Source organism: Neltuma alba, unplaced genomic scaffold (genome assembly GCF_004799145.2).
Source record: "Neltuma alba isolate B1F8T4 unplaced genomic scaffold, ASM479914v2 tig00007629_pilon, whole genome shotgun sequence".
Classification (NCBI taxonomy): Eukaryota; Viridiplantae; Streptophyta; class Magnoliopsida; order Fabales; family Fabaceae; genus Neltuma; species Neltuma alba.
The window spans coordinates 1-50,745 of record NW_021634832.1 but is presented as its reverse complement, the minus strand read 5'-3'; the positions used below and the strand labels follow the sequence as shown (position 1 = coordinate 50,745).

The 50,745-nt window shown below is 36.1% G+C and overlaps 7 protein-coding genes and 1 non-coding gene across 13 annotated transcripts; 4 read left to right on the top strand and 4 right to left on the bottom strand.

Annotated features, from left to right (window-relative positions):
* The first annotated feature begins 12,428 nt into the window (after positions 1 to 12,428).
* LOC114752995 (indole-3-pyruvate monooxygenase YUCCA6-like) lies at positions 12,429 to 16,292 on the top strand. The gene is made up of 5 exons (XM_028941671.1): positions 12,429 to 13,518; positions 14,149 to 14,397; positions 14,868 to 14,990; positions 15,153 to 15,430; positions 15,580 to 16,292. The coding sequence occupies exons 1-4, from the start codon at positions 12,802 to 12,804 to the stop codon at positions 15,375 to 15,377; spliced, it is 1,314 nt and encodes a 437-aa protein (XP_028797504.1). The 5' UTR covers positions 12,429 to 12,801; the 3' UTR covers positions 15,378 to 15,430; positions 15,580 to 16,292.
* A 6,896-nt stretch (positions 16,293 to 23,188) lies between these two features.
* Positions 23,189 to 23,261, bottom strand: TRNAF-GAA (transfer RNA phenylalanine (anticodon GAA)). Its single transcript has one exon. It is a non-coding gene; the product is annotated as a tRNA-Phe (tRNA).
* Positions 23,262 to 23,928: 667 nt separating this feature from the next.
* LOC114752998 (GTP-binding protein At2g22870-like) lies at positions 23,929 to 27,721 on the bottom strand. Its single transcript, XM_028941673.1, has 5 exons — positions 27,138 to 27,721; positions 26,092 to 26,161; positions 25,283 to 25,445; positions 24,562 to 24,780; positions 23,929 to 24,234 (listed from the first exon to the last, which is right to left on the bottom strand). Exons 1-4 carry the CDS (start codon positions 27,643 to 27,645, stop codon positions 24,562 to 24,564), a joined length of 960 nt encoding a protein of 319 aa, XP_028797506.1. The 5' UTR covers positions 27,646 to 27,721; the 3' UTR covers positions 23,929 to 24,234.
* Positions 27,722 to 28,337: 616 nt separating this feature from the next.
* Positions 28,338 to 36,324, top strand: LOC114752996 (beta-adaptin-like protein A). The gene is made up of 12 exons (XM_028941672.1): positions 28,338 to 28,715; positions 29,337 to 29,853; positions 30,565 to 30,689; positions 31,160 to 31,358; positions 31,807 to 32,035; positions 32,224 to 32,390; positions 32,548 to 32,757; positions 33,565 to 33,675; positions 33,774 to 33,950; positions 34,060 to 34,518; positions 34,679 to 35,261; positions 36,238 to 36,324. The coding sequence occupies exons 1-11, from the start codon at positions 28,663 to 28,665 to the stop codon at positions 34,967 to 34,969; spliced, it is 2,538 nt and encodes an 845-aa protein (XP_028797505.1). The 5' UTR covers positions 28,338 to 28,662; the 3' UTR covers positions 34,970 to 35,261; positions 36,238 to 36,324.
* Positions 36,325 to 36,651: 327 nt separating this feature from the next.
* LOC114752994 (pentatricopeptide repeat-containing protein At1g09820-like) lies at positions 36,652 to 38,761 on the top strand. Its single transcript, XM_028941670.1, has 2 exons — positions 36,652 to 37,146; positions 37,634 to 38,761. Exons 1-2 carry the CDS (start codon positions 36,877 to 36,879, stop codon positions 38,633 to 38,635), a joined length of 1,272 nt encoding a protein of 423 aa, XP_028797503.1. The 5' UTR covers positions 36,652 to 36,876; the 3' UTR covers positions 38,636 to 38,761.
* Positions 38,762 to 39,505: 744 nt separating this feature from the next.
* On the bottom strand, positions 39,506 to 41,730 carry LOC114753001 (PXMP2/4 family protein 2-like). Its single transcript, XM_028941681.1, has 3 exons — positions 41,159 to 41,730; positions 40,675 to 40,766; positions 39,506 to 40,169 (listed from the first exon to the last, which is right to left on the bottom strand). The coding sequence occupies exons 1-3, from the start codon at positions 41,306 to 41,308 to the stop codon at positions 39,761 to 39,763; spliced, it is 651 nt and encodes a 216-aa protein (XP_028797514.1). The 5' UTR covers positions 41,309 to 41,730; the 3' UTR covers positions 39,506 to 39,760.
* A 1,700-nt stretch (positions 41,731 to 43,430) lies between these two features.
* LOC114752999 (pentatricopeptide repeat-containing protein At5g25630) lies at positions 43,431 to 47,911 on the top strand. Of its 2 annotated transcripts, none has more exons than XM_028941675.1 (4): positions 43,431 to 43,467; positions 44,248 to 44,305; positions 45,175 to 46,086; positions 46,704 to 47,911. In XM_028941675.1, the coding sequence occupies exons 2-4, from the start codon at positions 44,270 to 44,272 to the stop codon at positions 47,589 to 47,591; spliced, it is 1,836 nt and encodes a 611-aa protein (XP_028797508.1). In that variant the 5' UTR covers positions 43,431 to 43,467; positions 44,248 to 44,269; the 3' UTR covers positions 47,592 to 47,911. The 2 variants fall into 2 exon arrangements, with proteins under 2 accessions (XP_028797508.1, XP_028797507.1); XM_028941674.1 differs by having other exon boundaries at positions 43,451 to 43,467; positions 44,115 to 44,305.
* LOC114753000 (rhomboid-like protein 11, chloroplastic) lies at positions 47,709 to 50,424 on the bottom strand. 5 transcript variants are annotated; one of them, XR_003740948.1, is made up of 8 exons: positions 50,203 to 50,424; positions 49,643 to 49,767; positions 49,340 to 49,425; positions 49,127 to 49,167; positions 48,883 to 49,049; positions 48,739 to 48,801; positions 48,227 to 48,514; positions 47,709 to 47,777 (listed from the first exon to the last, which is right to left on the bottom strand). XR_003740948.1 is itself a non-coding variant. In XM_028941678.1 (7 exons), exons 1-7 carry the CDS (start codon positions 50,396 to 50,398, stop codon positions 48,369 to 48,371), a joined length of 843 nt encoding a protein of 280 aa, XP_028797511.1. In that variant the 5' UTR covers positions 50,399 to 50,424; the 3' UTR covers positions 48,114 to 48,368. The 5 variants fall into 5 exon arrangements, 4 of the variants coding, with proteins under 4 accessions (XP_028797511.1, XP_028797510.1, XP_028797512.1 ...); XM_028941678.1 differs by lacking the exon at positions 47,709 to 47,777 and having other exon boundaries at positions 48,114 to 48,514; positions 48,720 to 48,801; XM_028941677.1 differs by lacking the exon at positions 47,709 to 47,777 and having other exon boundaries at positions 48,114 to 48,514.
* Positions 50,425 to 50,745: the final 321 nt, after the last annotated feature.

Below are 50,745 nucleotides of genomic sequence, written 5' to 3'. Positions count from 1 at the left end.
ACATGCTGTGGCTATAGGAATAGGGTGCATGATTATCACTTTAAATTACTTTATTCCAATAATCTTTAGTCAATTTGGCCCTTCAAACCGTATAAGGATGGGAAGTGCTATTTGCGTAGGGTATGATCTTCTGCCTCTCATGGATTAATTTAAGAGCCTTACTTGGTATACACTCCCTACTTTTATAATATAAGAAGTTGATTAACTTTTCTTACATACCATGAAATAAAAGTAACCTTTAAATTTAGGGAAGATGACATAAAAAGAAGTTAGAAATTGTAATATTCTAGTTCAGGCACCTAAGAAGTCAAAATTTCAGAGGAGGAAGTGGTACGTACTTGATATGATATTTTGTAAATACAATCAAATAATTAAAATGGTTTTGCATCATTTTTTTTTACAAAAAAAAACCAGTATACTTGTCATTGTCAGTATATCTATTGTCATTAATTGTTTAACATTTGTCATTGTCAGTTTCCAACTAAATAATAAATAACTTGGATTATTAATTCTTGTTAATTACTGTTCAACACTTGTTATTACTAGTTCACAACTTGTTGATAAACCTTTCAATATAAGGATATTTATGTTATTTAACTATATTTACAAATATCAGATCAGACATCACTTTCTCCTCCCAAAATTTTGACCTTCTAGGAGCTTGAATTAGAATATTATAGTTTTTAATTTCTTTTTATGTCATTTTTCTTAAATTTATTCTAAAATCATAGAGTTTCCTATTTTATCTCTAAAAAATAATAAAATTGTCTTTAATATTACACTTCTATTATCTCTCATCTCTCTTTTATATTTAACTGGGGCGAAAATGAAAAAAATTATACATTAGTTATTTTGATAGCATCTTATACTTTGAGCCACAATTTTCTTCTAAACAACATCTTATATATTGTGGATTGGAGGAATAAAATGTGTACCCAGAAAAAGGACATGGAATAAGGGTTTTCTTTTCAAATAATTTTATAGTTAAAGTATAAATTTGGTCATTTATTTATTTATACGAAGTTTTAATTTTGTCCTTTAACTTTTAAAAAGCATATATTTAGTCATTTATCTCTAAAATCATCAAACCTCAATGATGATTTTTTGTAACAATTATGGCTATTTGATAATTAAACTTAATATACTAGTATTTGAAAATATTTTATCAATATTTAAGATCTTATTTTCATAATTTTTTAAATAATTTTTAGTGTTAACGGACTAAAATTATATTTTTTGAAATTAAGAGACCAAATTAAAACCTTGTATAAAGTTAAAAGACTAAATGTATATTTTAAACTTATTTTATTTTATATATCATCATTGTGTATATACATTTGTTCAGCATCTTAAATTATTTTTTATATATTTATTTATCATAAATGATTAAATGTACAATTGTACTAACAAATATTTAGTATCTAACTTTTAACCTTTTTTAATTCAACAATTGTCATGTCAACATGTCATTGACATGTGCGTTGCATGTGATGTTTTATATCCTCCTGGAATATGATGTTTTATATCCAAGCAAAGGTTACGTGCGTGTGACGGTAAAAAGGGTGACTTTTGTGGGCACTTTTTGGCAAAGAATCTGGCTATGTGAGGTTTTAAGATTATCCTCGGCAAGCGTCCATCATAATCATTCCATCCGTAACATATAAAAGAAGATATGCAAATTCTGTGTGGTAATATTTTATTTGGTCAAATTGTGCATGATTAGACTGTAAATTGAGTCTGACCTACGCATATTTAGTGGCACCTCCAACGGGTTAATTAACTTCAACGGTCACGCATGCATGTATTTTAGTTTATAAGCTTAGCTTTATTAATTACCCCAACCAGCTGTTATGCAGTCTCGTGTATCTATTTAAATCAAATACTTTGCCAACCTTTAATATATGAGCTAGTTGAGATTGTAGATCTGACTATAAATATGAAGTCTTCATCAATTTTATTTTTGATAGTTATTTTTTTTAAAAATTAATTTGTTTAACTTATAAACTAATATACATGTAATATAACACAAGGCTGTTTCACAGACGTAAAATATTAAAAATAGGAAGTAGCGGCATGTATTTTGCCATTAATGCAGAGGGTGCGACCAGAATGAAATAAGAAAAAAAAATGTGGAGATGAATGTAAATGTGAGGCGTGTATATATTTATAGGCTTCATGTTGTCTTATTTCAGCTCTTTTTTCAAATGTAAATATATTACAGAGGTGTGGTTCGATCAATCGATTTGCTAATCAGTGCAGGGGGCATACCAGTTGGCTTAGTTCATTTAATAGAAGGGTTTGATAGATTTAGCCCCCTTCAGCAAATCCTTATTAGCAAGGAATTACAATAATATTAAATTTGTTTTCATGAATTAGGTAGTTTCCTAAACTATGATCTAGGCCACTGTATGTTGGGGAACCTTGGGATATTAGCCCATTAGGTAGTAATGAGATTAGAATCACTCAAGTTAGGAAATGTCATAATTAAAAGTGTAATAATGCTTTGACTTATAAGCAATTAGTGAAAGAAATTAAAGAATGAATAATTTCCATATTAATTAGGCAGTGAGAAAATAATTGAAGTTAGTGGTGAATAGACCAAGTGATGATAGGGAAGTTTAATTATATATACAGTGGAAGCTTCCAAGCTGATGATGAGTCGTGTGGCCGGCCACCACATATCATTATACTTCATGTGGGGTGATTTAGTTTAGATATGCTCTTTGTGATGATCAAAGACTTGAGATATTGCATAATTAATATATCTATTAGTGGTCTAATTACTTTTAATTAAGCCTCACACTACACCATCATTTGACCATCAAGTGGCACATGTTAAGCCTTGCCAATGGTCATGAACAACGTCATTCAATAAAATTTCACTCACTGTTCTAACAGGTAAAGTAGGTACGTACGAATTATTTATTTATTTATTAATGATTGATAATCTAATCAACAATATAATAATTTTTACACACACACACACACCCCAAAGTGACTAAATCGGCCGATCCCACGTCCAATGGCATTTTGTCGCCTTGTCAGAGAGAGAAATAATGGGAATGTTCAACATATCACGAATTAATTAAAACTGGAAAATCAAGAATATATATATATATATATAGTTCACAATAGTGTGTATGTAACTTGGAGAAAATTAAAGTGAAGTTTTATAATTTTACCTAATTTTTATTCAAGCAAGCTCGCAGCACCTGCTTGTGAAATTTTTTTTCCTCTACATCAGACATTATAGTCTTGTTTAATTTCTAATTAATATCCTGTAATTTGATGTGACTGGTAAAAAATTGCAGAGACCTGATTAAAAATCAGGCAAACTATAGGAATATGATAAAAATAAAAAAAAACTATAAAGATCTAATTAAAAATAAAACATTAATTTCTCCTTCAAATTATATATATATGATGAACTTTGCCTGATTACTTTCGACGAAATAAAATATCTCGGGACATACAAGCATAATGCGTGCACATTTGTTGAGTGATATAATCCGCATTATCAATTATCCTAAATAAAAATATATATAGTTGCACAAGGCTTTTAGTCCTCCTCAATTTTGTTATTTCAGTTAACGCAATTATGGTCTTAAATTATAGTCCAAATTATCGTCTATTTTAAATGTCATCTTATTAGAAAAGTGAATTGCGAGTTCTATTTATAATAAATTACACTATCATCTTCAAGCATGCTTGAGATTTTAAAAAATAAAAATTGAAAATGTGTCCACACGGATTACATAATGGCTCAAACTGTAGCTAGTATGAAATGATTAAGTTCTGATCCTATTTAAAATATTGCACAATTTATTGGTGCAATGTATTCTAAAAAGGCCCCATTAAGTAATTACTAATAGTTTTTGAGTTTCACGAATATCACCTGATTTTTTGGAATGCCTTTTTTCTTAATACAATATTTTTAGAGTGCCTTTATATGTAAACAATATCCCAATTAAAGTGTTTCTTAAACATGCTTTTTCTGTTCACAAACCTTATTAAATGCCATTTGTTGGGTAGGTCTGCTTCCTTGTTCAGTTTTTGTCACTTGCATGAGTAATTAACGTAAAACATAAAAAAAAAAATAATAATAATTTGTCCGCTGTTTGACAAACCGTGCATGCAGCTATTATTTCTCTCTCTTCAAAGGAAAAAATTAAAAATTATAATTGATGCGTATGTTTTGAATTTCACCTTTACATAATCAATGTTTTAAATTTTTTTTATCATTATATATATGGGGAAAAAAGAAAAAGAAAGAAAGATTATCTTGAATTAAAGAGTTCAGTTGTTGCTGATGTGCGTCACAGCCTGCGTGGTTGTGAAAGCCCAGTTCATTGGTTAATTTGGGCTGGGGAACCACTTCTCATGGGCCCCATTAGAAGAATAACGCGGTCATCCTTTTTCTCTTTTTTAAAACCCGCACAATATTCTAACATAACAAAACAAAAAAAGGAATAAAACCAAGAAACGAAAATACTCATAGGGGCATATAGGTTAACAGAGTAGGTTCGCTTCGAAGTTGAGTTCCCATTTGAGTGGGACTAAACTTGCGTTTCCAAATATGGTATCAACTTTTTCCATTTCGAAGTCACGATTTTTTGCTTTCTCTTTTTTGTTTTCGTAATGTTGGGTTTAAGGACTTTGATTAGATTAACACCAGACTCTCGAGTTTATGCCTTTATTGTACTTTATCTGAATCAGAGAGATAGACTTCATGCCACACCACACACACGCACATATAACTAAATATACTGTTATGCCTTCTTTAATTTCCCAATTAGCTTTCGGCTGCTTTCTACCTTCTCTGTTCTTTTGACTTTTTAGGCTTCACAAGCACCATCTAATGCCTTTTATCTCCCCTATAAATTACACGTCCCCGCCTCTCCTTTGTTTATTTGTGTTGCGCATTTCGCTTTGTGCGCTTTATTCTTTACTTAAATTAATCCTCCTACGGTATTTTAAATATGTTGTTTTGTTTTTTACGGTGTAGACAGACTTCATATCCAAATTAACAAGCATAATTGTAGATTCTGATGTGCTAACCAACTCATCGTTGGTCATTGGTCAACCCCATAAATACATCATCCATGTAGATTCATATGCGTCCAATTTGATCACGGAATTAAAAGACGCGCCTTGATTATTAAGCAGGCACAATCAAAACACGTAACGTCAATATATGCTATGGTTGACCATTATAAGAAGCATCTCCAATTTCATCTTGGCCAACCTGCACGGATGTTTTCCTTTTTTCCCCAGATGCATGAGAATGGCATAGCTAGTTCGTCACAAACATATGTTTGAGAAAAAATAATTAAAAACAATTTTATATAATCTGTCAATTCTTAATATAAGATTTAATTAGGAAATTAATACTGATGTTAAACATGAGATTGACATAGTAAGTAGCAGTAGCATGAATTGCTAGGGCTGGAGGCCTTTGGCTGAGGTTGATGAAGACGACTCCCCAAAAGTAACAAAGGTACGTAGTTTTAGGTGGGGAAGTAAGTATAGTGTAAGGAGGGAGTGGGAATATATGGAAGGAGGCATGCAGTGTCCAATATAAGTGTAATCTGACTTTGGCATTTATTTTGCGAATTGTTCATGGCAGCCGAATATATATGAATGCCACGAGAGGATCAAACCTCTGTACTCATCCCATGGAAATTGTACGTACGTACAGACTATATTCCTATATCTTATTATAGCCACATTCTTTCTCAGGTTACTTTCTTGATTGCCCCTCGTCCCTATCTGCACACTTGGATCCATATCACTGCCTCTTCGTATCGTTACCTACTTTACATTGACCCCCCCCTTCCCCCACTTTTAACTTCCTCCGGACTCGGGAGGATTATCTTTTGGGACTGGTAGGTGGTATTAGACTTGTTCTAATCTTAATTCAAAACACCTGGCCAAAAAACATAATAATTCTAATTTAAAACAACAACTCTTCAAACTAGTACTCATTCCGGTTCATAATATAAATTACTTTTTGAGAAAAATGACTTCTATTTAATACCTGTTTGTTAATTCTGTTCTTATAATTAATATTTAAATGTAATTTATTGTATTTTCTTTTTTTTTGACAACCTCATTTATTATAGGTAAAGGTGAGAAAAAAATCAACTCATTTTTTTATTTTGATAAATTAAAGTTACTTATACTATGAACCGGAGAGGGCATGCACATAGTTCCAAGTTTCATAATGGGATTCATTTAGTAGGAAAAAGGGTAATTAAGTGATTCTATGTACTCGTCTGATTCTAATAAGTCACTTTCAATATGTTTTACACAGATCAGTAAAAGCCTTAAATTTCATTAACTATATTAAAAATTTAACAATTTTTTAACTTTATTTCTATTTAATATACAACAAACCTCCTGAAAGTAAAGTTAACACAAATAATAACTGAAGATTAAGTTTGTACGTTCATATAAAAATTTTCTCTATATATCCTATAAACATGACCAAAATTTTGTTCACTTTTTACTCTATAAACAATATTAGAAGAGTAATTATCAAGGATCTTTGTTGGCAAACAAAAAAAATTAAGGGACTTTATTTTAAAATATTTTAGTATTGAAACGAAATCAGATCGGCGGTTGATCTTATAAGTAAGGCCCCCCCCCCCCCCGCCCCACAAAAAAAAAAAAGGTTAATATCAGTAGTCATCTCGGTTTCTTGTCCCAGTGGATGAGATGACATCATCTGGAAATGCCCCCGGTTGGAATCAAATGATGAACTTCGTACCGAAAAAAGAAAACCCAATTCATATCTGACATACAACTAATTCAAGAAGTCAAATAATCTAATTCCTCAAAATTTCAACCAGCTAGTCGTTACAAATATGAACATGAAGAAATTTTTTTTTCTGTATTATATATATTTATAAAAAAACTGATTTTGCCAACATCCAAGGACTATATGCGGACCATTAAATCTATTGATATATTTTCACCTCCTTCCCCACCTACTGAATATTCAGACAAAAACGTAGAACTAATACCGTAATAATATTATATTCGATTTTTAATATAAAAACTAATTAATTAATTTAAATAGATTAAAAAATTAGTTATTTATAGTAAATATGTATTGTTTTTTATAAAATAATCTTACTAATTATGTATATTAGTCAGAACTACTATTTGATGAAACAATTAACATCTATAACTATTACAATGAGTATTTTTAAAAAAAAGATAAAGTGAATTGAGTTTTTATATTTAAAATAAAAAATATCAAATTAACTCTTATATTAAACACATAAGTAGTAATAATCAGCATTTATTAATAATTGATCATGGTATCCCTATAGAGATGATCGATCACGACAAAAGAAATTAAAACTAAGCAGCTCAACTCATGCCGATTTCACCACCACGAACTCCTGCTGCCTCTTCTTTTCACGGAGCCACAAGGTTTGTTTTCGATGCATCTCATAATTAATCACCGGATATTGACATTATTCCTACCATTTTTCTTTAAAAAAAAGAATGGACTGAATATTATGGAACAATTGCTCGCGATGGAGCGCTTACAGGCCACATAATGGTCAAGCTGGTGATAAAGACTGAAATTGATACCTGCTTCAGACACTTCTAATTACCTCACAATTAAAAAATATAACTAAATCATTCGTTTCGTCCGAAATAATTGAAAAAAAAAATCCTGGCCTTGTTTAAAATATTTTATGGATAGTTAGAAAAATGTTTAATGTCAGGCTTCATGTAACTAATAATCCACCTCGCAATATTCATTGAATAAATCTATGCGATTTTTAATAATTAGTATCCTAGAAATATGTCATCTTCTCTTCTTGAGATGCGCCCCATCTAATCTTATTATTAATAATTTTTATGTAGTATTAGTGGGCTCGCGTCCCCTTTTCTTTTCCTTTAATTTGTTTTTTTCTTTCTTTTGGTGGAATGCCATTTGAACTTTGATTTTATTGTGAACTGACTTGTGATTTCAAACTTCTGCATATAATGATGGGACTATACTAGTTTCCGACGTCCAGGCTTAATTTATGATCACATAGCAAACTGTTTAAATCGGCATGAGATCTTTTTGACCAGCAAAGAAGCATGAAATCTGAATGTGACTTATTTATTTTGATATTATTTAGTTTCTGAAGCGGGAAGATAAATTATCGTGATGTTTTTTTTTTTTAATTTTCGGGTTGACTGAATAAAAGTCGACATAAACTGTGCTTCATTATTACCTTTTAAATCAGCAGAACAACACTTCACAACCGCTGCAAAGTGGTGATGGTAAAGAGTGAGCATGTGTGAAATATTATATTCAGTTCACATCGAGCCACGTGTTTCTCGACTTACCCCACAGAGATTATACAAAATTTTTATATATATATATATATATGATGTTTATGTGCGCCAGAAAATACATACACTTGATCCGCTTCCCTCTTCCATTTTCCATGGTGGTACGTCGTGCTCTTGGCGAAAAAAGTTCAACCAAAATAAATGCTAAGTATTATATAGAATAATTATCAAACATCTCGAGATATCTATTATTTTATATAATGTTTTGAATCATGTTACTGAGTAGTATTAGTGATCTAATTTTTAAAAGGTGGTGGGATCAATTTTATGCTCAGAAAATTTTCAGTTGCCTCTATCAAAGCTCCAATAGTCAGCAACCAACGTCGTTGTGGAGGAATTTTTTTAAATATATATAAGGGCATTTAGATTATTTCACCAAAAACAATACCTCAATAATTCACAAGAATTAAGTTATTTTAAGATACTATTTTGGGATTTCCAGGTAGTTTATATATATATATATATATATATACACACACACTCCTCCATTCCTTAACGTAAGACTTAATTAGAAAATTAATATTGGTCCTATGTATAAGATCTATTTTTTATGTTTATGATTTTTTTCTCAAATTAATCCTATTAATATTTCTCAACAATAATCAATTAGAAGAGGGAGGAAGAAAATTAAAAAAGATGCTTAGAGTGTTTTAAAAAAAACATATTATATTAACTAATTTGCTTAAGATTATTAATTTAATTTAATTAGTTAATTATGTTTTACATTAAAGACCGAGTGAGTATATATATCTCGCTTTCATGAAATTTTATCAAACCATTTTGTTAAAACCTAGCTTATCATATATGTATATATGTATGTACATCGGGGGAGAGGAGGGAGGGGGGTGGGGGAGGGCCATGTCTGCAATGAAGAGGGGGAGTGAATAAGCTAACTGCATTGACAAGAGCAGGGGTGGCCCTCTTTCTTCCCTCCAACTTCCCTCTTTGCATGGCCCTCTTTCCTGCTTCTTCCCTTCGTTCTGATATTTTCTCTCTTTCTTTCTTTACACTTTAATTTCTATATTCCCTTGGCCCCCCCTCCCCCAAAAATTTATTTCTAATTATTATTCATTTATTCTCTCGCACATTTGAGGCCCCCCTTCCCTTTATTTATCAGGCACTTCTCTCACATATTCCTAATCCCCAACCAAATCGGCTGCCAGCCCCCCCGGCCCCCACTTCAACATCGAATCATGAAAATTTCATGATCACCAACGTCAATTCCCTCATTAGCCCCCCCAAGCCCTTTAATTTGTCATCTATTTTATTACATTAATTAATGCCTCTTTCATATATACTACTCCTCCGGTCCTTAATATAGGATCCAATTATTGAGTTAATTTTGGTTCTAAATATAAGACCCATTTATCATATTTATCAATTTTCTCTAAATTATCCCTATAGATACTCCCTCAACCATAATTAAGTAGAAGAGGAAGATGGGGTATTAAGAAAGATAATTATGGTATTTTAGGAAAAAACATGTCATGTTTCTTATAATTAACTAACTTACCTAACTTCTTTAATTTAATCAAATTAGTTAAATGGGTCTTATATTAAGGACCGGAGGAGTATTCTATATCTTGTTTCGTCTGATTATATAATATCCGGTGGCAAAAAAATATAATTATATCAGTATCCTTTTTTTCGAGTGATATTCTCGGAACCACATTTCCACTGCTCCATTCAGTGGTTCCTCGATCCCTACGGCCACCAGAAAACCGATATGCTTTAACCAGAAATTTGTTGTTTAATGGGCGTCCTTAGCATGCAAAAATAACAAGGGAAGAGATAAAACAAATCAAACTTCTTAAATATCTGTGGAATAATTAAATATTCATTGTAACATTTATAAACACAGTAAAAAATTTTTGGTTCAGAGACACATTGCCTGAGAATATTTTTTAGGAGCCCGTTAAAAAGTGGTATAATATCATCCTAAAATTGGAACAAAGATGCCCTTCGGTTAAAATATTGCAAATTTAAATACGAATGGATTATAATTATATAAAATTTAATTATTCATAGAGTGTGAATAATATGATTTATTATAAGTCTTATAATCTGAGAATGAGATTCTTACAAAAAGTAAAAGAAAATAGTTACCGGCGCATGAAATGGGCCGTCAAAGCGGCCCAAGGTGAGGGACACCATATAGCGCACTGAGAACGATGAGCTGAGCACCAGCTAAGCCGTTGGAGTTAATTCCTGTAAATTCGTATCATTATTGGATCCCACAATCAATTTAACTTCTCTCACAAATCATTTTCTCTTTAAAATCTTCCGTACAAATTAGGCTTCAATCTTCCTTAATTGCTCCTTTTATTACACTTAGCCTAACTGAGTGAAAGCCTAGCCATAACTTTAAAAATAATTTTAGAACATATCAAATAAATATGTGAGAAAAGTTCTGTCTCAAAAGTGTTTTTAGAAGTAACCAAACACCTCCTTAATTTTTTTTTTATAAAGTTTATTACACCTAATTTAACCAATAGGAGTAGTCTGTTAGCAAGTTACCAAGAATGAAGCCTCAAATCTAAATATTAGCCCCAGCATGATGTCTGTGTGATGTCTGCATGGAACGAGTTCTTCTTATCGTCTTACAAAAATATTCCTAAAAAACTTAATATAAAAACTCATAAATTCTTACTATCCTCTCTAACAGAGCAGCAATCTTTTTTCTTTTTTTTCCCCCCAAATAAAAGCTCTCCCAAAGCCAGTTATGGTCAGGATAGTGGGACTGCTACGCGGGATTCAATAGTACCTGTACATCAAACAAACACACGGTAGTTAAGTAATCCAATCGTACTAATTTGACTAATTTAAATAGATTAAAAAATAATTAAGTTAGTTATTTATAATAAATAAGTGATTTTTCCTAAAATATCATTACTGATTAAGTATACTGGCTAGAACTATTATTATTACAAGGACTATCTTGAAAAAAATGAACAAATATGGGAGACAAAGTGTGTTGGGATCTTATATTGATGATCAAAATAAAAGTCAAATGAGTTTTTATATTAAGAACCGGAGGTAGTACTATTTCCTTTTCTTAATATAAAACCTAATTTAATCAGTTTGATCATAAATATAATATCTCAATCCACTTTGTTTCTTATATTTATCTATTTTTTTAAAATAGTCATTGCAATAGTTGTATATGTTAAAAGTTTCGTGAACTAATAGTTGTAACTGATAAACTTATTAACAAAGATATTTTAGAGAAGATAATACCTGTTTATTATAAATAACTAGTTAAATTAATTTTTTAATCTACTCAAATTAATTAATTAATTTTTATATTTTATATTAATAATTGATATAAAAAGATTGATATGTGTTCAGTTTGAACATAAGATAGGTAAGAAAAATTATGTAGGGTAGGTTTTTAAAATGAAGAATAATTAAATAACCAAAAGGTTTCTTCCGGGCGGGTGCATATTCAGTCCCTTCCAGGTAACAACACCTTTTAACCACTTGGATTTTGCTCATATAAAGTAGAAAAAAGTTATTTGAAGATATATATTAACATGACAAGACGTTCTTTTTTTCGTCAAATATATATATATATATATATATCTTAAAAATGAAATATATTTAAAATATGTTCATTTTAACCATTAAATAAACTTATAAAATATAAATTTCAAAATTCTATTTTTTTATATATTTTATTGTATTGAGAATCATAACTTTAATTTATTCTTAAACGATTAAATCTATAATTATGTATATATATATCCTCACAAACATGCATTCAATAGATCTTTGCAAATTAAATTATTATTTTGTCAATTATAATTAGCGAGTATATTTTGTTTATAATAATCTAGATGAAGTTCAGAAAATTAACAATGACACACGCGGACACACTTGTGCAAAAAAGGTAAGTTTAACGTATCTTATCATGGAAGCAAAAAAGAAATAACTGTATAATTTAAACCCTATGAAGAGAAACGATTAAATATAATATATATGTAAGTAGAATTAGTAATTAAATATAGGTGATAAAAAATAGAAAATGAAGCGAAGAGGAGAGGAATATATATAAACAGATATCACCATCCTTCTCAGTGAGTCTCTGTCTGTGATGAATGCTGATATAGCCCCGTAGTTGATGCTCATCCTTCCTCCTAACCCACCCTCCTTTGAGCTTCACCCATTCACAAAACTAACTCCCTGCGACACAATAACCACGCACAAACATTCTTTCCCCACAAGTGGATAAGACCCTTCTCATTCCTTAATCCCCTCCAAAATCCAAGGATCATCCCCCCTTCACTTCACAATCAATCACACAAAAGCCTTTCTTCGACATGTTTTCTTCTCAGCCCTTGATCCTCGTCTTTAACCACCACTTTTGATACGCATAAAGCCACGGAGATTAATTGGTGTCCCCATTTTTCACTATCTCCCCTACACTGCATTTACTTGATGGACTACTACTGCGTCAGAGAGATAGAAGGAAAGCAAGCTCATGACCCTTTATTCACTCACAAAATGAGCAATAAATCGTCGTCTTCCCAGCGACGTTGCGTTTGGGTTCCTGGCCCTGTAATTGTAGGAGCAGGGCCTTCTGGGCTCGCAGTTGCAGCTTGTCTCAAAGAGAAAGGCGTCCCCAGCGTGCTTCTAGAAAGATCTAATTGCATAGCTTCTCTGTGGCAGCTCAAGACCTATGATCGTCTCCGCCTTCATTTACCCAAGCAGTTCTGCGAGCTCCCTCTCATGGGCTTCCCCAGCAATTTTCCGACGTACCCGACGAAGCAACAGTTCATAGACTACTTAGTGAGCTATGCAGAGAGGTTCGATATTAGGCCGAGGTTCAATGAGACGGTGAAGGAAGCGAAATTCGATTCGACGCTCGGGTTCTGGCGCTTGACGAGTGAGGGGAAGGCCGAGACGACGACGTCAACGGAATATCTCTGCCGCTGGCTGATCGTGGCGACTGGAGAGAATGCGGAGGCGCTGGTGCCGAAGTTAGAAGGAGCGGAGGAGTTCGGAGGGCCGATAAAGCACACGAGCTTGTACAAGAGCGGCGAGGAGTTGAGAGGGAAGAAGGTTTTGGTGGTTGGGTGTGGGAACTCGGGCATGGAAGTGTGCTTAGATCTTTGCAACCATAATGCTAGCCCTTCTCTTGTTGTCAGAGACACAGTAAGAATTTGCCTCGCTCTCTTTTCCTTTCTTGTCGCTTTTTTCCTCTCCTCTCTCAAATCCCATTAAAAGTTTTTTCCCCCCCTCTCCTCGAATTCTGAAAACTCTTATTTTAAACTTTTCGATTACAATAACAAATTCAAACGACGGAAAAAAGAAAAAGCCCATGTCAAGCAGAAACCCAGAAGGAGAGATGGGAAAATTCTCATTCATGAAACAGAAATTTCAATTAATTAAAAAAGAAAAGAAAAATATAAAAAAGGAGGAGGCACGTCTTAAGCTTGGCCATTAAAATGGTTGCAAATTGGTAAAGCCGTCTGTGTGTTAATGGTTGCAAGCGGCTCCAAGTTCCAAAGGGGTTGTATTGGAGGATCATGGTTCAGGAACTTTTAAATATTCTTTTGGATATTTTTCACTTTTCTTGGGATTCTCTCAAGCATGCGCAGAATGGGCTGGAGCCTAGCTAGAAGCAAAGACGATCATCAAACACACGATGAACTGGCTTCCTAGTAGCTTTTATTTATTTATTTTCTTGTGCTTTTCCCCACTTTGTACTGAGAAATCAAAATCATTCAGGGGATATTTTAATTTCTCTTACGATTTGACTAAAATCTGGGAGTGATGATGAAGGTGCACGTCCTACCACGAGAGATGCTGGGAAAATCAACTTTCGGGCTGTCCATGTGGTTGCTCAAGTGGCTTCCCATACGACTCGTGGATCGCTTCCTGCTCATCGTGTCGTGGCTATTGCTCGGCGACACTTCTCGCTTCGGATTGGTTCGTCCTCGCTTGGGTCCCCTTCAGCTCAAGAACCTTTCCGGCAAGACCCCAGTCCTGGATGTGGGTACCCTCTCCAAGATCAAAAGCGGACACGTTCAGGTACTCTTCCTTTCCCCTTTTCAATCATTTCATTTCCCACCTCCCTCCTCCCCTTTAGTTTCTTTTCCCCTTAATTTTTCAGGTTTTCTTTTTTAATCGAATTAAACTCAACTTGCCTCATTCGTTCTTGCTTTTCATGATTCCGTTGTAAGCACAACGAAATGAGATGACCCCTTCTTTTGTTTATATATATTCTTTGGGTGGGGGATAGTGGGGGTTGAGATTTTGGTATCATTATGTTTTTCTATCAAATCGTGCGTTCACATATAAGGTTTAGGTTTTCTTTTTATGGAGATTTTATGGAAAAGAAAATCTCAAAGCAAATGGACGGGGGAAAAGTTCGATATGTCAATCATGTTGGTTTTCTTATTTAATGAGTGTAATTATCTTCCCCAAGATTGTTTGTTTGTTTGTTTCAACTTTAGACAGAAACGAAATCTGAATGTGCATCAAACTCAAATCTTGTGTAGGTTTGTCCGGGCGTTAAGCGGCTAAAACGTCATACTGTGGAATTTGTTGATGGAGCGACACAAAATTTCGATGCCATCATATTCGCAACAGGCTACAAAAGCAATGTACCCTCTTGGCTAAAGGTATATATGCCGCTATTTCTATTTATATATACACTTTATACCCTTTTTTCTCTTTTCACAGCACACAACAAAGATCCCTGATCCCTCCTCTGTGTGTGTGAGTCCTGAAAATGATGTAAAGCAAAAAGGGATTTAAAAAAAGTTGATCTGGTATATGCCCAGGAAGGAGATATGTTCTCTGAGGAAGATGGGTTCCCAAGAAGGCCATTCCCTAGCGGGTGGAAGGGAGACAATGGGCTGTACGCTGTGGGTTTTACCAAACGAGGGCTTCTTGGTGCTTCCATGGATGCAAAGAGAATAGCTCAAGATATTGAACAGTGTTGGAAAGCGGAGGCAAAGCACAGTACTGCTTTTACTCGCTCACTTTTGCAGCAATCTAATTCATGATTGGTCGGGTTTCCCTTTTGGGTTTATCTGGTCAAGCTTTGTTAGAGCCAATGGTAAGAGATTCAGAGGCCCTATATTTGGAATGATTTATAAACAGTTTTCTAATAATAATTTATGAAATACGAGATAAATATTTAAAAAAATTTTATTTCGACTTATGTGAAATGTATTTGTAAATACTTTTAAACATGATTCCAAACAGGTTCTTATTGGGTCTCAGAACCTCAAGTCATTATTACCATTGGAGATTGATCATGGAGGTGCCTTTAGACACGGATAGGCTCAACACAAATATTGCTTCTACAGTCCACACTTTTTGTATCTCATCCAGAGTAAGGAGGCGGCCGTGAAATTCATTAAAATAAGTGTTTAAATTTTAGTGAGTTTTAATTGACTCCCGGGATGATCCCACCAGTGAAGATTCTGTGCAAAGAGGGGTTAGAAAAGTGAGTTAACAGGGGGAGATTTTTACCAGCTGACCTTCACCTTCACACGGATATTTACCAGTCAGAGCCAACCACCAGGCATGGAGGGAGAAGAAGATTTTGAATTGAAGTTGCAAGAGAAGGATGCTGATTTATTTTTCTGTGTTGGGGGGGCCTCATATCTTTCTGTACATCTTGTACATTACAATTTTTCCCTAAATTAGGTTTGACTTATTTAGAGAGGAAAGGGAAGCAGGGTGACAGAGAAAGAGTGTTTGGTATGTGATTGTTGTTTAACCTAGATTTCCACGAGTTCTTTTTTGAAAAGAAGGCATAACATCCCAATGTTTTTTCTCCCTTTCTTTTTGTTGCCTCGGATATTCTGCTGAAGCTTCATTCCTTCAGTTCAGATTTCCTTTTCTTTTCAGCTGGCCTGGATGGCAAGTCTGAAAGAAAGGAAGAAAGAAATGATGTTTCTTATGTTTATTAATGAAGATCTAAATATCATGTACCATTTTTCTGTTATCACTACTTGCACGCAATTTCGTTATCGAAATGATTTCATTCCAAGTAGGAGAGAGTGAGGACCACACCTCACCTATTAGCTAGCATCAACACAAGGCGCATTTAAAAGAAAACATGGAAAACCCAAGAATTGCAGGGAATTGCAGTGTAGAATATTTGGCTGCATTTATTCCCCATTTCCCACTCCCACCAACTTCATTAAATTCAACATGCTTCAGCTCAATCAGTTTTATCAGGGTACAAATAGTCTTGATAAGCAAAATATAAATACCATCAGAAAGAAAGAAAAGTGATTAAGCTAGTGCACAAGTCAAGAGTGACATTGATCGGATTCTGCGTAATCATATCACTGTGAGAAAAGAAATAGCCATTTACATCCTAAAACGGAAAAATGATTGCAGCATATGGGGTCAACCTTAATCTGGTGTCAAAACTGTCAATTCTGAGACCTCGAATCGGAAATAGATTTTGTTGTTTATTTCTTTCCTCATTTGCTACACACTTAGCTACACTGCCTCAAAATTTAGTACTACTCTTCTCACTACAGCCTACCTTTCAGAAAAATATAAAAAAACAAAAGGACCCCCCTTTTTCCTTACACTCTGCAGTTGATTTTTTTTTTCCTCCAGGACAACTAAACTATTGCCCCACAATTCGTACTTGTAATGTTTCACTTATTAAAAGTTGGTATCCATACACACTGTGTGTTTGTGTCTATACATCGTATATTAAACTATAGTATATGTAGTTTTATACTGATTCGGGACTTATTGGGACAAAAAGTGAAAAAGATTGAAGCTTTAAGCTGCTAGCTGCACATGGTTCCAACAAATATTGAGCAAAGCCAGCTTCCATCATTGAACTCTCCCTCGTCAAAGTCTTAACGAGGAAATCCCCCAGATGAGAGGACAAGGATTAGCGCAAATCAAGGAGAGATCAACTGTGATTATTCCGAGTTCCTTTCAACGTAACCCCAGTTTATTTGGATCAAAGTAGCCGCTCCATAATTAATATATATATCGAAATGGGTATGGTGTATATACTACCTTCAATCTACTTTATCTCTCATATTTATCTATTTATTTTAAAGTAGTTCTTGTAGTAGTTATACATGTTAAAATTATATCAAATGATAGTTATAGCTAAAACACATGATTAATAAAGGTGTCATAAGAAATACAATATCTAGCTAATTATTATAAACAACTAATTTAGTAAGCTTTTTTAATCTATTTAAATTAATTACCTAGCTCTTATATTAAAGACCGGATGTAGTGCTTGATTTGGACTAGACATTACTGTCGTTGTTGTTTTTTATATGTATATGTATATAAAATACTATCTCCGTAGTTATAATGCAAAATTTTAAAGCTCTATTTGATCCTAAATATATGGTGAAGATGTGTGATCAAATTCTTTTTCTAATATAGCCCGTTCTTGATTGTATCAAACTATTGGCATGTTTTCAATTCTCAGCATACTTTGTTTTCGGTCATTAATTAATTTCGACGAAGAACAAAATTGAGAAGTCGCATGATTTTTTATGAGTTAATGATACTAATCACCGCTCATTAAAAATCACGTTGCCCTATAATTAAGACGAGGGAGCACAGTGTAGATAGAAGGGAGATCGAGTTGGTTAGGGAATTAAGAACAGTTGGAGAAGGTTGAAAGTATGCCGACCATAAATTATTGAATGTTAAATGCGCACAAATCGAATTTTTGGATTTAGCATAAGACACTACCATACTTAATCACTAGCTTAGCTCCTAAAATTTGAGTACTTTAGAGAGAAAGAGAGAGAATGTAATCCCTATTTTGAGGCGACCGAAGATTATTAAGGTCTTTTGTCCCATAAAATCCTTATTAATCCTCCTTTGTTTGTCCTTCCTTCTCGTCCCTCTTCTTCACTTCCAGCAAAAATAATATTTTAGAACCAAAACAGAAAGAGATAATACTATCTCCCTTAACTACAAAATAAATCTTATATTTAGAATTAAAGGTAGGAACACTTTAATGCCCTATATTTTAAAAAGCCACACGTCAAGGACCTTGAGTTTTGCGTTTTAAAAACGTAATGCTATTTTATCAAAATATCTCTGCTTTATAAATTTTGTAAATCGGAGTTAAATACTCATTTAGAAATGGTTCAGGATAAAACATTTTTTTTCATACTTATTCTTTAGTTTTAAAAATGAGTGAAGTTGAAAACATATAGGGTATATAATAAGTTGAAAACAGAAAAACAATGAGTATAAAAAAATTTGTTGGGAAAAAAAGAAAACATTTTTTAATTAAAAAAATTTCAACTATGCTCTTAGAATTTTCAATGTAATTTTATAGGTTTTCTAACTTCAATGCGAGCTCGAGAATTCTGGTTAAATAATTTTTCCCTTTATGATAAACGTCAATAAAGAAAAAAACTGAAGTCCTTAATATTTTCAAATTTTAAATTCTTAAAATGCTATTATCGCTCTTGTTTGGTCCTAGAGTGGCATTTACCCTCCCACACCCCTTTCTCCACCTTAATTACTTTATTTTTTGGTTGCTAAGTCCAACAATTATACTCTGATTAGATACTTAATGATCATGATTAGAAATTAGCATCCCCTTTCACAAAAGCAGCACATAAAGTTTAAACCGCCCATCTAGGCAACTTTACCTTTCATGCTCAATTTTTTTCCTCTCGAAATTTAAAGTAAGTATGAGTGAATTTATATCTTCAGATTTTTTTTGGTACTGCAAAGTTATTTGAGTTTGAAAATTGCAAGAAGAAAAATAATTAAAAAATCATGCACACTTTTTTCGTACTCTTTAAGGTTTTGGTTGCCTGCAATATACAATATAATGATAATAGATTTTATATATGGATGGTCGATTATTGGGTTGAAAAAAAGGCAAACCGAATAGCTCATTCCCTCATGTTTGAGGTTGGTCATTGTCCTTCCATGGAATTAAGGGATTTATTTTTTGGGATTGAAAGCTGAAATATTATAATACCGTTATTGATCTTAATTATTAAAGAGAAATATTATTCTGCTCGGTCGAGAAAAGAAATATTATCCTGCTGCAATTGAAAGATGATTTTACAAATTCAATAATTACAAATAATTTTTTAATCAATAATATATGCAGACAAGATGTTGCTAATTAGATGATTAATTATAACTATGAATAATTTTCCTACATTATTTGCTCCGAGTATTCTGCTCATTATTTGATCAACTTTGCTTTCCATTCTTCTATAATTTATGAAAAACCCAAATGCAGATATAAAGTAAAAAAAAAAAGCATTTTTTCCCACAAAACACCATACATAATAATTCCATTCCAACAATTGCCCATTCCTATCGTCATTCACATTTTCACCGTCATACAAAAATTTGGACAATCAAAATGGGGCATGAATTTTTTGTTTTTGAAACTCTGCAAGAAGAGCTTCACTATTGTGAAAACATTATTAGAGAATCATCGCATAATAAAGGGAAAAAAAGGTAACTATTCCCTTACTATGACTGGACAGTAGCGTCATATATATTCATCCCCTCACTACGGCTGAATTATTATGACATGAAAATGATAATTAAGTGGTCTCGTCGATCAAATTCAAATAACTTAAAATGGTATAATCTTATACTATTTGTAACGATGGAGCCTGAGGATGGAGATGCCAATTTTTTTTCTCTTTCATGTAATTAATTAAGTCCAACTAAATCAAATTAACCACAACATATATTGGGTGAAGGAAAAAGTTGCAGAACCCATACGTATAACTCACTTTCAATCAACTTCAATTAGCCATAGTCACATCTCCCTTCCAAATTCTAATTCAGTGTTTGTACATTTCCTGAATAGCCCAACTCAAAACCCATCCCGTTTGAAGAAAATAGCCAATCTAACTCAAATCCTCTAGTGGATATTAGATATGGCGTGTGCTAGATTGGATATATAACGTTTAGCACTAGTGTATATCACATATTCTAATCAGAAGAATCTAGTTCCCATCATAGTCCCATCCCACATTACATAATTTGAGTAAGATAGCCTTTTGATATATGGTTGTACCGTTATTACATCTTTATCTTTTTACGGTAATTAATTGAAGCATGAAAAAAGCACAAACATTAAGAAAGGATGATATATGGATAATTAATTGCTCTTGACCTTTCAGAATTTTCTATTACATTCTCATTCACACTGTAAAAGCAACGCAATTTTTTTTTTTAAATGTAAGTAGTTAATGTAAACTTCTTTAACATTTGAAAATTTAGCAAGGAATCTAAGTTATTAACATGCGAAACCTAACATTCTTACTTTCTCGCTGCCATGGCCTAGGATGCATCCTGTTATCGCATGATACCGTTGCAATTTACATCTCGTATTTAGGATTGAAGGCAGTGCCTCCTCTATTATTTTTGGGGCAAAACAAAGCTGGAAGGCAGAAGCCTACAAGACTTACAAAACAATTAAATATATGATGGGTTTTGAAAGCCATTATCTAAATCATAACGCATTAAGAGATCTTGATAAGGACTGTGATTTAGAAATGTGTACTTAAAATAGAGAGAGAGAGAGAGAGAGAGAGAGAGAGAGAGAAGGGAGAGATGACCAATGAAAGAAGACAGAAATTATATAAGCTAAGTACAAATGTCGAGGCCCCATCAATTTGCTTTAAATCTTAGAGGGAATTGACTAATGTTTATGATATATGCACAATGTCGAGCAAGAGAGGTCAATTCATTGAACATAAAAAGCACGATAAAGCATGTATATTTATATGGCACTTGGGAAGAACAACAACTATACATCTATATATATATATATATATATAAAATGTGGTCCAAGCTAGCTATAAGGTAGATAATGTCCACAATATGATGATAGGGCAATTCATAAGGAAGGTACACACAGCGCACATGGCGACTAACCTGTTTAATCAGAATTCCTCAGAACCCTCATCATAATATGCTTTCATGACCTTAACTGCCTTCAATTTTTTGTGGTCCATTTGATAAATGCTAGCTTCATACTGTCATCACTATCTACGCGGACCATCTTTTCTTATTTTCTCTTTCATTTAATTTCGCGTATACGCGTGTTAATTCGCCAGATTATATGTGCAGCATAGTTCATTATTATTGATCAAACACGTGTTTTGCTGAAGATAAACTGAGAAAGATCGAGAGAAGACGTACGGAAGGGGTTGGAATGATTGTTTTCTCGTTCATTGGAAAGTCTGCCAAAGCAAGGCCATATCTCCGTAACTCCATTATATACATTACATGCAATAAAGTCGACGCCTATTTAATCATTATTTTCCTCGAGAGAGAGACAGATCAATTATTTGTTTCCATTACGAAATCTATTATTGTGCTTTATGAAGTTGACGCCTCTGAGTTTTCAAGTGAACTTGTGTCTTGGTTGTTGGAGGATATCTATGCATGCTCGGATTTGATTTGACCCACTGTTGTAACTAAATCCCACCGGCCATTTTAATTACAACTTTTTACTGTTGTAGTCGTCTAAACTTAACTGGGATAAACATTTGCGCACAAAAAGATATCAGGTGCGCGCGCCCAGCTATTTACGCATGGATAGATATCTAGATATTGTGAAATAGTTCTAACATGGCAATTGAAAAGCTATTAATTAAAGCTGCAGTACTGTAGTTAATATTTACATCCATGTCACTGTGGTTTTTCCGAGTCTTGCATGTATTTGAACATTTAAGAGAAGAACATGGCAGTCTCAACCACTCCTCTTTTCACTTAATTAGAAAACATTATATATATATATATATATAGTCATTGCACACACAACTGTATTATGTTATAGCTTGAGTGGAGGACCCACCATGAGGTTCTCAATCAAAATCTATATCCCCATATATAAAGCCTCGCGTACTCGCTTGTTGCTTTGTATTTGTATATATAGTGATTAAAGTGAGGCCTTGAATATGCTTTTTAATTAATCTGCAGACCGAAACTGATATCTAGTATCTGATTTAAACTTCCATGATAGATACACTTCCCATCTTGACCTAAACAAGCAAAAAGAAGCTTCATCTTTTCTCTCCCTCACTTTTGAAATATGTTTAGCTCTGTACTGGTGATGGGTGCTACCTCGTTTAGAAATCACAACACTCAAGACACCACCACCCTCCTACACAGCAGGTTTCCTTCACACACAAAATGGGCCCTCCAACAATATATATAGTAACTGGTTAGCTGATTAGGTTTTGAATGAGAAGAGAGAGAGGGAATAAAAAGCATGATCTAAGGATAGAGGGAGCGTGATGTACTACAAGAGAGCAGGTAAATAGTTAAGGCTTCCGTTTATATAGATCACGATTTGGAGACATTAATGCTGATGGAAAAGAAGGGTATAGTAGTCTTAAATTAAATGGAATTATACATATCTTTTATATATATATGAGTTGGTACTGCAGACAGTGAATCTTTACGAATATGCAGCAGTAATGTCGATTGAAGTACTACTGTGAGTGAGGCGTGGTGATCTCAAAAGTGAAAAGACGAGCATGCAATATTTTCCTTTAAAACCTACTGGGGGCAGTCTATATCACCTATCGAGCTCATTGTACCATCTCCTATTATTTAACCTCTCTTACTCCCAATTCGCTACCTAGCTGCTGCTTCGTACACTCCATGTTCTGTTTTGCTTTTAGCTCCCTTCACCAATTTATCATCATTATTCCACCAAATCCAAGATCAACTGGGCGGGTGGGGTACGGGTTTGCGTAGGAAAATTGTGGGTGGGCTAGCTAGCCTACATTCTAAAAGTTCTCTTTTTTTTTCAAAGGGAAAACCCAAAAAGCAGACAAAAGCAGGACAAAATATACCATGCGGTGAGCGTGGATCGAACACGCGACCTTCAGATCTTCAGTCTGACGCTCTCCCAACTGAGCTATCCCCGCGACGGCGAGGGATTGGCTATTATTTTTATAAAGTTGATAAAACTGACTCTTCCAACCCCACGATATAAGTTCCAGTTCAGGGAGAGTACTATGGGCTAGTGGAATTCTCGGCCATGGGCCTTTGGGATTGTTGAGTTATGAGCAGGCCCTATATAATCTTGTTCTGCCTTTCATCTGACAGGCCTAGTTTCTTGCAACTTAATTAATCAAGCCGACGTTCGGTTCGGTCTTTTTTCTTTTTGACCAAATGATATTAGGTTCAGTCAGTGCTTGTAACGTGGGACCGTAAAAATATATACGGCCCCGAAATTATACTTTCCAATCGGACCATTATGGATGTGCAACTCTAATTTTGTTCAACTAATAATAATAATAATAATAACAACACATTCCTTCAAGTCCCAGAGCCCCTTCAAATTATATCCCCGGATGGTTGGTTATATGCTACGACTTGTGCTGGTAATCCAGGTACCAAGCCTGCCTCCTCAGCATTTCCAAATGTCTTGCTTTAGTTTATTTCTGGAATTATCGTCCTAAACAACATTTAGATCATTGCATAATCGATGTTAGCCATCAGATTCCACATTTGATTATTTTTCTTCTGTTTTTTTTTTTTTGCCAACGATTATTTTTCTTCTTCATTTATTAGTATCGGGAGTGGACTCAGTTCCTGATATAAAATCCCATCCATCTGAATTTCTCAACCTTGGAAATTAGAACTTACAATACGTATATATCTGGTATTGTGAGAGAGAGAAAAAAAAAAGCTGGAAATCGTGTCGCTGAAAAGGCCCTCCGTTCAAGGAACAAACTTGGCTCCAACGTTTCTGTGTCTAACCTCCCTGTCAGTTGAACGGGACCTGAAGGTGCCTGGTCATTACAGTAATTATTCGCCAATGCATGAATAGGCCGGGAACCTCCCTCCATAGTCCATAGCATTTACGTTCAGAAACATGACGTTCTACATGACTATCTGCAAGGAAAAATCATAAAAATGTTTAATCCTTTTGTGTGGCTTTCTTAAATGCATTTCAGTTACTCCTTGATACAATATCACATGTTACTCTCCGGTTCTAAACATAAGACCCATTTTGTAGTGTAATCCTAGATATAAGACCCATTTTGTAGTGTATTTACACTACAAAATGGGTCTTGTGTTTAGGACTGGAGAGATATTTCAATTTGAATCCATTTTCCTATGAGTAGACACACGAGATTTGGTTGACATCAGAACTTAAATCCAGGTATGTTGAGTCTCTGACTAGTTGGCACGAAGAAGATGGGGCAAAGATTGATGCACCTAGTGCTTGAGCCAGTAATTTCGTAGCTGGGCCATATGGAGTAGTATTTCATCACGGCCCTGATTAGTGACACTGCTAGTCATTATCCAAGGGGGCACTGTCTGGAAGAAACCGCGAATCAACTCCTGAAAATCGTTTACATTTTCTTCTGGTCTTTTGCCTCCATTCTTTTTCTTCTTTCGCTTGTCACATTTGGTGAAGATTAATGTCATCGGAATCTGAAACAAAGATGGCACGGCTAGTATTAACCCACTTAGATTGCTCTACTCAATAAAATATCATAGCCGGGCTCTTATATTTGCCATTCCCCCCACATATACAGTAGCAGCAAAGCAAAGCAAGACCTCTAATAGATGTCATGAAAAATACAACAAGTGAGAGAGGTATTTTAGCATGCATATCAAAGTCTGAATGTGATGCTCTCAGCATGACAGGCAATGGAAGTGGCTCATATGTAGTGGTCAACTATTTGCACACACAAATTCTACCCAGAAACATGTATCGCCTGTGGTGGGATCCAAATAACTAAAGGAAGGGAGATGAAGATGAGCAAAACAAAGCAATAAGGTCATGCTATGCCCATCAGGTTTTGGAAGTACTCAGCATTCATTGGGGGGGGGGGGGGAGTTGAGAGCATCTACAGGTTTAATGGCCGACATAGTGCATCTAGCTTCACTAATTCTTCATTCATTTGATCAGTGAAGGAAGACAGATACATACCTGATTCTGACCCAACCAACTGGCATACTCAAGATCAATTTGTTTTGCAGGGATGCTAGCATCAATTAGAAGGAATACTGAAACTAAAGCTGATCGGTTAAGGAAATAATCCTTAGTGAACTTTGCCCAATCTGTTCTAAGCTCTTGAGGAGCAGCAGCATACCTATACAGTAGAACAAAATGGCTTATAGTTATCTCCAGCTACGTGAATAGTATATATAAGAGCACCTGAATGGGATTAATGTTTTCATTAGTTCAAGTCTAGAAGAAATAGTACAAACAAAGATGTTTGCTTGAATGACGGGGTGCATTTGACCCCAAAAAAGAAAAAAAAGAAACAAAAAAGGATGACATGGTGCAGACTCGAGATCCCGTGCATGCAGTAGAATGGCCTAAATTAATGCAGATCAGTGTCATGTCACCAGAATGCGGATGTTTTAGTGCTATATTTACATTATCCATTCACAATGACACAAGCAATAAAGAAGGGAACTTGATTGTAACAATGTGAGAACTATGAGGCCGACATACAGCAATATGAATCAAGGCTGACCAAATTGGTACATTTGCCAGGCTAGACAGACTAGAGAGATCAAAAGTATATTATTCGATCAACCATAAACCAGTGAGCTGTAAGAACTCAGAGATCATTCTGCCCAGAGTCTAGCACACTCAATGCTGTTCAGGAATCATATTAATTTGTCCCTATCATACATATATCAGTGACCATCACAACCGCATATAGTAAACGACTGCAATCTTTAGCATAGAAAGTATGGAGGAAGCGCATATATGGAAGTAAGCCATACCCATATCCAGGCAAATCAACCAGATACCAGCTATCATTGATCCGAAAATGGTTAATGCACTGTGTCTTACCTACAAAAATTGATCAAAGAGTGGGGAACGTTAGTAGGCGCATGTTCCAGACAAAAGTCAATTACCAACAAGTTCAAAATTCTCATTTTCATCCACCTTAACAAAATTAATGATTCAAGTTCATGTCGATGCTAAGCCTTCAGTTTAGATAATTTGCACATTACATGGCCAATTTTCGGGTCGGAGGGATTTTATTAAATGGCCAATTTTAATACTCTCAATACGAACAATGACAGAATATCACGCATATAATGGTTTGAACATCTTATTACGACATGGGTTATCTAAATCCTCTGTACTATCTAATCAAGTAGACAGTTCTGATTTCTTCTTCATGCCTATAAATCACAGAACGAAAGGTTTTATTTTTCCAAATAAATCATGTCCAATCTTTGAACACAACGAAGAGAGCATCATTGCGAATATGACTGCTGATGGACAGAGATGGTATTATCAAAAAATTCACTTGAACATCAGACCAAGATTCACTTAATCTCCAGGAAATAATCACACAAAGAATCCAAATATTTCCATAAAAAAACCTTAATGAAAACCTGCATGTCAATCATGGGAGTCCACAAAATTTTACTTTCAGCACAGCAACCTAACGATAATCATAGAAAATATTCATCAGTTCGTGCACTACGCCACAGAATGGAAAACTTGGGATTCTTGAAAACCCGCTCCCCTAGAACATGAAATATACTCCCACAAAAGTGAAAATTCCTCGAACAAATTCGGGTTTGTACAATTCAAAACAAATATGCTGGTCAGTAAATTGATTGTGAATTTAGCACAGATTCTTTCATCATCAACTCAGCCATTCAGTTCTCTTCCTAGCCGACTTCAAACAGTTTTAAGCTGAATTTTTTTAATATAAAAACACAAAGATTCATGTTCTGTTTGCTCAGTAAGCAAGCAGTGAAACATTTACTAGCACAAGAACTTGAAACGGAGCAGTGCGTTAACCACTGACCGGGTTTCTTTGATGTTAGCGCCAACTTCTTGCGCCGCACAAGCGAATTGAGCAATGAAGATTTTCCCACGTTGGATCGTCCAACAAGCGCAAATTCGGGAAGCCCATCAGAAGGGCAATCCTCAGTTCTTACACTGCTTTTGACAAATTCAGCTTGCAATACCTGTGCATCCCTGGCGTACTTGCTAAGCACAATGTTAGAGCCCTTCAAAATTCTAGTGCTCAAGTTAGCACTATCGCTCGAGACATCGGTCTCAGGGGGCACAAAAAGCTTCTCTAGTGAAAATTCTATGTGGTCCTCAACCGGAGTTTCTGGGAAGTGACTAATAGGTATGGGTTCGGAGGTGGTGAGGGTGGATTTGGGTGCAGGAAAGACTGTGCAAGTGTTGATAAAGAAGGTATTTTTGCAGGGAAATTTGTGGCTTGTGAAGGGATTGAAGTGGGAAGAGAGAGAATGCGACGAGGTTAGCATGGAAAAACGAAGCCTTGGGAGGTGAAGCAGAGCCATCTCCTCCTATCGTCGACTTGCAAGCGCTTGTTATCAGGGGCTCAAGCTAGCGTGTCCAATGTGCAAAGCATGTCAAGTCGACGCAGCAAGGGCGGGGGTTCAAGGTGGCTCCAGCCGGGAATATCTATTATCTATTAGGATGTGGCGTGAGGAGAAATCCATTTTTGCCCCCCCAGGCGCCGCACCGTGCTTTTATACTGATGTCGTTTACGCCTGCACTCCCGAGTGGTTAGTGAACGTCACGTCGTTCGCAGGGCGAAATATTATTATCCTAAATAAGTAATGTAAAAAACAGTGGAAAAAACCTAATCTCATTAAATTTTTATAATTGACTTCCCACCAGTTATCGTCGACTATCATGCTCCTCCACCGCTGACGACCATTGACCACCACCGTCTACTGCCTTCCTCTGTCAGCCATGGTTCATTTCTCCACAGCATCATATAGATCATTGTTTTTTTTTTTTTTTACCAGAACAACTGAATATCATATTCATCAGTTTCATCTAATCTAACTTCTACTTCTAATTGACAAGTATAGTTAAACCTGACCTTCGATTTCACATCAAAATTTTGTTTTTACTTTTTAATTACATAGACCAAGACCATTACTATTTAAAAATTAAAGTATCCTTTCTTTCTTTTTCGTTTTTTTTTTCCTGGGACCAACTAATGCTTGCGATTTTAGTTGGCTGTTCATATGAACCGCGCAAGAGAGAAAATGCCTGAATGTGTACCTCGAGAGTAAAACGTCGCACACGAAGGTCGTCGTTTCTTGTGGTGATGTTGGAATCCCGGAACGGGCAGAGCCAATGAGATCCAGCCACATCGGCTTTGTTTACGTCTAAATTCTCTCTCGCGAGTCGGGGCTGGTGCTGTTTCAATTTCCCATTTTCGTAGATGCACAAGTTCAATCAGTAGCTACCATTGCTCTCCATTCATTTTTTGGCATAGATCTTCCTCTATCCGAGCAACAACGAAGATCTACTGTTCCTTGTAGTGCCGCAAGCGAGTGGCCATGGCTCCCCCACAACAGTCCCAGCGATCTCCCTCGCCCTCGCAACCATCTGGGTGAGTTTCCTGATTTAATCATTGAAATGCCAACTCTCAATCCGAATTCGCTTTCTTGGATTATCCTAGCTAGCAATACCTCAGATCACAGAAGAGATTTTCATCCCTGGATTAAACAACTCGTAACTTAGACTCATCGGCGGAAGCAATTGCATGGCAATTCCTGCCATGATTCTTCGTAAATTAAAGTTCGGTTAATTTTGATTTTAGGCTTCATGCTGTTCATTATCTACAATTAATTGAATAGTGGACCCTCTCCGTTTGGTTGTCGAGGACATTAAAGTCGCATGGCGCATAATTCTTTTCCTTAGTAGTTTCCGCTCACACAAGCTGCTTGATTAATGGTGGCGTACTTGCGTCCTTTAAGGTCGGTATATGGAGCAGCCAAACATGGGGCCAACACTCCAGTCTCACCGTGGTTTCTCCATTTTAGAAGCCTGTTTTGGAATAGTAAAAGCAGCTCTGTTGGTTTCATTGGATTTGTTCTCTTGTTATTTCTGCTCAACTTTCTTTTTTTATTTTGGAATTCACGTATGCTTCTCTTGGTTCATAACTGTTACAGTTCTCTCCTGGCACATTTATTATTCTTCCTGATGGCATGCCTTGTCTGTAAAACTGCAGGAAAGGCGAGGTCTCAGATTTAAAATCACAGCTCCGGCAGCTTGCGGGTAGCCGAGCTCCGGGTGTTGATGATTCCAAGAGGGAACTCTTTAAGAAGGTGATTTCCTACATGACAGTTGGTATTGATGTCTCACCCCTCTTTGGTGAGATGGTCATGTGCTCAGCAGCATCAGATATTGTTCTGAAGAAAATGTGCTACCTTTATGTTGGAAACTATGCGAGGGTCAATCCTGATCTTGCACTTTTGACAATCAACTTTCTACAAAGAGATTGCAAAGACGAGGATCCAATGATACGGGGACTAGCATTGAGGAGCTTGTGTTCACTTAGAGTGGCAAATTTGGTGGAGTATTTGGTTGGGCCATTAGGATCCGGGTTGAAGGACAGTAATAGCTATGTCAGGACGGTGGCAGTTGTTGGGGTTTTGAAGCTGTATCATATATCAGCTTCCACCTGTGTTGATGCGGATTTTCCATCAACTCTGAAGCATTTGATGCTTAATGACCAAGATGCTCAGGTAGGGTCCAGTTTTGCACACTATAATGAAGGTATTTTAGTCGAAAACTTAAATTAAAAATTAGATTGAAGTGTTATTTTTAATGTGGAATAATTCCCTCAGGGATCACACCATATATTGGCTGGTCTCCTTGGCATCTCTTTTTGTTAAGATTTTGTTCATTAAATATCTCCATGTTTCCATTTGAGAGATGGGTACATGTGATGGAATCATGGACATAAATGAGTCTACCTTTGAGGCATGTAGTTGCAGCCAATGAAGTAACTGGGTTCATATCATTAATAATTTTGTCGTGTTTGTTAACTCTTGTTTTTAAATATTCATCATGGTGATGGGGATACCAACTTTGTAGGTTATTTGTGAGAATGATAACTATCCTTGACACCTATTTCGCAGCCTCCACATTTCTCTCTTATTCAAGGATCATTTGATACAAAAGCTTGTTCAGTGAAGGTCCATGGTTGGTTCTTAATATCCCTGCCATGCTCCTTCAAGCAAAAACTCGAGGCATGAATTATGGATAGAGCACTGGCTTACTATACCATGTGCTAAACTTAGTTTCATTAGGAGGATGGAGGCAGCTGACCTATTGCTGCTTACCTCTATTAGTACATGATAGCAGTCATCAAACCAAATTATACTTTGCATATTATATTGGTTATGTTAACTTTCCTGCTATCTTTAATTTTCATATGCATATTGTTTGATCAGGTGGTTGCAAATTGTTTGTCTGCTTTACAAGAGATTTGGACCTTAGAGGCAAGTACGTCAGAGGAAGCAGCCAGGGAGAGAGAAGCTCTGCTTAGCAAGCCAGTCGTATATTACCTTCTGAACCGGTAAGTTGTTGCTTGCAGGCCTTGCTCAGACATTTCAATGGACTCTACTAGACAAAGTTTAGTCCAAAACTCCTTTTGTTTGTCTGAGAAAGGCTGCTGACCAGAAACGTCCTTTCATTAAGAAATTGGGACATGTAAAAAGAAGAAAGAAAAGAAAAAGAAGCATTCATGTGCATGCTCTTCCATACAAATCTTGTCTTATACATACTGTATAACCTACCAGGTGCCTACATTTCTAGTTCTTTGTGCTTGTAGAAACATGCATTGAATATTATCTAGACAATTGTGAAAGAGAACCCTGGTTTTGATGCTTGTGCTGGGTCTTATATTTTAAACTGTAAAATGCATTTAAACTCTTCCAATGTCACATGCGCGTGCATGCGTGGATGGCATTTGTTACTGATATCATGCTACCAGGCAAACATATACTTTTAAATAATTCTTCTTTCATTACATTTTTCTGCATGCAGTATTAAAGAATTCAATGAATGGGCTCAATGCCTTGTACTGGAGTTGGCAGCCAAGTATGTGCCCTCAGATAGCAATGAAATATTTGATATCATGAATCTCCTTGAAGATAGATTGCAGCATGCAAATGGTGCTGTTGTCTTGGCAACCACTAAAGTATTTCTGCAGTTGACTTTGTCTATGGCTGATGTTCATCAGCAGGTATATGTCTAGCTTCTTTCTTGTTATTATCTCAAGTTAACTAAATTTCTCATTACGGAAAGTATTCTATTTTCGTGAATTTGCAATGCGTTAAGTTGTCCATATGGGTTATGCTTGTTTTGCTTTTGGCAAAGACTTCTCCTTTAACTAGTTAGCCCGTTAAATTATGTCCCATACTTTGGATATTTTTGTGTCTCTATGTTAAATTGTTCCCCTTATCCAGTGTTCACGCTTCAATTAATTCCAATTTTTTGTTACTAAAAACATGATATTTTGGTGAAGATGAATTTTATCTGAAACAGTGGCTCGTGGTGTAATTTTACAGATTTTTGGAGTCTTCATGAAGTTTTCTTCTGTTCATATCATTTTAGATTTTGTTACTCGCATGAAGTGCTCTGATTTCTGATGCAGCTTGGTTCTTCTTTTTTTTTTTTTTTTTTGTGGATAGGTATATGAGCGCATTAAAGCCCCTCTTTTAACTCTTGTGAGTTCAGGAAGTCCAGAACAATCTTATGCGGTTTTAAGCCACCTGCATCTCTTGGTGATGCGTGCACCTTATATATTTTCTGGGGACTACAAACACTTCTACTGTCAGTATAATGAGCCATCTTATGTCAAAAAATTGAAGCTTGAAATGTTGACTGCAGTTGCAAATGAAAGCAACACCTACGAGATAGGTGAGGAACTCCTCCCTGTACCTTTCAACTGAGAACTGGCCTAAAGAAAGGAATGGAAAACCCAAATCAGTTTATAAATTTTTTGCTTAATATTCTGATCGATGGTCTGAATTCCTTTGCTCTTGTTTTTCTAAATTGAATTTTGTTTTTAGCACGACTAATGCATGACCTTCCTGGGTCGATTTCAGTGACGGAACTGTGTGAATATGCTGCAAATGTTGACATTCCCATTGCTAGGGAGTCGATTCGAGCTGTTGGGAAGATAGCATTGCAGCAGTATGATGTCAATGCTATTGTTGATCGGCTTCTACAGTTTCTTGAAATGGAAAAGGACTATGTTACTGCCGAAGCTCTGGTAAACAACAGTCTGTCAAATAGACTATGGAAATTGTGCCTAACTGTATTGCAGTGATTTCTCTACTTGCAACAAACATATATATGAAAAGAATGCCATTTTAGTTTGACTATACCGTGGAGGATTGATGAATACTATCTGGAGTTGTTCTGCACAGGTGCTTGTGAAGGATCTGCTGAGAAAGTATCCACAATGGAGTCAGGATTGTATTGCTGTTGTTGGCAATATCAGTAGCAAAAATGTCCAAGAACCCAAGGCCAAAGCAGCTCTTATATGGATGTTAGGGGAATATTCTGAGAACATGCAGGATGCTCCCTATGCCTTGGAGAGTTTAGTTGAAAATTGGGACGAGGAGCATTCCCCTGAGGTAGTACACCTGCATTTTGAGGTTTTGTAGTTGCGTGATTGTAGCATGGGAGATTTATAGTTTCCTTTTGGATGTCATGTGAAACAAAGTTGGGCATTTCATCCTTGCTTCTTGTTTTAACAGTATTTTGGGATAGAAACAGAAACATGTGACAAATCAGGCATTAATCCCACTCTCTTTCATTGTCCACCTCCCTTACAAGTTGAAGTGGTGGATGATCAAAGGAAGTTGGATATAGATTGTGTAATGCTAAGATTAACCTCCTAACATATCAAGCTTTTCCATGAGTCTCTAATGCTTCCTGGTTCTCATCCCACAGTTTTTTCTTTTGGTGTGTGCTTGTAAAATTCCCACTGGCTGCAGTGAATGTAACTCTGAATCTTAACAAATCTTGTGTGGAAATTTGTGAGATTTATTATATTTACCAATGTTCTGTGGCAAATTTTCTACCTAGTTCAACTTTCTGTATCTGGCCGAATTTGTGACATGGCATAATCAAAGCCATAGTTTCTTCAACTGACACTTGAGAACTATTGTAGGGAAAGGGTTTAAATGGGATTCTAATGTGGGTTTGTTATCATCAATGAATCATTCAGATCATCCATAAAAGATCATCATATTCCGTATGTTTTAATCACCAAAACATTGTTGGTTCCTAAAAAATAAAAATAAAAAGGGAAAGAGAAAAGAAAGAATATAAACTAACTTCTGAGTGATTTATTGGTCTTTCTTCTCATCTATACACTAGTTCAGTTCTTGTCTTTATGTTTGCTAATCTCTCTATTGAACAATTGGCTCATTGTGCAGGTTCGCTTGCATCTTCTTACTGCAGTGATGAAGTGTTTCTTTAAGAGACCACCAGAGACCCAGAAAGCATTGGGAGCTGCATTGGCTGCTGGTCTCGCTGATTTTCACCAAGTGTGAATAGTTGCTACTATGAATTTTCTCAACAAAAAATTTTATATTTTTGCTTGTTCCCATTATGTTAAATGAACTAGAAGTATTGCTGATTGCAGGATGTTCATGATAGAGCCCTATTTTATTATAGGCTTCTGCAATACAATGTATCAGTGGCAGAGCGAGTGGTTAACCCTCCAAAGCAAGCAGTTTCAGTCTTTGCTGACACTCACAGTAGTGAAGTTAAAGATCGCATATTTGATGAGTTCAATAGTCTGTCTGTTGTATACCAAAAGGTAGTTAGTTACCCTCTCCTAGCGGTTTTTAATTGACAAAAGTCAGGTCAAAATGTCTTGTTGATTGTACTTCAAAATCCTCTGAACTAACAATGTTAAATTCATGCAGCCTTCTTACATGTTTACTGATAAGGAACATAGAGGGCCATTTGAGTTTTCAGACGAGCTTGGAAATCTGTCTATCAGTGCAGAATCTGCAGATACTGTTGTTCCAGTCCAGAGTGTGGAGGCAAATGACAAGGATTTACTTCTGAGTACTGCAGAAAAAGAGGATGGTAGAGATCTTGGTAGCAATGGGTCTGCCTATAGTGCTCCTTCCTACAGTGGTTCATCTGGCCCTGCTGCAACTTCACAATCACATGGAGAGCTTGCATTTACCGATACCAGTTTATCGGGTCAGGCTTCAGCATCTAGCTTGGCAATTGATGATCTGCTTGGTTTAAATTTTCCAGTCGGTGGAACAGCTGCCACGCCTCCACCTCCTCCTCTGAGGCTCAACCCAAAAGCTGTATTGGATCCCGGCTCATTTCAGCAGAAATGGCGCCAACTGCCTATATCTTTATGTCAGGTTTTTATGGAAATCATTATCTCAGTTTCATTAATTTTATGTTAGCATTGACGTAGCCCTCACACCTTTTATTGGGCCCTTTTCTTTTCGAATACACCACTTCCATTTTTACTTTTTCCTTGCTTCATTACCTCTGCCTTTTCCTTTCAATGTGATGCAGGAATATTCAATGAGTCCTCAAGGAGTTGCCTTGTTGACAACTTCTAATGCACTACTCAAGCACATGAAAGATAATTCGATACACTGCATTGCATCAGGTGGTCAGTCCCCTAACTTCAAGTACTTCTTCTTTGCTCAAAAGGCAGAAGAAACCTCAACATTTCTTGTAGAGTGTATAATCAACACATCTTCAGCCAAGTCGCAAATTAAAATTAAAGCTGATGATCAGAGTTCATCCGAGGCTTTCTCAACATTGTTCCAATCAGCTCTGAGCAAATTTGGTTTGCCTTGATCATTATGGGCGACGGATTTCCATTGCCTTGAGATTTTGTAGTTCCCTTACACCATCCGTTAGCAAATGTTCTCCTTTACAAGAAAGCCTAGAAGAGTGGTGTCAAGTCCGGAGAGGTTTGCTCTTGGTCATCTCACGTTGATGCAGGCTTTCCTTGTACGCCATGAGCTGTCAATTTTATTCGGCCTTGTATTCAAATGTGAAATTGTAGTCTGGTACAATGAAATCCTTCTGTTTATAGCAAAATTCTGAGTGCTACTCTTCTTATGGTGTTTTTGCAACTAATAAGAACCAATGAAAAAAAAACCGGACCGGACCGGCCGGTTCAACCGGAAAACCGGTGAACCGGCTTCCAGTCCGGTCTGGTTTGAAGAAGGAACCGGATTCAAATCGAACCGGAACGGACCGGAAAAAACCGGTGAAAACCGGAAAAACCGTTGTGTCGGTGGGTCGCCGGTTTTCTTTTTTTCCCCTTCCCTTACCAGATCCCTTAACAGAAAAACTCCATCGCCGTCCTCTTTCTGGAAAGTCGTCACTCTAACTCCTCTTCTCTTCTTGCCTGCGTCGCTATTGCTCTCAGCTTCAGCCACTTCTCATTTCATTACTGTTGCTCTTTTCTGGTAAGGCCATGCTCGAGTTGTTGCTCCCTAAGCTCCATTATTTTCTTTCCTTGTCTAGACAAGTGAAAAATGGAGAAGGACGAAGAGAGTAAAGAAGAGAAGTAAAAGAGCGGTTGAAGGAAGAAACTGGAAAGTGATTGAGATGATAGAACAATACCATACCGTCAGTCTGCTCACTGTTGCACATTGAGAAAAGAAAAAATAATGACATCAAAAAAATTGCTGGAACATGGGAAACCACAACGGTTAATTTAAAATCCAAGCCCATGCTTCCTATTTCCTGTGAATAATTTAAATGCGTAGCAGGCTAGTAGCTGTAGCCTGTAAGTGACTATGACATAGCGCTGTTCCATTTAAACTTTTTTAAAAGTGTTAGAATGATATGATTGATTGCTTGATTTCCGACGTGTGTGATCTCCCAGTGCTTGGCTTAGATGATTTGAATTTTGGTGTCCTAACACTCGTGCTTTCTTATATTTTTTGGATGATTATTATTTATAAATTTTGTTTTATTTTAATAGAGTTAAATTGTATTATTTTAATATGAACGGTTTGACCACGGTCCGACCACGGTCCGACCAATAACCCTTGACCCAATGTCTCGACCGGTTTAATCTCCGGTCCGGTTTTTTGTTCCTTGATAAGAACCTCAACAATTACTGTTCCCTGCTATTTTCTTGTCGTGCTAATGATATATGATAGTGCTATGGAGTCTTCGGACTTTGTTAAAGGTAAGCTTTTTATTTGAAAGAAGTTCCAATGGAAACACATGTTCATCTGATTTACTCTGTAATTTTTGTCTTTTTAATTCGTATCTAGTCAGTGATAAATAAGTTATGCTAATTATGAATAAATAAATTTAAAAGGCTTTATAAAAAAAATGCCATGCAGTGGACGAAATTGCTGTTGAGATATCTCCGCAAAATTTAAGGGGTATTTAAGTAGAAGTCAAATTATACTTTTAAAAATGCTTTTACAGGAGGACTCTGTCTCATTTTAGGAAAAATATTTTTAAAAAGCATTTTTTTACTCTGCAAACACTCCCTTAGTTCCTCTGCGAAACTGAAAGGGCATTGATGGCCAGCGGTATTTGACGACTATTTGGTAACCCATAATTTCGTGGAGTTGGTGACAAAATTGTGAATCTGCGGAAGGGAATCAAATCAAAAGTTCATTTTAATCGATAAAATTTCCACTGAATGGGACAACTTTCAAACCAGGCCCCGATAGTTCGTCGTTGCAGAGAGAACAGAGAAGGTCACTTTTTTAGGGAACCGAAATGAAAACATGGCGTCAGCATGTAGGGTTTTATTATCAGTGAGGAAGAGGTGCGCTCGAAGGTTTAACTTTCTAGCACTTCTTCCTTCAAGCTCTCACCAATTGAATTTCCACAATGAATCAAGTTCAAATCCCTCGCTTATCAAATTGCTTCGGGTATCCGATTCGCGCCTTAAACCTACGCTGGATCAGGAATTTCGTTCCCTTAAAAGCTCCGAAATTTCTTGGGAATCTCTGGCTACCTGTCTAAGGCCTTCTTCTCCTGAGAAAGTTCAGCTGGTAATGTTTTCGGCTGTTGATAATTCTGTCAGTTTTCGCTTTTCTGTGCTCACCTTCGATGATAAAATAGGTATACGCAATCTACCGAATCGAAACGAAGAATCAGTAGTGGCAAATATTTATTATGCAAATTTTGCTCCAATTGGATATACTGAAATGAAATCGGAGTCTAATCTATGTTAACTGTTTAATTCAGACATCCTGTGATTTCTCCCCCTGGTTTGCTGCTTTAATTCTGAGAATGCTGTAAGAAAAAGAACTTGTGAAATCAAACAAGCGGGGTTCTCTTTTGCCTCCCAGTTTTGGAGTTTTTGCTGCTACCATTCCTGTTCTTCGCTCACTGGATTTTTGTTCTTGCGGAAAATATGGTTTTAATATCTGAGATCAATCTTTATACGGAATAAGGTTTCATTTTCTTAAATATCCCGCCAATTTTGGTTCCTGAATTTCATATCAATATTCTCATATACACGTATTGAATGGTCAGGTATTGGAATGGGTTTTGGAGAAATTGCTGAATGAAAATGAGAGAAATCACAATGTCTTCTCCGAATACATATTTCTTTGCGGCAAGCTTCAGAATGTGCCACTTGCAATGCAAGCGTTTGCTTCTATGGAGGCTAATGGAGTTAAACCCACCTCCCTGGTTTTTAATTCTCTTATAAATGCTTGCTTGTGTTCCAATGACATTACCACAGCATTTAGCTTATTTGAGATCATGGAAAGTTCAGAGAGCTATAAACCTGATTTTCATACTTATAATGTGTTTATTACAGCATTTTCAATGTCAGGGAACGTTGATGCCATGTTAGCTTGGTACTCAGCTAAAAAAGCTGCTGGAATCGGTCCTGATCTTCAAACATTTGAATCCCTTATATCAGGTTGTATCAAATCAAGAAATTTTGAACTTGCTGATAGAATTTACGAAGAAATGATGTCATCAGGAATTATACCTAGTATATCCATTCTGGAAAATATGCTTGAAGGGCTTTGCAAACAAAAGAGTTTGAGTCGAGCCGAGGAGTTCTTGAAGTTTGTGGCAAGTGTGAGATGGGAGATCAATGAAAACATGACTGATAAATTAATAGCACTGTATCAAGAAATTGGGCAAGTGGAAAAGATGGAGGAGCTGCTTGAAACTATGATGAAGTCCCATCCTATTACTGATGGAGTACTCTCCCGAATTCATTGTGGGATTATACGGATGTATGCCAAACTGGATAGATTGGACGATGTAGAGTTTGCCGTGGGAAGAATGTTGAAACAAGGGCTCTCATTCACAAGAACAGATGATGTTGAAAAGGTTATCTGCTCATACTTTAGAAGAGAAGCTTATGATAGGCTAGACATATTCTTGGAATGTATAGAGACTAGTTATCCGCTCAGCAGATCCACTTGCGATTTGTTGATATCTGGCTACAGAAGAGCTGGATTACGCGAAAAAGTAGATTCAATGATGGAAGCCATGAAATCTGCTGGGGTTATGTAGCACCTGTTGTGGGTGTCCAAACAAAAATGCTTCATTCTGGATTTGTAAGCAGACAATTGGTATACCGTCAGTTGACTAAAAGGTGTCTGGATATCAAGAGAAGTGTTTTTTAAAAGTATTTTTTCATAAATCGAGATAAACTCCTCTATGTATTTATTTTGTATATTGTAAAATCACTTATAAAACCATTATTTGGTTTCCATCCAACCACTTTAATACATAGTAGAAGTTATTTTCATCTTTAGTACACTTACAATGTGTTTTGGAATAAAATGATTCTAACGGAATTATGATTCGTGCATAGTTGATATGATTTAGATAATTTGTTTTACTCTTCTCAAGTTTCAACTTGATAGACATCAACTCCGTTACCAGGTTTTTGGGATCAACTCAAAGACAGGTTACAAGACACAGTAGCAATAACGATTCTGTCAAAGTTTATACAAGTCAATATCATGTATTTCCATGTCAAGTGCACCCCTACTTAACCCAAATTTTGGATGTGTTGTGAACGTTTTGATTTTAATCCTATCATATGAAATTTTTGAGCTTTTGAGAAAGCATTTCCTATGCATCAGATATGATTCAACAAAAACTTTTATCGTCAAAAGATGGAATTTTGTAGTACTCTCAGATGCGCGGCCCCTAGATGCGCCCAAAAACAAAGACGGCTAAACCAATTGGAATACGGTTCTTTTTCTTTCTCTCTCTTTTGTTTTAAATGATCTTATTATGTTTCATGATATTTGAACTGTTGTTTTTTTTGGAATAAAACGTGGATGGAAGGACTATTAATTGAACTGCTCTGCTCCAAAGCCAACCGTGAGATCAGGATATTAAGAAAGGGCTACTAGCCTGGTCAACTCAACGGCCGAAACCATCTTTCACTTCTACGCAACGAAAAAATATTTCTACAATCGTATTCAGCGCGAAAATCGCATCATGAGAAAGCGGTTTCATCACTTAATTCTAACTGGGGGAACTCAGAATTTGACCATATTGACATTTACCCAGCCCAAAACCCCAATTCAACCAATAACATCAGCGAAACACCAACACATATGTACATGCACTTGCAATGAATGGAGAAGTGGGAAAAATAATTATGGGAGATCAGAAAGTCACTTATTCGCTTTGGTGCTTCTGTTCCGTCAGAGGCAGAAAAGATTTCATCCACTGTTTCCAAGGAGCATCCTGTTGTTGCTCAATCCAAGACAAGAAACTACTATCCAATGTGTTGAACAAGTTAGCATAGAGAAGCTGATACTTCACAGGTACAAAACGAAAATTTGCAACTTGAAAAAAGGGCCATACGCCTCCCTCTAAAATCAAGGCCGGAAGAAAGTCTCTCTTCACATCTTCTTTGACTTGAGGAACACTTTTCCCTGTGGAAAAACCCACATAAGTGAAAAATACAAGTAAATCCAACGGTCCGTAGAGAAATGCATCAACAGCAACTTTAGAGGCAATAAAGTGAAAGGAATTTGGTTTGAGCATCAGTCTCAATCTTATGTATCGGTCCAAGCCTTCATACCTACAAAAATCAGCATCAAGTGAAGATTACAATATGCATGATGCACTCATGTAGCCATATACTACATATACATAAAAACATCTGGGTATGGAAACAATGACAGGAGCGCACATGCATGTATAGACTTCATGTGTTTGAGTGCAAAGATTCTTCGCTAGCACGGGCACATGCATTTTTTAAGCTTTTTTGTCTAAACTTGAGTAGAATATTAAAGATGCTGCTTTAAAGTACAAGAAGCATATTTTGAAAATGAAGATTATCTGGCATAAATTTCTTGTAGCATTTATTATCAAATTATATATTTTAATATATTATTTTAAGTATAGGTTATCCATCCATATGCATGGTAAATAGACGGATGGATAACCGACATAAAACAGCAAATTAGTGAATTTGAATAAACTAAGAAGCCATTTCCTGTATTAAACTTGGCCAATATGTCAATTTTGACCCGTCCATTACAATCTAATCCAAAACAGAAACCATAAAAAGTAATGCTTATTACCAGTAGTGGCCAACAGGACCAACAAATCCAAACCCATAGAAGGTGATCGCAGTCACCCGTTTCCAGTTGACCTTAAATTCTTTATCGTCCTCCTGGAGTATATAAGACAGTTTGCCATTAACGAAGAGAAATAAGTTGATTGATCATGTAGTGTGATTACAAACAATAAGTTTTCAACTTCAGCTCCCATCTCACAATTCACACCATAAATCACAAAAACCATGGAATGGAAAAGATTCAGAGTTCTTGTGCCCTTATCATGTTACCAATGTCAAAAAATTGAAACAACCAACCAGTCGAAAAAATGGAGAATTTTTACGAAAGAATAATCAGAATTATCTCTTGTAGCATATGACAACATCAATTCTGACAAACACTGAAACACAGTCCGGGCTCCAACTTACGAAATGGAGACTACCATCTGCTTGTACGGGGAAGAACGCCGCTAAATCTGTATTTGGAGCGAATGAAAAAGGAACAATACCTTGTTTGGTTTATGGTTCTTGACTGCGGAGTGGGTGATAGCCTGAGCAGCTATATCGCCAAACCCCCATATAAAACCAGAGCTCATCATCTGTGTCTTAACTGGGTGAACAGCTAAGCAATGCTGGTACCATTTCCACAATTTCAACATATCCCGATTCAAACAGAGTCAAAGAAAGAAAAGAGAATTTCAAGGAACGGTGTTATCGGTAATCGATATTCATGTCATTTGAGGATTAGCCAAGTGGGCATTTGTAGATGACTGGAAGATTAATCATCAACAGAATCCATAATCAGAGTGTTTTTCCGAGGGCAATGAAAGATTAGTGGCCTTCCGTCTTGGATAAGCTTTTTCCCGACGTCATTTTACGGGGATTGAAATTCCGCAAGAGATTCATCCCCTGGAACGCGGATAGAGGAAAGAGAAGGGCAAAAGAGAAAAAATTAACGTTCCTCAGAAAACACAAAATAGATGAGAAGTTGCAAGCGGTGAACGTCCACTCGTTGACATTAGGGGGGCAGAAAAACGCAGCGAAAAGAGGAAAAAGCAAATTCGTACTTCGATTATCAGACAGTCAGGGCCAGGCTTGGATCACAGATGGGCTTGTCGTCATTCAGAGAGAGATAGAGGTAAAAATCAAGACCGGATCGGTCCTGGAATTAGCAGATTTAAAAAGGACTGAAATTTAAAAAATACAAAAAAATATTATTTTTTATATTTCTCATTTTTTATTAATAAAATGAAAATAAACCAATAATATTGTTAATAAAAGACATAAATATGAATAAAATTATATCACAAATACAAAATATCATCATATATAAATATTCATTAACATCCAAAAACATCTAAAACATTCATTAACAAGATAATAACATCCAAAAGTTTTATATATAGTGCAATTATGTAATAAATAAACACTATCATTAATCTTTTGAAAGTTCATCATCACCATAATCAGTTACTCTTCTTCATAAGTATGCTTTTCTTTCTTAACAAAAATATTACGTTTTTCCTCTTTATAAGAATTGTACTTTTAAATTTTATAATCTAGCTATTATTTTACTTTAATATGAGAAACATTATTGTTGAAACTCATGAATTTCTAATTCAAATTATAAAATCACAAGTTATATAAGTATAAAAATACTCTATTATCAAATATATATAGTTTAAAAATATTAACGTATATAATATAAATCAAATCATTATTAAAGTCTAAATTAACCCATTTTTTAAAAATTTAGTTGGATAAATTATTGTGTAAAACTAAATAAATCAAATCATTCTGTAAAATTTAATTTAAAATGATAATAATAACTAAATATTTAAAATATTATTAACAATATAAAAAGATTAATAATATTAGAATCACATAAGAAAATTTAAAAAACAAAAAAAATTATAAAAGGGCCTAAACGGGTCGGCCCTACGCCCTTAAAGGCCGGCCCTTTTAAACCCTTAGCCCTTCAGGGCCAACCCTCCAGAACTTATATCTCATTTGAAGAAAAAAATTTCAAACCCAGCTTTTATAAATTCAGGGCCTAAACGGGCCGACTCAACGGGCTCAATCCGTTTTTCCGGCTCAGAAATCATTGAAGCTCATATAGGTCAGTAATTAACGGCCGAACACAAAAGGCCTTGTTTGTGTCTCTCTCTTTTAGAGTTTGTTACCCTTGATTTTTTTTTGAAAATAAATGATAAAACATAATAAAAGAGATTAAAAAATAAATCCAATAAATAGCTCTGCTTTTCACACAAGTCAAACATTTTATTTATAATATTAATTTTTTATTTAGTATCCTTAAGCAGCTATAAAAAATTTTAACTAATCAATCTAATTTCTCCAACAAGATTTTTTTTTTTTTGCCAACTCGAGCACAGGAATTTAAAACATACCTGTCTGTGACACTCAAGTTCAAGACTCAACTAATTAATCCATTAAAAAAGGGGAAAATGGTAATACTGAACCAATTAGAAATAGGAATAAGGAGAAGCCAAGGGCAAGGAACAAACAAAAAAGGGAAGGGGCATCCTATGAGAAAGTTCTACCTCACTTTCTGCTTCCTTATCCCTTTGTCTCTTCCTTGCCTTCGTTTTGTTATGGTCACGCACTCACACGTCTTCTTTTGTGGATAATATATTTCCCAGCCTTTTTTTAAAAAAAAAAAAATTTATTCGGACATCTTTCTCAAAACTATTTCAACCAATGGTCTGCTCAATCCAAAATCCGACCCGTCTCATTGCCGTCCGTCCTCCTTTTCTAGCCCTTCATTTCCTGTTACTACCTGCGCATTCAGCCTTAGCAGGTAAAAAAAAAAACACCCAAGGTTTCTGGGCTCTCTCAACTATGCATTTTTCTCAACTGTTTTGTTGGGTCATTTTCTTGATCGCGGTTTTTATCCTGAGATTGTATTTCTTTTTCACAGAATCCACCTTACTCTACATTTACTCTCCATTATATTGTCTCTTTTATATCAAGACGCTGGTAGTGTATTCAAGAAAAAGTCGTTATTCTTCGTCTTCCATAGAATCCACTTTGATCCCGTCAGCACTCAGCAGTGCATACTAATTTTCTTGTTGGTTATGGATAGTTCCTTAACTTATGGAAACTTATTTGGATTTATTTTTAATTGAACTTTCAGTCTACAGATTTTAAATGACACCTTCATAGTGGCACTGCTATGCTACCTATCATTCTTCGTCAGATTTTAAATTTTAGTGTTTTGTGCTTCCAAGGGAGGTGAAGGTTATTTAGATTCTATGCAGATTAGGAGTAATGTAATCAAAGAAGTCAAAGACCAAACGCCCTTTTAAGCTGCATCATTGAGTTGATCAGGGAAGACTGTGTGTGTGTGTTCCCTATTCTTCAGTCAGCTTCAGTATACTCCATGTTCCACAGTTTTATCCCAAACTTGATGGTATAAAAGCATTTTACGTCTGTAAAATCCTGTAGGAGTATGAAGACGAACAGAAAGTAAGTTGCGACCTTCTTGATTGTCAAAGCAATTGATGTGGACTTGCACAGACTGAAGGAAAGATATTATACAACCTGGAAATAATAGCTCTTCTTACGGAACTTGTTACAGAAAAGAAGCAACAATCGCCACCATGAAGAAAGGATGGGTCCAACCAGTGTCAATCAAGGTATAAATATAACAGCTAATATTGCTATTGCCATTCTGCTGCCTCAAACTTCTTGGTTTTATGCTGTATCGCCATCATGAAGAAAATAAGTCTCCTTTTTGTTGCTACTACTGCTGTATGGCTCAATTGGATCTAAATCTGAGGGCCTCTAATGCTAACTTACAGAGTAATATGAAGTATTCACATATCATGATTACTTAAATACGATGTGAATTGCAATAGAAGGCACCATTCTTACCGCAACATGTTCCTCAAGGACACAACTATTGTCAACCTTTAAACAAGTTTTGGAAAGGCAAATTTTTATAGGAAAATTTTCCACCCTATGTTAATATAGCCCTTCAGCTTCTTGTTAAGTTGCTGGGGAGCTGCAGATATATTTCCTTTTTCTTCACTATAGGAACTTTCATATTGTTTAAATTATCTTTCCTAATATCCACAGACTAATTAGATTGATATCCATAGAATATTTCTGGTTTTACTGGTGTGGGGCAAATTTTAGCTGTGTTAAAAATGTAAATCGTGAGTAGAAGCTATAATTGCGTTAGCTGTCCCTAATTACACCAATGGTTCAATTATTTGACAAAATGTGAGCTAACTGTAGTCACATGAATGATTAATAACATGCCAAATTGTTTGCCACATCAAAAGATTTTCCCATGTCCTCCGGTTTTCAGCTGCCTTTGGACCTTATTAGTTGGTGGGGCCAAAAAAGTAAATCAATCACTCTTTCTGCATGTTAAACAACTGAAGTTAAACTAACTTGCAGGTCTTTATAATGTTATAAGATGTGTGAAAATACTATTTTACATGCAATTCAGATGAAGTCAATACTGTATTGATCATATAGTGCTATTTAATTTTAATAGGGAAATCATCCTGACGATCACAAGATTTCAGTGAACCATGTTACTAAGGCTGCAGATTCGGAGAGTCAACCCAGCTGCATTTTCTGCATGGGTAAAACTAGTTGCCGTATTGTACGCTCAAGAACAAAATTAATGAATATAATGATAGATAGAGGAAAACCTCGGGAAGCCAGTGCCATTTTTCAAAATCTGATTAAAGGAGGGCACCAACCATCTTTAGTAACATACACAACCCTGTTGAATGCCTTGACCATTCAAAAGAGCTTCGAATCCATACATTCCATTGTCTCACAGGTGGAAGAAAAAGGAATGAAGCCTGATTCGGTATTTTACAATGCTCTCATAAATGCGTTTGCAGAATCTGGGAACATGGAGGAAGCCATAGAAACATTTCAGAAGATGAAAGATAGTGGAATAATACCTACCATGAGTACTTATAACACATTGATCAAAGGGTATGGAATAGCTGGTAAGCCTGAAGAATCTATGAAGCTACTGGACATGATTGCAAGAGAGGGAAATGTGAAACCCAACCTCAAGACATATAATGTGCTCGTTAGAGCATGGTGTAAAAAGAACATGTCTGAGGCACGGAGTGTGGTGGATAAAATGGTGGCATCCGGAATGCAGCCAGATGCTGTTACTTTCAACACGATGGCAACAGCTTATGCTCAGAGTGGAGAGACGGCTAAGGCTGAAGCAATGATTTTAGAAATGCAGAACAATGGTGTGAGGCCTAATGAGAGAACTTACAGCATCATTATCAGTGGATACTGCAGGGAAGGTAAAATAAAGGAAGCTCTGAGGTTCGTGTACAGGATGAAGGATCTGGGGCTGCAAGCTAACCTCGTTTTGTTCAATTCCCTAATAAATAGTTTTGTGGACATGATGGATAGAGATGGTGTTGATGAGGTAAGTTCGGGCCTAGGATTTTTTAACTTCATTTCAAAATGTCGTTTGCTTATAAATTTTAGAGGGCATAAAACATAGAATTATCAATGGACTCTTGAACTTCTAGTCTCTAGATATTCATTTTATAAATCATACAAGGTAAAGCATGAAGCAACGGGAAAAAAGATATAACAGTTAAGAACTGAGTAATTGAATATTGTAAAACTCGTCTCTCTGGGAAATACCCGTCTTTAATTCGCCACTGGCAAAAATCTTATTCGTTTTCCAAATGTTTTATTATGTCTCCATCTCCTTAGTTCTAGTCACGCTGATTCTTGCTGAGGAGTTTTGACATTTTATGTTGTTAGATCATTTAAATTTGTAAAGGACAATCGTTAGAACTTATTCCTTCATGCTGTGCAGCAATTGATTTATAAATCGAATTCTTATATGCAATACCTAATTCTTCTTTTGCCGCAATATATAGAAGGCCTTGTTTGTTAGGTTTAATATCCACAGTATGGTGGATCACGGTCTCAGCAGTTTGACTTACATGAGTCCATTTTGCCTTAATTGGTTTTTATTACTCCTAACATTGCATGATTCAATTTTTAACTCGTGGTTTTATCTATTCACAGGTTCTACAGTTGATGGAAGAATTTCAGATCAAACCAGATGTGATCACATATAGCACCATAATGAATGCTTGGAGCCAAGCTGGATTCTTGGAGAAATGCAAGGAAGTTTTCAGTGATATGTTGAAATCTGGTGTAGAACCAGATGCACATGCTTACAGTATCCTTGCTAAAGCCTACGTGCGTGCGCAAGAACCAGCAAAGGCAGAAGACTTGCTAACTGCCATGATAAAATCAGGTGTGCCCCCTAATGTTGTCATATTTACAACTGTCATAAGTGGATGGTGCAGCACCGGCAGGATGGACTATGCTATCAGGATTTTTGACAAGATGTGTGAATATGGGATTTCTCCAAATCTGAAGACTTTTGAGACCCTCATTTCTGGATATGCTGAAGCAAAACAGCCTTGGAAAGCAGAAGGAATACTCCAAATAATGAAAGAGTTTAATGTTCTTCCTAAGAAATCTACAATCACACTTGTTGCAGAAGCTTGGTATTCTACCGGATTAACAAAAGAGGCAAATAGATTACTACATACTGGAAAAAACAAGCCAATGACCCATTCAGTAGAGCGAGACGAAGAAATACCAGCTGAAAGCTCTGAGATGGTTTACCAAAAGCCCTATACCAGTGCTCTTAGCTCTGGTTTCTTACAGATTCCAACTGTAGGTACCAGTGATACGAGACGCTCGGCTTTAACAGCCAGGAGAAGCCGAATTCCCTTGAAAGATCTCGATCTGGAAAGCTCATTGCTCACATCAAAATTCAAGCGACTTTCTCAAACTTGTAGACCCAGTGATGGATTTTCCATTATGTGCCAGAGGCAGTTTCTGGGGCAGCATGGCACGTACCAACTTGCAAATTCATGTACAGCAGTTTTCTTGAACTGAAAAAAGAATATCCGACGCAATCACATTGTATATTCAAATGAACAAGAATCAGTCATTCAAGGTAAATAGTCAGAACAACCTCACACTGCTCACATTTTCTTGTAACCAAAACATGCTTCTTGTCTCGTGCTACTCCTGTTCCTTGAGTGTAGGAGTGTGTTGAAGGTGAAAGAAGGCATCAATTCTCTGTTAAAAAAAAAAAAAAAAACTTTTCTTGTTGAGCACATCCGTTTGTAACCGCAAATCATTCTTGGGGATTGTTTGAGCTCAGGCTGCATAAATCTTATTTTCATAAATGTATTGAGAGAAGGTCGAAACTATGAATTGGAATCTTGTCAGGAAGAGAAAGCTTCAATTTGGCGTCTGCATTTCAAGTACAGCTCTTAATGATGACTAGAACAGTTATGTAAGCAACATTATTCTCCGCAATTGGCCTTTGGAAAAAAAAAAAAAAAGGGGCGACATCATTTTCCTTTCCATAAAACACGCGGATATGCAAAGTATCGATAGCTGCGAACATAATTTCCTTCGTAAATCTTCTTTCAAGCTAAATTTTGCCATTTTATCTCATTCCCCGATTGCAAACGTTCATCACAAAACAAGGCCTGAGGATAATAAATTTGAATTGAATATACCGTCTAAGAATGACAAAGGAAGTGAGAGAGCGTGTGTCTTCTGATTTAAATTATTTGACTGGATATTAAACTAAAGACGTTGCCTGCGGTCTACGGAGTTCTTCCCGTTTTCCTCTGCAAAGTGGATACTTGGTCTGAAGGATCAGAGGGCACTTTGCTCAGAAGCCAGACTAAAAGCACGCCAACAAGAGCCCCAGAAAGATGTGCAATGTGATTGACACTTTGCATTAAGTAGCCTCCCCGAAAGGTACCGGGTAATGCGGTTGAAGCTTGGGCCGCTTCCATGACCTGAGGCTCATCCAGAACAGATTTGTCAGAAAAGACATGGTCTACTCTGCTGGTTCAAGCATAGCTCAGACGACAACCAAAAAAACACCAAAACATTCGCTTCATTTTTATATTAAAAAAAAAAAAATTAGTGCAAAATTAATGCAAAGAATTTAGTGAAATTTGATATTTTAATGAAAAATTATTCTACATGGCTAGCACGAACATTTGTTTCTCCTGCTCACCTTCTCTATGACAAACTGCCCCAGTATAAGCACTTCAAGAATCTTTCTCCAATCCCATGAAATCTATGTCGAGTAAATCTGTTATGACTTGGAAGCATGACAGAAAACTGAAGGACAACCAACTTCGCAATACAATTTTGGTACCTTTACAAGGACACTGATCGTAAATAATCCAAAAACTGCACCAGAAGCTCCTACGGAAACCGCACTTCGCGGTAGAACCAACCACGAAACAAGGTTTGCCCCAGCACCCGTGAGAATGTAGGAAAGCCACAAAGCGAAGTTCCCTTCCTCTTCTTCAACTAATTTACCTGCTTATGCCAAATGCTTGAGCACTAATTTCATTTATGTCCCGTTCATTGAACACAAAAAAGAGTGATACCCTTACCAAAAATGTACAAGAAGAAAAGGTTGCTAGAAAGATGATTCCTGAACAAGTTCACATGTTAAGGTAGTAGTTAGCTAGTAAAATGAGATAGAGTTTTCCATTTGCATTGGCCAATGAACAAAATTTTTTTCTAGAGGTTCATACGTAAATAAATTTAAACATAAAAACTGAAATGCAACGCTTACACAGATAGAGAGATCACATAGGACTCACCAATTAGCATGACAAAATGTCGCTGTGAGAAACTGATACCAAGCGGGCCAGTTATGGTACAAGTACAAAGTTTTAATGCTACGAACCTAGCAAAATTTATATACAGCATCAATTGCCTTAATGTGATGCATCAGAAAAATTCTGCAACGAGGTAAAACCATGCTATATAGATTCAAGCTGCTTCTTAGTTTATTTAAAGTCAACTAAGGGGGGTAAAAGTTGAATTCTCATCCTGTTGTCAGAAGACATGTATTTTTGAGCAATCCTCCTCCCGACATCTCAACAAGAAGGCAAATTGCATACCTGAAAGAAATGATCTGCCACATATACTCCAATGTTAAGGAGTATGATCCAGAATATTCCGCTCACTCGTTTCTCCGGTTTCCTTTTATCCCCAGATTTTCCAAGTTCCAGCTGTGAAATCATATCTAACTAAATCTGTGTAAGGTTGGTAAAACGTTTCTATATTTGAGTTCAACATTGGTCACAATCACAAATTTAGCTGCAACTAGCGAGACAGCCACAGAAGAGAATCATCTAAACTCATAAGGCAAAATATATTTCAAAGAGAAACCCGGGATTCCAAATTCTTAATTCTCATCAGGCACGAGCAGTGGTAGTTAATAGTGCATACTTTTAGCTCTGAGAACGCTCCAAGAAGTTCGCATAGTTTTCAAACCAGGGACAAAATCACTTACAAGAGGAACAACATAGAATTAGCTGCGTTTACCTGTGCACCCTAACTATCTGTGAAAATGCGCAAATCAACCATCCCCTCCCCCAACCAGTAAAATGGTATAATTTGATAGCAAACAGGAGAAATCATGATTGATTCATACTATATGAGAGAGGAGAAGGTATACCTGATCCGTTCATCTTGCATAAAGTGCGAGATTGAACCGCGAGCGGGGGATACAGAAGTAGAGTTCTACGAGGCAACATGAGGCATCTTTCGTAATTGGGTTTGAATATGGGAGGCTGAGAGAAGGAGGCCGTGTGTGTGAGTTTGCAATAGTGTAATTTGCAGGGCTGAAGGACCTGGACTTGAAGTTGCGCCATTGTTTCCTTTCCGTGACAATATTATAGAAAGCGCCGGGAGGAAAGGGAAGGAGTAAGTAGTAGCGTGTTCTAGCAGTGGAGCGTATAATATAACGCCGCTTATTTCTTTGCAATTCGTATTTGTTCCCGAACGAAGTTAAGGAGCCCCCGCCAGATTTTCGAATGCCCGGACAGCTTACAAGAACACAGTTACTCTGCGTTTCTCCTATCTCTATTCCTTTGTTTTCGTTTAGCAGAAGCAATATAGCGTCTCGGTCGAGTTATACATTATAATACTTTATGTGGGTTAATAGCACGATTTTTTTTCTAAACTCAAAATTTTGTTAATCATTTTAAATTTAAGATTA

Coding starts and splice junctions, on each gene's coding strand:
- LOC114752995 (XM_028941671.1), top strand. CDS start 12,802: ATGGACTACTACTGCGTCAGAGAGATAGAAGGAAAGCAAGCTCATGAC. Junction 13,519..14,148: donor CTCTTGTTGTCAGAGACACA/GTAAGAATTTGC, acceptor GTGATGATGAAG/GTGCACGTCCTACCACGAGA. Junction 14,398..14,867: donor TCAAAAGCGGACACGTTCAG/GTACTCTTCCTT, acceptor AATCTTGTGTAG/GTTTGTCCGGGCGTTAAGCG.
- LOC114752998 (XM_028941673.1), bottom strand. CDS start 27,645: ATGGCTCTGCTTCACCTCCCAAGGCTTCGTTTTTCCATGCTAACCTCG. Junction 25,446..26,091: donor GTTGATTTGCCTGGATATGG/GTATGGCTTACT, acceptor TCTACTGTATAG/GTATGCTGCTGCTCCTCAAG. Junction 24,781..25,282: donor GTTGGTTGGGTCAGAATCAG/GTATGTATCTGT, acceptor TCTTTGTTTCAG/ATTCCGATGACATTAATCTT.
- LOC114752996 (XM_028941672.1), top strand. CDS start 28,663: ATGGCTCCCCCACAACAGTCCCAGCGATCTCCCTCGCCCTCGCAACCA. Junction 29,854..30,564: donor TTAATGACCAAGATGCTCAG/GTAGGGTCCAGT, acceptor TTGTTTGATCAG/GTGGTTGCAAATTGTTTGTC. Junction 34,519..34,678: donor TGCCTATATCTTTATGTCAG/GTTTTTATGGAA, acceptor AATGTGATGCAG/GAATATTCAATGAGTCCTCA.
- LOC114752994 (XM_028941670.1), top strand. CDS start 36,877: ATGGCGTCAGCATGTAGGGTTTTATTATCAGTGAGGAAGAGGTGCGCT. Junction 37,147..37,633: donor CTCCTGAGAAAGTTCAGCTG/GTAATGTTTTCG, acceptor TTGAATGGTCAG/GTATTGGAATGGGTTTTGGA.
- LOC114753001 (XM_028941681.1), bottom strand. CDS start 41,308: ATGTTGAAATTGTGGAAATGGTACCAGCATTGCTTAGCTGTTCACCCA. Junction 40,767..41,158: donor AGAACCATAAACCAAACAAG/GTATTGTTCCTT, acceptor TATATACTCCAG/GAGGACGATAAAGAATTTAA. Junction 40,170..40,674: donor GGTCCTGTTGGCCACTACTG/GTAATAAGCATT, acceptor TGATTTTTGTAG/GTATGAAGGCTTGGACCGAT.
- LOC114752999 (XM_028941675.1), top strand. CDS start 44,270: ATGAAGAAAGGATGGGTCCAACCAGTGTCAATCAAG. Junction 44,306..45,174: donor TCCAACCAGTGTCAATCAAG/GTATAAATATAA, acceptor TAATTTTAATAG/GGAAATCATCCTGACGATCA. Junction 46,087..46,703: donor ATAGAGATGGTGTTGATGAG/GTAAGTTCGGGC, acceptor ATCTATTCACAG/GTTCTACAGTTGATGGAAGA.
- LOC114753000 (XM_028941677.1), bottom strand. CDS start 50,398: ATGGCGCAACTTCAAGTCCAGGTCCTTCAGCCCTGCAAATTACACTAT. Junction 49,768..50,202: donor ATGCAAGATGAACGGATCAG/GTATACCTTCTC, acceptor AGATTTAGTTAG/ATATGATTTCACAGCTGGAA. Junction 49,050..49,126: donor TTTCTTCTTGTACATTTTTG/GTAAGGGTATCA, acceptor TGGCATAAGCAG/GTAAATTAGTTGAAGAAGAG.